General features: G+C 33.6%; 2 protein-coding genes across 6 annotated transcripts; one reads left to right on the forward strand and one right to left on the reverse strand.

The window, feature by feature from the left end:
- Positions 1 to 863: 863 nt before the first annotated feature.
- On the reverse strand, positions 864 to 14027 carry LOC123555979 (uncharacterized). 2 transcript variants are annotated; one of them, XM_053547844.1, is made up of 2 exons: positions 13882 to 14027; positions 864 to 8595 (listed from the first exon to the last, which is right to left on the reverse strand). In XM_053547844.1, exon 2 carries the CDS (start codon positions 8559 to 8561, stop codon positions 6798 to 6800), a length of 1764 nt encoding a protein of 587 aa, XP_053403819.1. In that variant the 5' UTR covers positions 8562 to 8595; positions 13882 to 14027; the 3' UTR covers positions 864 to 6797. The 2 variants fall into 2 exon arrangements, with proteins under 2 accessions (XP_053403819.1, XP_053403818.1); XM_053547843.1 differs by having other exon boundaries at positions 13867 to 14025.
- A 9556-nt stretch (positions 14028 to 23583) lies between these two features.
- LOC123554673 (patched domain-containing protein 3-like) lies at positions 23584 to 44036 on the forward strand. Of its 4 annotated transcripts, none has more exons than XM_045344948.2 (9): positions 23584 to 23721; positions 30642 to 30832; positions 33979 to 34205; positions 34974 to 35130; positions 35478 to 35590; positions 36088 to 36266; positions 36765 to 36910; positions 39849 to 40049; positions 41908 to 44035. In XM_045344948.2, the coding sequence occupies exons 2-9, from the start codon at positions 30643 to 30645 to the stop codon at positions 43377 to 43379; spliced, it is 2685 nt and encodes an 894-aa protein (XP_045200883.2). In that variant the 5' UTR covers positions 23584 to 23721; position 30642; the 3' UTR covers positions 43380 to 44035. The 4 variants fall into 4 exon arrangements, with proteins under 4 accessions (XP_045200883.2, XP_045200884.2, XP_053403814.1 ...); XM_045344949.2 differs by lacking the exon at positions 23584 to 23721 and adding an exon at positions 24851 to 25005; XM_053547839.1 differs by lacking the exons at positions 23584 to 23721; positions 30642 to 30832 and adding an exon at positions 31270 to 31534 and having other exon boundaries at positions 41908 to 44036.
- Positions 44037 to 55014: the final 10978 nt, after the last annotated feature.

The raw sequence follows: 55014 nt of genomic DNA on the forward strand, positions 1-55014 counted from the left end.
AAACAGAACAGATGCAGACCAATGTACGATTTCAAATTAAAGATCATATACAAGATGAATTTCATTCATCATTACGAGTTTTAGTGTAAATTGTGATTTTTTAAAATTCTGTTTTTGTTTGTTTACAATTCGCCAAACAAGTGCACACTGCCGTGACCTCTAGACCGGATGTTCATTAGGGAAGGTCAAGCAAGTTTTTTCTGTAACGTTGACAAAAGCATAAAATATGTTGATAATCTCAGCAATATGGAATATTGAGACAATGGAAGATAAATTATCGCTTGTTCAATATACTAGGTACCCATTCACCGAACTGCGCGTTTAAGTTGAGAAATGTAGAAATGTACGATTAAAACGGGTAAGTATATTTTCCCGTTCATGACCATGGTTCTTATAGAATACCTAGGGGTAGGGTATAACATGTATAGAGGCATTTTCTTTCTGGTCTGGCGCCAGTGGCCAGAGTATGCAAACTACACCCCCCCCCACCCAAAAAAAAAAAACATTCCAAAATAGGTTCCGTTGAATATGTTCAGCACAACCCTCTATATCTAAATTCAGACTAAATCTCACACTGACTACATAAGTTAAAAACAGAGGCGGCATATATTTCGCCATTTTTCAATATATTCTACTGTGGATGCTGTTTTTGTACATTTCTATGTAAATCTTAGCGAATGCATTGTCTACTGACATGTTTCGCATTGCCTGTGCTATATCAACAAATGGACGTGTTAGAAACATTGCCTATGTATCTGTGATCAAATTGGAAAGTTTTTCGATTCGAAATAAATGTAGATCCGTCTGTAAAGGTTCTAAATTGAAAAGAGAAAACATATATTTGGATGTATTATATTGTATTTCGTATGTTACAATGAAATTATTAACAAGCAATTTTTTCAAAAATTTATCATATACCGACCTAGGACCATCATAGCCCAAGATAAAATTATTTTAACATCTCATCTCGAGCATACTACATATTATCTCGAGCGCGACATATAATGTCGAGTGCTGCAGATAATTTAATCTAAAATGGCCAGTGTGTGTCCTAAACAACACCCAAATTTTCGGTAAAAATTTCTAGTTTCTGTTTTGATTGAACTTTGAGTCAGAGAAACAGTTTTACAAACTTATTTCGTAATCATATTTTCTTTATTACAATCATTTACATACACTTGATTGTTTGACCAAAACCGTTTCTTGTGTGTGTTGTTCATAACTCAAATTTGATTGAATTGCATGTTTGAAAATTAAATGTAGTATAATCTGCTAAACTGCAGCAGTGATATCTCACTAATAATTAGAGTTTCCAGAACTAATATGCTCAGTAAAAAAGATTAAACTAGGTAAATAAAATTTCAGACAATATTTTTTTCTCTCATTTGTGATAAAATAAATGCCAGTTTTCTACAACTCAATCAACTACTAATATACTATTTTTATTATGACGATTTAATGTCCATATTCTTAGATGAACCTTTGTTTCAATGTCTTTATGTCAAAGTCTGAGAATGACAAATACAGTGCTTTAGGGCATATCGGATTTTAGAGTATAGAGGATAGGACAATAAATTTTATATTCAGACTTGAATTATTATATAAATTTTCATATCTTTATTTTACTGGCATGTAGACAGACTTTCTGACATACATTTTAAATATTTGCTTGTTGTGTTATTTTTCACATGTCATTGTATGAAAATTGAAACTATCCGCTACTGACTAAATCGGTGTGTATGTAAAGAACGTCAGTGAATGAAAAGTATTTGATAGAAATTTAAAAAGCTGAATGTTTTTGAAAAGGGAATACATTATTATTCTGATTTATAGTAAACAAGAGCTGTCTCCGTAGGATGACACATGCCCCCGATGGCACTTTGAATGAATAGTTATGGCCGATGTTAGAGTTTAGGACCTTTGACCTACGGAGCTGGGTCTTGCGCGCGACACGTCGTCTTACTGTGTTACACATTCATGCGTAGTTATTTTAAAATCCATGCATGAATGACAATGATATGGACCGGACACGCCATCAATGCACTATCATGAAAAATGACCTTTAATGTCTAAGTGTGACCTTGACCTTGGAGCTACGGACCTGGGTCTTGCGTGCGACACGTCGTCTTACTGTGGTACACATTCATGCCAAGTTATTTGAAAATCCATCCATCGATGACAAAGATATGGACCGGACACGCCCATCAATGCACTATCCTTTAATGTCTAAGTGTGACCTTGACCTTTGAGCTACGGGCCTGGGTCTTGCGCGCGACACGTCATCTTACTGTGGTACACATTCATGCCAAGTTATTTGAAAATCCATCCATCGATGACAAAGATATGGACCGGACACGAAAATTGCGGACAGACTGACAGACCGACAGACTGACAGACAGACTGACAGACCGACAGACCGACAGACGGTTCAAAAACTATATGCCTCCCTTCGGGGGCATAAAAAATCTTGGGAAGTTTGTTTAGACGTGGATTTTAAATTAACAATGTAAAAAATGACCAAAGTTATCCTGTACACCCTAAATCAGCGCATATGTAAACAATGGCAAGGAGTAAAAATACACACGAATTTCTATTAAAAGCTGAATGTTTTGAAAAATAAGGCTGTTTTCTGTCTGATATACAGAAAAAATGTACTAAATTTCATTTCTTTGAATCTGGATGCAGGAAAAAATAGTTAACTATCCGCTATACCCTAAAGCACTGTACTCAATTTGCAATAACTTTGTTTCTAGCAAATTTACACCAAGCTGCAGAATGCACATTCTTGCAAAGTTTCCTTACAATATGTTCTAATTTAATAATGAAAGAGCAAACAGAAAATTTAGCATTCTGAAGTCTATGTCTTAAGTTTCAGACGGAAGAGATTGATAAATATGGACGGGTAAAACACTTAAGACGATTTGGTTGTAACTTGAATCCGATACATGAATAAAATTGACACAAGTATTTTCTGGGAAACAATCGAGCATACCGTCTCCTAGGAAGATTGGAACTATCCGACTACTGAACATCTTGACAACATTTTTTTGAAGATTTTGCAAAATAAAGACAATCTTTTGCAAACGTTTATTCACTCATGAAAAGTGGGCTATATAGATATAATTAACTAATCATAAAAAGTAAGAAAGGATGATACCATTGTCTTTTCATCTTAAATGTATTAAACGAGTTTAATAAATTTAACGTGGAAAGGCAAAAATGTAATAATTGATATATATTGAATTATAGCAAAACCGTGTTTTAACACTATTTATACACGCTGGGCGATTATACGCCGGGTGTATTTCGTACGACGTATTACCACCCGAGTGTATAAATGGTTTTGCTATGATATTATTTCGATTCTAATATGTCTTTTATCGTAAAATTGTAATGAAATATTAGAGGAACTGTTTCTTGGCGTATGTAAGTCGCCAAATGGAATGTCGTCACGCTCCTTTGTTTATACATGTCAGGACCGGAAATGGTAATAGGTCTTGCGGAATAATTTCATAAGGGTAAAGAAATTGCGAATTATTCTACACAGCTAATAAGGTTACATTCTACCAGTTCAGTTCCTTTTTTATTTTATATAAATAATAAAATATTCAGGCCTAATTTTCAGCACTTTAGAGCATTTCAATGATATGAAAACCATATATGGTCATTTAGTATGACATGTCTTCTTATCAAAAAATGAAAAATATTGACATGTTATGTTACATATAAGTAAAATGATATGTTCTGAGAAACATCACCCTCTATAAATGCCCCCATAGAAATAGCCGTTTAGCAATTACGCGTATGTATGTATTATAATTATTATTATACCACATTTATAGGGCACTCTTTTCATGCACATATACACGTTCAAAAGTGCTTCACAGAAAAATTGCAAAAATACTAACAAATACGCATACAAAAATAATGCATTACACATTAACAAAACTCATAAATGTAAAACGTATAGATTAAACAAGATAAACATACATACATATTTAAAAGTATTTAAGTTACCCTAGGATAAAATACTGTTCTACGCAGTTTTATGAAAAAGAAAAAAAAAACATCAATGTATCGGTCTGTTAACAAAATATTGTACAAAGAAGTGGGTTTTAGCAGGCTTTTGAAAGCAGCTAGCGTGTCAGCTTCCCTGATCTTGACGGGAAGGGAGTTCCAAAGATTTGGAGCAGTGCACGAAAAGCTGCGATTGCCATACATCATGGTTTTATTTTTTGGCATAACCAGTGACAGCGTGTCTTGTGATCTTAGGTTTCTGACCGGTTTATACACTTCTATCATATCCCTAATATAGTCAGGGGACTAATTGTGTGGAGGTGTGGGTCAGAACCTTGTACTGCACGCTGTATTTTACTGGCAACCAATGGAGCTCCTTCAGAACCGGTGTTATATGATTGCGACGGGGCGTCTTGGTGATGACGCGAGCTGCCGTGTTCTGGACATGTTGCAACTTGTTAAGTGTGCTGTTTGGAATACCACTTAACAAGACATTACAGTAGTCTAACCGTGAAGTAACCAGGCTGTTGATAAGGGTCTTTGTGGCATCACTGGTAAGATACCGTCTGTAGACATTTTCTCAAAGAATCGAACTGATTCCAGGAAATTCTCAATGAAAATGGTCTAGATCTTTTCTCAAAACTGGGCAAAAATATAACTGTCACCTCCTCATATGACTCATTATATTAGATTTCATCCATAGCATGGAACTGCATTTTGGATTACTTAACATGTAACACCGAGTAGTCACTTCCTGTTTTCCATAACCGACTGCGTGTGGGTATAAATTGATCAAGACAGTTGCGCTCTTCGACATTTCGTTTTAAGTGTGCATTTAAGTAAAATATTAGATCAAATTGAAAGCGCTATTTCTCGATGAGTACATGACGCTCGACATCACGTCGACGTGACGTTAACATAATATCATTGTGATGACTTAAACATTGATATTCATATGAGAAGATTCGTTTAATCACATGTTAGCTTTTCCTGTTGAAAAATCAAAATTTCTTCTCTCTTTACGTGTAATACCAAAATTATTATTATGAAATGGCTTTAATCCACTCCGACGACGTCAAACATGTGATAAAGGAATATATGGATAAAAGCTGTGCAAAGATAGCATTAATACAGAAGAAGAGATAGCTACAGCCTTGTTGTTCATTAAATTTTAGAAAAATCTGCTGCTCAAACTAGAAGGGAGACCAGAAGTCACTGAGTTAATATTGTATTAAAAGAATTGCAATACTATATTCAACATTCTCCTGACTTTGGAGCTCATTTTAAACATGTATAGCATCATTTTCTGCCATGTTTTTCTCGATAATTATACCAATGTCATAAAATAAACCCTTAGTTGAATGACAGGTGGAAAGTACTCCGCTACCGATGTTAAACATGTTTGATATCTAGCTAATCATAGCTTCAAAACAAGTAGAAATATTAGATTTTGTTCTTAGATATTTCAGAAAAATGAAAAAAAAACATGAAAACAAAACAAACTTAACTGTTACAAATAAATATTTTGTTATACCATTTTCGTAAAATCTCAATAAAATCCATTTTCTGCTCATTCTATGCGTTTTCGCGTGCCTGACGGCATAATGACGGCATTTTGGCGTTGTCGAGTAAATTTGAACGTCAATGACGTTACCAATTAGTAACTAAATGCATATGCTATCAATTGATGTATTTAAACGAAAATTAAATTCATTATCAAAAACGCAGTGTCTGAAAACTTAAGTGTGCCCCCATTTCTTTTCATTTTAAATGAATTAGGGGTAGTTGCCTAAAACTGAGCACGACTTCTTTAATCTCATTTAAAAAATGGCAAACAAGCAAATTTACGTGCCAAACTAATCATATAGCAATTATATGATAGTCTACTAAAATCCCTAGCGGGAGGGGATGATTTATTTCACCTAGTAGCCGGGGGACTATAAGTACAATATCATGGAAGCAGATTGCGCCTATCTTTTATGTATTATATTTATGACAATTATTTTCTCAACAAATAGAGAACAACTTTCTTGCATGACAAAGAATCTAGATGACGAGCTTCGATGAACATGTCAACCGCGTTTGCTTTTGAAAAAAGAACAAAGTTTACCTTAGTTTTATATGTCCTACACTAATTAGAAACTTTTTAGATTAATAATAATTGAAAACATTATACATTGTTTGCTACCAGAATGTTTATCCACGATTCTGAATTTAGATTTTTTTTGTAAAATGGAATATTTAGGTGACATAAGGATGTCTTAGTAGTGAACACAGGGACAGACCACAAAAATATTTTGACCATACATCTAGCTTCTTTCATAGAATTTATAGTCATTTTGATGTGGCCGACAACTGCGCCTAAATTATTAAGTTTGTATAAAGTATTTTCCATACCCGTTAAATGTATTTACTTACATCAAATATTTTCATCAATAATGAATAAATTGTAAATTATTGCATGTATTTTATAAAACAATTATACTTTTTGATGAAAGAAACTTTGGAATTTACTTCAGTAGACTTTGAGTTTTATGGCAATTGTCGGGCAAATGTGAACCTTCTGTTTTGCTAATCTTGTCAATCACACTAAGCACGATAATTGAGATTTTCTAAAAATAGAAACACGCTAAATATGTAGCACTATTATATATAACCAGAAAGTTTATAAAGTGAATATGTCACTGATCAAATTGTTTCGTTTTTAGTTTGCTTACGTTAAAACCAAAATATAAGCGTTTGTTTAAAAGCACCATTCAATTCATATCTGAACCGGTAAATTAATTGAATTTGCTTCTATTATAATTGAAAACTTTCAAGTCATTCTTAAGTTTTGGATCAATATTAGTTCCAATTACAGCGTTGCAAAGAAAAAGTTTGTAAGTTTCATCGCAGAGGGAAACACACCATGGACGACTAACACGTTCATTATGCTTCAATACTTCTTTGATCTTTTTGCACTCTGGAGATATAACATGAACACTTCCTGCATCTTCCCAATTACACACAAACACTAAACCATCTCTTGTTACACTGAGTCCTCTTGCGTCTACAAGATCCTTGTCCGTGTATGTTCCAATAAGTTTTCCATCAAAATCAAATTTGGAAACGTTACAGAGTTCATTGAAACAATAAGCAACATAAACAGCCTTAGAGTCCGTTGCAATGTGTGGGTTTATCCATTTCTGATTTGAACCGGTAAATGTAGAATTTATCTCTTGTCCATCCATGCTCAGAATTACTATATGTTGACGGTATGCAACTATTATCTTATCTTCCTGGCAAGCAATTTTTCTACACTTGTCCTTCACCTCTATAGCGTAGCTTTCAGTAATTATGTCATCCTTTGTGATTGTCAGAAACTGTATTTTCTTTTCGTTAGGAAGTGTAATTGCAATGCGACCACGAGCAACAACTGCTACTCCAGTCGGGCCACTTTTAAGCTTGTACTTTGTTGATACTTTTCTGTTTTCAGTATCAACAATTTTCAAACATTTGTTGACTTCATCTGCTAATATTATCCGGCTGGATGCAATAAGAGCACAAGCATGAATGAAACAATCTGAAGTATCATCTGGTGTTTTTATTATAATTTCGCCACTGAAAATCGGTTCCATTTCTGCAATATTTATCTTATCCATTGCTCTTTTTACCAGTAGCTCACCTAGCTTAAACTTTGATGCAAACATTTCTTTGACGTGTTTAGAACGAACAAACTCATACTGGTTGAACTGGCAGTCTTGTTGCAACTGCTTTATGCTGTCACCTATGCGCGTAATTCTTTTCTTCATTTCTTTCGCAGCTGCAAATAATTTGTTCGCTTGATTTAACTGTAGTTGCAGTTTCTCATGCAATTCTTGGATATCATCTTTCATGGTATTTTCATGCCTTTGTAGATCCGATATCAACTTTTCGGCACCCAGTTTCCTTTTGTTCAATTTCGCCATCATGTCCGTCTCTGCCTTATCTAGATAATCAGTAATTTCTTTCTTAAACGCTTTTATATCATTTTCTGCTTTCTTGTATGCTTGTTGCATTGTTTCCCCACTTGTCTTTAAGTCTTTGTTTATTCTTTCTATGTTCTTCAGGAACTGGTCTACCTTCTGTTGGAGTTCTTGATGTTCAGTGCCATTGAAATAGCGTGTTGATATATCTTGTATACGATCCACTGTACATGCTTTATGATCTAGCACCATACAGTCTCCGCATCCAACTACATCATGTGCTGAGCAATAGAATTTTACTATCTCATTTGCGTGTTTGGTGCACAATTCAGAACAAGCATTTAGTGTTACGGATAACCCTTTTTCCTTTGGCATGTTCTCTCCTTCCAGAATATCATGATTTCTGGATATCGCTTGTTTACGATGAACCTTCAAACACGCAGAACACATGTATTCGTTACAATTTTCACAGTATCCAACAGCAATCATCCAGTCGCCGTCACTGCTACATGGTTGGCAGAAGGCTTCACCGTCTTCTGCAGACGACTTCCCTACAGTGTCCGTGAATGGCTTTTCAGGCTTTCGGCCAGACACTTCCATTTTTGTTTTATATTTCCTCACACAGGTCTGTCATCTGAAAAAAGAAAAATCAGTCTCCTTCAAAAACTGTTATTATTTTTTTCAATCATTTACATTTTGAAACAAAATGCCGTATTTGGTAAAGACCTTACATGAACAAAATGATGTCATAGTGTACAAAATGCTATTTGTTTCAAAAACGGCTAACTATTCAAATTATCACATCTTTTTCTACGTAAAGCTGTAGATAAATGTTCATGAGTTGTAATATTTCTGAAACTACATCTAAAAGGAATTCTAGTTTTTCTTAAACAAAAAGCATGTGTTTGAACATGTCTATGAATATCAGAACAACCATATTTTGCGCTGTTCGAAAAGATATTTTCAGTAATAATTGAACGATTTAGTAGTAGTACATTTTCTGTTAGGCGTCTAGGTGGAGTCTGTGTAGGCATTTTAAGATTTTATAGTTAGCGTATTACCAAAGTATGGTGTTTTCAAAATTATTAGAGGGAATGTTTTCGACAAATGTTGCATAAAAATCAACAAAACATCTTTTTTGACGTGTTCTCAGAGGTAAACGTTGAAACAGATTATAGCAATTTCTTATCTCAAACAATCAAGTAGTTAGGATATTGTCATTTACAAGATATGCTCATATAAGAAATGAAAAAAGGTTAGCGTTCTTTGGCGGATAGAATAATATGTTTTACACTTTGGATCGGAGATCTATACCGGGTGCGCAGACATTTCAAACAAAAATATGTGTGTATATGCAAGTATTGAAGTGCACGCATATGTATACAAACACTTGCCCAGTGGGCACACGACGTCATTTCAACGTTGAAATATGGTTGAAATATGGTCAGGTCATAAAACAACGTTGATCCAACGTTGATTCAACGTCAGACTCTCAACGAAGAGATGCTGTCGAAAATCAACGTTGCTTCAACGTTGAAATAAGGATGATCTTTCAACGTTGAAATAATGATCGAAATTACGACGTTGATATCTGCATGACCAGTGTCAGAGATATAAACTATATATATATATATATATATATATATATATATATATATATATATATATATATATATATATATATATATATATATATATATATATATATATATATATATGCATCGTCTTGCCGATTCTTTTAGTTGAAACAAAAAAAAAATTCAAATAGCATCTACAAATACCTATGTAGTATAAGAAATCTACCTTAATTTTTCCGCGACAAAATGAACATGTATCTAAACTGTTGGGGAAAAATATGATATTAGATAGATATGCTGGTTCAAAAGTTTGATAATTTCCTTAATTCATTATAGAACTGACAGATTTTTTATTGTATTTTCAAAATACAATGTATTTATTAGCGTTCCAAAATTCATGAAAATGGACTAAAACTTGTAGATGATATTTTTGCACTTCCCGAAAAATGTTCCTCTTTGTTATTGTAATTTGTGTGTTGTCAAGCTCTTTTCGAAATGGTTTAATTACTTTTAATAATAATATTCATACATTTTAAAATATTCGGGATGATTATACTGGGATCTGTTGGGAAAATTTATAACACGTTTGTAACCATGGTAACCAAAGGTCCATCTCTCTCTACACATGTTATCTGTTAGTCACGCCTGTATCGTGGTATTAGTTTACACATTAATTCAGTTAGTCTGATAGAGGTTATACATCATGTACAAAAGAATAGTGCAGAGGAAGTGAGTACAATACTTTAAACTTATTATAACTTAGTAATTATATTCATCAATAATATTATGTTTAAAAGACTGACGTGTATGTACTTTAATATCATTAGTTTTTTTTTAATCTGCATTTTCTTTAAAATCGACTCATACTTAAAAACTTGGAGGGGATATAGCTTAATCAGAAAATGTTGATAATATTTTAAATGCATCCATTAATTGTTTTATCAGCACGTTATTCATCATCACTGTTTTTGCATTTTATTTAATTTACATGAAAATTTTAAATGATAATTGTAAAACACTCAAATCCTTTTATACAAATTTTCAGGTGATACCAGGTCCAGTTGTTTTGCCGTGATGAAGATTTTGAGAACTAAGCTATTAATGGACTTACTTTGTTATTTAGATAAAAGACGATCACAGATCTATGAAATAAAGATCAGAAAATATACATGCTGATTACAAGTGCTAAATAAATGAAAAAAAAAAACAAACAAACAAAAAAAAAAACAATGCCTAATTCGTTGGATTATGGTTGGAATTCACATTTATTACAGACATTAATGACTTATTCTTTCTTGTCATAAAGACATCATTATAATGCATCACAAAAATGTCTTTTAAGATACGTTGAAAAACCGTCGGGATTTCAACCATATTTCAACAACCAACCGTCAGGATTTCAACGTTGAAATTTCAACGTCATTTCACCTTTCAAATCCAACTATATTTCAACGTTGTTTCAACATTGAAGTCTGACGTTGTTTCAACGTTGTTGTGCACGCTGGGTTGTAATCACAAGCGCACTTGTGAAATTATACGTAGACCTATATATTTGATCGGATTGCACATATAAACATGTGTCCGCGCACGTATATTTCAATATTTATCAGAGACATTTTCAAACACACTCTTTCTGTTTTAAGAGGTATGATTTACCCTGGGACATTTGATTTCAGATGAAGTATGTTGAACATAATAAATTATAAATTTCGGACAAAACATTAATATAGGATTGTTTGAATAATCCACATCTGCTAAAATGGATCCTATTTTGTGCACTGCACTGTGACATGATGTGTTTTCCTTATAAGTCACTGAATACAATAACATACTGGGTAAAATTACAATGAATTTTAAACTATTGATTGATGGAATACTGTTTTACATTTTGGTAAGGTCTAGATTACGTACATTTTGATCAACTGAATATAACAAATTAAGTATCACGTACGACACAATATCGACCTATAATGTCAAACAGCAAGAAAGAATAACTTGTCTGAAATATGATAAATATCTATCGCGTACTTTACACTTTTTAACCCTTTCGCTGCCGAACACCCGATTACGTTATTAACACTGTATTTGCCATGGAACTTTCCTCGAAATCACGTTAGTTATGACAGAATAGTATAGAGGCTTTATTGTTCGCAGGAAGTATACAAACCTATAATTTTTAGAAATAAAAAATGAAAAATGCACAGATTTATTCTCAAAAAGTATTGTTAAATACGCTGACGTAGATGTGAGACGGGTATACCAGTCATACATGCAGACAGCGAAGGGACTAGATAGGGAAGAATCACCGTAAACAGCAATAAATCTTTGAAGAATCTGCTTGGCTTGTAAATCTACATATGAAGGACCTAATTTCCTTATCGAATCTTCGGTGTTTAGAGGGAATATTGCAGTTGTTTTGTCTACTTTGCCCTGCAGTTGAATCGCTGTCCACCATTTTGAAATGTGGAAATTTACCAGGTTGCTTAGGTCGTTATGGGATTTCCTGTGTAAAGTATGCTAAAAATAGAACAGCAAACACTGATGGAAAACATTCTTTTAATATGACTGGTTGCTCTGGGATAAATTCATGTGACGTCATTTGCATTGTTTATAGGTTGGAATGTCGGGAAATCCTAAGACGGATAAACACGTCTTGTAGGCAAATACGCTGAAATGGAAGTGGGACGGGTATACCGTCTTGTAGGCAGCGAAGGGGTGTATTTACAATCTATCTTTTACCACTCTGCAAAGCTGAATATTTACTGAAATGTTTATCTGATGTAATGATGTTACAAAGAAGAGAGAAGTGGATATGACATAATTTTGGTCTTAAATTGTGTACGACATCACATTGTTATGACGGCACCATGTTAACACTTCACTGGTGGATTTCAATATATCCACCATAGTTGTTTTAATTTGGGGGTATTAGAGGTATAAGCAGTTACAGATTTAACTAGTGGGAAGTAAAACTGCCCCTAACACTCTTGAAGACTCTTGGATCTTTGACTTTATTCGGAGCTTATACACATGAAATGTTGTAAATGGATTCAAAATATCGCTTGTATGAAGGTTTACGATGTTTCAACCACAAACACATTATTTCGCAATACTAGTCAACTTATAAAACTTCATATACGCCGAATGTACGAAACAACGATCTATCGTGCAGAATAAGGCAGGAGGACAAAGTGTTGAATCTACCTCTTTTATTTTATGTTTAAAATGACTGTAGAATTTTTTAGCTGTATGGGTATAATAAAATGCGCAAATAAAATGTGCTAAAATAAAAAATATATATATATTAGGGACTCTTTTCAATGTACTTTGAACCAAATGATCGCAATTATCCCATCTTTAGTGAGCTGGTCGAACTAGTTTCACTAATTATACAAAAATGTTAATAGGAACATAAATGTTGAAAATACAGTTATTTTAATATTTATGTCTATAGCAGTGCGTTTATGGTATGACTATTTTGGAAAAAGCGATTTCTTATCAATTTAAATGAAATCTAACCGAAGTACAAGAAATAAGTTGCTTTGTTCGATGCTGATATAAGCTTAAGAACAACATAATTACCCTAGTAATTGTTACTTTGTCTTACGTTACTGAAATGACGGAATGATTTCAATGCTCGCCAAGGATCTTCTTATAGATTTTTTTAACGTAAACTCGACAATTTGAATAGATTATATCACAATCTTATTCATGTGATATCGATCAGTTTCAAATTGATCCCCTCACTGTTATATAAATATAAACTTTAAACTTTGCTTTAAACTCGCACACACTGATAAAAACATCGACGGGTTTGTGTCTATTTCTTACTTTAAACCTACGCAGTTATATAATTAATAACAATATATTGATCGCGTATTTCAAAACTGAAAACTATATCAAGTATTGAAATATTTACGCTCACGTTTCTTTGTTGTTCTTATTTTATTAATGGTAGGCTCTGCAAAGCTGACACTATATACCTTACGAAGAAGTTACATTTCTATATTAAAACGCAGATTGCATTGTAGCACTTTTATATTTTTGAAACAGCCGTTCTTTACAAAGATTCAAATTTCAGATAATATTATCTCTAATTATGAAGACAAGAATAAGGGCTGATACTACACTGTATTTTGTTTCCTCAACTGCCAAGATGAGGGTCAATGACGTTTATTGGAAACAGAACATCAATCAAAAAAGAAATGAATAGCTTCTACTTCTTTCAAATACAAGTTATATAAAAATAGTTTAAGTATGTTTAAACTGGGAAGTAGAGGGCGTATTCATGTGTCCAAGTGAAACTAAAACAAGGTTAGAAAGAATACCTGAAAACTAGTTACAATTTGCAAGAATTCTGGACCAATGTTTATATATCACCATGATCATATGGTTCAAACAGCGACGAACGTGTCCAATTTTAGATTAATGACATTCCAACGACCTAGCTTTATTGAAAATGCACTTGAGTGATTTAGTAGAAAAGCATCTAATATACTTCCTTCTATACTAAGATATAGTGTAATATACTGACGTCGCTATAATCTCAGGGCTAACTGTGGATGGATTAAGTTAATAATTTGAAATTTTGCACATTCCGATATAATTTGATACTGTTTAAACGTGCCCGCAGAAATGGCCAAATGGGAAGAATTTAGATATAACAAGAAATATCTTTAAAAATGATGGTCGGCGAATTGTAATAAGGAAAGAAGTTTATGAATTTTTCATCTAACATTCATCTTTCATCTAACATTTTTCAAATTGCAAAACTAAACACCGCACGTTAACAATTTGAATGGTTCTCTTTTAATTTTTCGCAAAGGTTTCGTAGGGTTGCAGTTTTGTTTCGTTTATCCTTAGACGAATAATTACAGCAGTAGTTTGATGAAGATTCATGAAGCGGTTCATGAGAAGAGGTCATTAAACGTGTTTATATTTTTAGCTAAATTGGTCCAACAAAATAGCAGGAGACCTTACGATATTGTTACACATCGAGTTTGATAAAAATCCATTACATTTTAGTGGTTAATGCGAAGAAAGGCATATCTACTTTTAGCTATAGTGGTCCCTAATAGGGCCCAAGTTCCTGTATAAATAAATTTGGAAGAGGACCTTATAATGATGCTCCAGACCAAGTATGACAAAGATCCACCAAGCTGTTCATGAGACGCTGTATAAAGGCATTTCTAGTTTTAGCTCTAGCAGCCCCTTAAAGGGGTCAAATGTCCCAGCTGAACAAAGTTGGCTGCGGGCCTAATAAAGATGCTACAAATCAAGTTTGATTAGAATACATGAGAAAAAATCAATTAAAGCATTTTTTTATTTATTATTTTTATTTATTTCTAAAATAGGCCAACTGATCCCGCTTTAACGAATGCATATTCGCTATTCATGAATCTTTGGACAATGACGTCACACCTATAAAAAAGTGAAGGTCAAGCAAAATATACAATTGTAATTATTTCAATATTTCTGTTTTATAAGCAAAGTTTGACCGTAGTTAAATCACATAGATAAACTGTATGCAGCGTACCTTCGTTTCAGTGTAATGAGATTCAGTCATTATATAGCATATACATAATAAAACAGATTTCAACTGAGTTCAATATTTGCATACCATACTAAAGAAAAATATTCATATATAATAAATCAGTTAAATAATTTATAAGAAATATATCAAAGTAAACAAGTACTCATTTTAATATGCAATCTGAATAAGTCACAAAAGCAAGAAACCTTTTCATATACAGACGGCAATTGTAACAAGGACAATCTTTTAAAAAGCACTTCTCTACATAAAAGACTCTTATCACACTCTTATTCATGTGATACGCAGACCGTATTCAGCTCTTTCTTTAATTTGATATATGTTGGTATTTGAACAGGTTTTTATCATATTTATTAAACTTACTTATCATTTTGAGATATATCAATATTCTTGCTAAATATACTGAGCCAAAGTTAGCTTTAAAACTGTGAACAGCGTCGTTTAGGATAAACGCTTTGTCTACATTTCACTCAGCGTAGCACAATCAACAGAGTGAAAGAAATTGAAACTCTCGTCCAATCAGGCAGAGTGTTGCATAAATCTTCCATTTTGATAAATTATCTATAATGCGTTATCAAGTAGTTTGATTTGCAAACTGAAGTCACGTGGCATAGGTAACGAATTCGTTCTTAGACGGCGTTCGCCGAAAAATACAATGCAGATAATATATAATATTTTTAATAACAAGAGGGCAATGATGGACATTAAGGGGACGCATACTTTGAAATTAAAACTGGACGAATATACAGTTACCATACTTTTCCGAACTCTGTTTGCACGAGTTGCACGAGAATGCTGTCATTCACGTAAAAAAACGGGGTCAGATAAGTTGTAAATGCAATATCATCTACACGTAATTAATGGATTATGCAGTTCAAGATAAACTTTATCTCATAACGTAATGAACAAGTATAATGTTGTAACAACTATACTTACACTGATCAAAGTAGCAGTCGGTTTATAAGTGACTTTATTGATTCATTTTGTGTTTTGTTATTGTTGTCAAAAAGTATAACGGAAGTGCCTCACAACTGAAGCGGAAACCAGTTTGATGCGCAAAGTAGTCCACTGTAAGTAATATTTTTTGATAAATGTCCACAGAAATTAATAATTTTCTGATATTAAAGACGAATATCTGAATAGGATTCATTATTTGATAAGAAATTATAATCATCGACATGTTTTTTTAAAAATCATACACGTGCTGACACCTAAGTTGTCTCCCGTTGTTTATTAGAGTTACCTTTCGTCCGGCGCAGTAATACTTTTTGCAGTGAATCGCCGAGAAGTCGTGGGAAAATTAAAAACCATGTAAGTAAACTAAAATTAACCACCTTTTCAAGATGAATTTCAAGTGATCCACATTATGCATTTAACCCGCCTGACCCGTGTAGCATCTTAGATATCTGTTCTAAGGTATTCATTGTGTAGAATGTCATGTTATGCCCTTGCAATGCTAATCCCACTCTGATTTTTTTGTTTACATTTTTTATCAATGAGAAATATGGCGTCCATCCCGAGCTGAAATGACGTGGAGTTAAATTTTTACATGTTTAAGCAAACCTGGTGTGTTAGAAAGAAAATTTCATCCCTTCGACATTATTTGTAACACTGTTATTGTAAAAAACCTGTTTTTTCCTTATACAAAAGCTTAATTTTTTGTGTTGAATGTACTTTCACAAAGACCTCTGTTTTCCTATTACATTCATAGTACCACATCCTTATCCACAAAGTACTGAATATTACAGGTGTCCATCAGTATTATATCAGTTTAGGAATATGTTTTTTATCTTCCCACCATCGATTTCTTGAATATGCACCCCTTCCTCATTTCTGTATGAACTGTGAATGTAGCAATATGCGTCCCCTAAATCGCTTTTATGTGTTTCGCTGCTCAAACAAGTAATAATTTTGGTAGAGTCACTTCATGCATCCAAGAAGCATTTCTGTCATAATAGTTTAAAACTGGAAAGTAGCCTCCCTGGAAGTATTGAACATAGCACACACAGGCAGAGTCACACATCGCAAAGTTCGCCAACCACAAATAGAAACTGCAGTGGTAAAAAAATAGCGGACGGGCCGCTTCAAATATCCATTCAAAGTATATTTTAAACATATGAAAGATAATAAAGCGGTACGGTTCAGAAATGGAATAAAAACATGGGAATTAGAATTGAAAAGAGTATATATTTGAAAAAGTGCATGCATTTTGTTTACATAGCTTGTGAAAAGTAATAAACCTATGATGGAAACTGCACAAATCAGTGCAGATGTACAGTGTATCTCAATCGCATCTTAAGTGTATGTGTATTACTAGTGCCATAGGCCCCCAAGAAGTCTGTGGAAACATCTTTATTGGAGTCCGGGTCTGTGAAACAATAGAATATCTTATAAGTATGTTTTTTTATAGATGAAAGACAGTGTATACTTATACCTTGTTGGGATGCTTCTTCATTTACTTTCAATACGTCATTTGAATTTAAGTAATTCTGATATGTGTATTTTTGTATAAATGTTAAATTATAAATTGACTGTATGATTGTGTGTATGTGTGAATGTATATCGGTTGAAGGCCATACTGGAAATAAGTTGTAAAATATCTGTATTTGTACACTTAGTATGTCACCTTCAGAAAATAAAGTTATTATTATTATTATTATTATTATTACTGTTCAATCATCTGAACTTGGGAATAAGGCTGCGCCAAATACTTGATTTTCATCTTTTCCCATTATGTCACATCAGTATTTTAGTCATAGACAGCATCCTAAACGCTGTCGAAAATGGTCCTTCATTTATTGTAACAATAATCAGAATAACGATGAATCATACAAAATCAGTAAAGCGAGATTACTGACAAAATAAGTTTGTTAGAGTTATGATTCGTAAACACTGCTCTTTCGCTAAACGTCTTTTGTCAGTTTTGGAAATTAGCATACATTCCCTCCAGCAGTTTTAGAGGTATGCCCTGGTTAACAACATTCAATAAAGGGAGATTACTCAAACAGAAAGAAAGAAGTTATGGTTCTTGGACAGGACACATTTTCATGTCAAGGTGATCTTTGGTGTGAATGTATTTGAAATACATCCACGAATAGCAAAGTTAAAGACCGGACAAGAAATCCTAATGTACATTTAATAAAGGGTGAAAATTAAGGAAATAAAAGAAATTGATTAAAGGTTCTTGCACTCGATACATCTTTATGCCATATTGATCATTCAATTTAAGTCTTTTTGAAATCCAGCAATAAATGACAAAGCCGCAGTACGAACACATAAGTCGGGATGAATGGACGAACGAACGACCAAACGGACGGACGCTACAATTACTATATGCCGCCCCAAGTGGGTGAGAGGAGCGGGAGTGGGGGCGGGCATTAAAAGGAGAAGCAGTGAAGAGAAGTATCACCACCAACTGCAACATACAAGATAATATACATAATATATGAATCGAAATTATAACAAAAGCAAGTTGAAAATAGGGGCAGCAACTTTTTTAGACTTTCGGTTGTGCTGTGATTGATAATAAATCTATGAGAAGACCCTTCGGGAGCATAGAAAACAAACAAGTATTTGATATGAATAGGAATCGGAAGTATTGAAATTTGCCTTAAGCGGACCTCTGTAGTTTGGAGAGATTGAACGGACTCCGTAACTCCAAAAATGTAAATACAGTTTGACCTCCGCGGCCGAGTGGCTATAATCGCTTCGTATCCCATACCACTCACCGATTGGGATGTAATTTTTTTATGTAAGGAAGCCATCTAGCTGGAAGGTCGGTGGTTTTACACAGATGCTCGCCGATGCCTGAAACAATTGCCATAGGGGCACCTGAAATCGTTCTCTACGTCACTGTATCACCTAAAGTGTGTCGGTGTGACTGTAAACCCAATAAAAAGGTATAACATACGGGGAGGCTTTTTAATACCACAGTACGGCACATAAAGACAGCTGGTGTGATAGTGTATGCCAATTTTATGTGTTAAAAAACATCCCATCAGAGTACAGCGTTGTAATTACACAAACATAAGCACCTAACGACGTGACCTGTTAGATATGATATTGGCCGGTGTAATGAAGTATTTCGACCCCCATAGAATAACGACCCCCCGGTCATTATTCTATAGAAAATGTGACTCCTTTCCTGTAAAATATTGACTCCCCTTATAAAAAAACTGACTCCCTTTGAAAACTCTATAGAATAACGACCCCCGGTCATTATTCTATAGAAAAACTGACCCCTCCAAGTAAAATACTGACTCCCTAAAGATGACTCCCTTCGAATCTCATAGAATAACGACCCCGGCTATTATTCTATAGAAAAAGTGACTCCTTCCATGTAAAATACTCACGGCCGAAATTACTACATTCGAACTCTCATACAATATCGATTCCCGGACATTATTCTATTTAAAAAAGTTACTCTTTCCGTGTAAAACACCGGCTCCTAAAAAGACTTTCGACGATAATATCTATTAAAAAGTGATCCCCACCAAACCTAACGGACAATTTTACTAGATCTACAACTCTAATACCCTCCATTGCCAATAGTTAACATTTTGATTGTACTACTACTACTGGTGCCGCTACTTCTATTGCTATTACTACATGTACTTCTTCTTCCTCTACTACTACTACTACTACTTCTACTACTACTACTACAACTGCTACTACTGATACTACTATACCTGCTTCCACTAATACGTCTTGTACATCTACCTCTTCTTCTCCTGCTGCTGTTGTTGCTGTCACTTATTCCTCTGCTGCTGCTGCTGCTGCTGCTACTGCAACTGCCACTACCACTGCCACTACTACTACTACTACTACTACTACTACTTTCTATTGTTGCCGCTACCGTACTTTACTGCCACTGCTAAGTATTGCAACTTCTATTAATACTAAGTTCTATGCTAGCAGTTTCTTGTGCAGTTTTCTTCTGAAGAATTACTTCATACCGAAGTTTGCAGGGATTATTGACACTGGTGTGTTTTGTGAACATATTGTGAATTGTTATTTTCCTGAAAAAAAATGTATACACCAAGATACAGCGTCTAGAAATAGAATCCCTTTTCCCGTTGTAGAATGGTCTGATTTCTGTGTCAAGTGATGGTATCCGGGGCTAATGGTCAAACGGAAGGACGGACGGACGGACGGACAAGGGTAAATCTATATGCCCCCCTCCCCCGAGTGGGGGCATAAAATGCAGCAATTAGGCCTTAGATACATGAGTTATCACTAAATTTGACCAAATGACCAGGGGTCGTTTTTTTATGGGAGTCAATATTCTTCGTGAGGTTCAGTTTACTTCACGTGGGGGAGTCATAGTACTATGATCTGGAGGTCATAATACTATGACCGGGGGGTCACTTTTTCTATAGAATAATGACCGGGGGGTCACTATTCTATGGGGGTCGAAATACTTCATTACACCGGCAGCAATTCTCAGCGTTTAATGCGATATACATGTAGATGACTGTGCTAATCGATGCTCCTTCCAAAATATTGAGGGTCAAAGGTCATCACTAGTGTAGGTTTTGTGAGCATTTGAAATCTCGTAACATATGTGTCTTGTGTCCACTTTGCAACATAATAATACATTTCTTTTGTCTTACTTGAAAATAATATCTGCAATTTACATAATGCATTTTGCCACATAAAATCATTGAAGACTTGCGAAACAAAACCCCTTACTGTAACGAACGATTATGAATCAAAATTAACAGATTTTCTACGATGACACTATGGTTTAGAAACAAAGGCAGCATTATCTTTTCGAAATAAGCAGACGCTTTAAAATATTGCAGTAAGTTATTTTATATATTATAATAAATTGAGTTTGACATGATAAACAGAGAATTATTTGATTTTTTTTGGATTTAACGTCGCACCGACACATGGTAGGTCACATGGCGACTTTCCAGCTTTAATGGTAGAGGAAGACCCAAGGTGCCCCTCCGTGCATTATTTCATCACGAGCGGGCACGTGGGTAGAACCACCGACCTTCCGTAAGCCAGCTGGATGGCGAATTATTTGATTTTCCATCAGTATATATTTGAAACATTTGATAGACATATTTTAGTTTTACTGTTATCCCTTGCTTTTATTAACCAAAAGATCTTGGATTCTGTACAACATGAATCAGTTGATAACAAAATTACTTCACACAATATGTCAAATCGTGACGGGGAACACACCTCGTCCGGGGATATGCTTAGCTGTAAAAATGTACCTTTCATTGTGACTGTGGACTCTGACTCCAAAAATCCACTGGCATAGCTGGCGAAACTAATTATACCTGATGGAGCATTGCGAACCTTTACCTTTATGAGGATCACAGATCACAAGAATTTTCCCAACTACATTTCTAACTCGAACGAATAATATTAACATTATAAGTATACCTAGACGTCTTGTAAACTCAAAATCAGCTATTATTATAGTCGTATAATCTTGACCAACAAACACGCGATGCTTATACACTTACATCTTTAAACCAATAGTTTCTTCTTATTATCTAACAGGAGAACGACACTGCTCTGTATTTCAAACAAATAAAAATATAGAGGTATATACAAGGCCCGTGATAAAACCAAAAATGCATGGTTAAGTTATTTTTCAGTAAAATCATTTCAAACTGTTTCTAAATATTCAAATGTATGATGATTAATCTGTGATACGCATATTGATTAGTTAGTGATATGCGTATTTTGTTACACAAATGACATTAAAAATACACACCATATACGGCGACGTCATACTGATTTCATAGCGTTCTTAACGTCCTTCGGTGACTTACTTAAAAGCATTGTAAGTCTTGAAATAGTAAAGATAATTTCTTCAAATTTTCAGATTGAAAGGTTACACTCAGAATATCTTGTTATTTGTGTCACTGGTACAGGTTTTATCATGTAACGGTCCTAATTATTTCATGGAATAGATTAACTAACTGATGAGAAGAATCAAATTAAAAACATATAGAAAAATAACCAAAACGGATCGCTGACCAGCTTTTACGACAAGCTGATCATTACGTCATTTATTAGTCTTTACTTATTTATTTCGACGTTGTAATTTTTGCGGAAACAGCAAGCACATTTAGGCTGAGGCTGAACTATAACTTTCTTTTAGAGACCTCTGTCCTAGGTCGTATTGTTTATAAAAGAGAAATGGAGTAGTTTTGGGTATGAGAATGCACAGCAATATGTCGTTAAGGTTTCTTTGACATATACTGTGCTCTTTAAAGACAAGATTGTATCGATTAAAATGTCAAATTATGGAGAAGAGAAAACGATCTTCCCATGTTTGGCAGTGAAAATTGTTTATCACTTTTTGAATACAGGAAAAAACATACTGCTTATGAACCAGTTGAACAATATTCCAGTTTTGGGCAGGCAATATGTGTTAAGAAATACATCTTTCACGTCTATTCAAATTATATTCCTACAAATTACAGATGTTTTTCTTAGGCTATTAGTGAATATACTGATTCACACACAGTGCACAAAATGAGCCCTTGCCTTTATTAGTTATGCGAAATAGTTGTATATGGCATGGTCACGATACTGCAATGAAGACATTATTTCTATTTGAAAAACAGATTAGATACGTATCACATTTATTTGTGTCAAGCACTTCTTTTCTAACAGACAAATATTTACGACGGTACTTACTTTGTATAAGCTTGCCTGAAAACTGATATGTTAGTTAGGTTTAACGTCACACCGGCACAAGTTTATGTCATATGGCGGCTTTAAAACTATTATGTACTACGGGTCATTTGATGTTGAATACAGGGCACAGTTAGTTGTATAAAAGCTAGTGTTACAAGATCTTAATGTTAGCTTAAAGGAATGTTGGTTTTATTGACTTAAGGTAGTTCTGCACGTTTGGGTCGAACTTTTTTTCTACAGTGCAGAATTTGATTAAATTCTGATTTTTCAAAACTTCAGAATATACCTAGAAAATTCAGCAAATAAAATGATAGGGTCGTGTGCTTGATTTTTTGCTAGACTGATTTGAAAAATTTGGACCTCACGCAATATTTCATAATGGGAGTGTATGGGGAAATCATAACTTTCATAACATTTTCGCGAATAGAATTTTTTCTACAATGTAGATTTTGATGAAACTTTTCACAGTTGTAAATAAATACATGGCCTATAATTTGGTGAAATAAAATGTATAGGTCCTTGTGCTTAGTTTTGAGAAATTTGACCATGATTAAAGTGAACCGAACATTTTACGCTAATTTTAAGACATTATTTGGAATTTTTTAACGTGTCATATGTTTTAATATCATATTTTGACTTTAGAAATAAAGCAACAGTGCCATTGTAATAAATTTACTCACAGATTTCGATTAAATCATAAAATTATTTTTATTTTCGTACGCCGAATCCAGGCTTTAGTCTGCGTTTTCCGAATAAATAACGTTACGCCATCACTTCCGGTTTATCAAACGTGCAGAACTACCTTAAAGGCAAGGGGGTTAATGTTACCTTGATCATGTAATGGATTTGGTTAAAACTTAAACGACTATCCGTTTACACTTTAAGTCATAGAATTCAATGAGCACTAAAACACATGTTAGTGTCACTTGAGTTTAACAGGAGTAAAGCTTCTTGGACACAAGTAAGTATTTATAATTATTATGCATAAATGTATACGACAGCTTATTTAAAATATAACGTGAGCGCAGTTATACCATGTTTCTAAAACAACCAGAAAGAACCTCTTTACGCAGTAATCAAATTACTCTTTTCTTCGAAAAGAAAAAAAAAATAGAAATAAGTATTTCCACTTTGAAAAAGACACCCGAAAGACTCCATGCACATGATTCGGATAGGCAGCGCCAAATTTTATAATCATTTGTAATGTATTCCATGAGTATGCGACAATTTTCTAGTCTATTTGGACAAGTCCGAGATGATATATTTTGGAGTCCTAAAACTTGTCAAATAGATAAATTTATGTTTAGTAAAAAAACAATTATTTGAAAAAATGCACAATGATAGACAAATAGAAAATAGGATCTCACACTAAGTAAAACAGTTCTTCGCAGTGTAACAGTAGGCCTATTTATGTAGTTTGACAGAATCGTCAATCGATTAGGGAAATCAGCATGATTTGCTTTGCCTTATTTAGATTACACTCACTACTAGTTACTACTACTCAGCATTGTGTAGTGCTTGTGTAATGGCATGTCATATTGGCGGATGGGGTTCAATACCCCAACAATTGATTTTTCCGTGATTTTATTAGGTAATATACACTTCTTTCTTTTGCTGTTAATTTGTAACTATATTTTTCCATTTTCATGTAAATTTTCGAGTAAATTTCATTTTAAAGCAAAATTATGCCATTAATTAATAATGTTATATTAGCGGTAAATTTCGCCAGCTGTGTCAGTAGATTCCTAGAGTCAGTCAACAGCACAAATGTTCTAGCTAAGCATATCAGATAAAAATACAGTCTGTTTTATTTGCACATGTATGCAACACATCCTATAGAATAATTTGTACTTACTGGAAAAGAAAAGGTGTTACAATCCTTTATTTATTATATCTATAATCTCCTGAGAAGATGGATTTACATACCGCTATGTTACATGAAATGTTATTGAAGAAAATACAAGAATATAAATTATAAATGTGCAACTCTGACGGATATCGAACCAACGCCCACAAAATAATAAAAAGGTTCCACCTATAGGGGCCTACTATCATGGCTATTACGGCTATAAGCATTTGTATTTCTAAGTACACCTCAAAAACCGAAGTATATGCTAGCGCAAATGTTTACACTTTTGTACAGTCGTGTGTTATCTATAAGCATATTGTGTGTAGCTGTTATCAGCTACATCGCTGCAGGTTATAAATACGCTACATAACGGATAAAGAGTAAACTAATAAAAATGTAAGTCATATTTCGTTTTCAATAAAGGATTTTTAACATCTGTTTCATGCTAAATTTGTAAAATTGAAGAGTAGGCACGTAAAACGCCCCAGATTTGGACTGCTCTATGATTTAATGAATATATTTAACACTTGTCTCATGTAATACATTGTAGTACATTATCTTTCGAGTTGGTTTGAAGATAACTGGAAGCTCTATTCATAGGAATTCGGCACATTTGTTTGGTCAATAGTGATGCTATATACATGATATATGATAAAATGATCAATAGACAGTCCGGGACCTAAAAGTAAATCCAGCACTCATTTACTATATACTGATAACTTTTTTTAGTCAGTATGAGTATATAGAAAATAAGTGCTGGATTTATTTTTGAGTCCTGCACTTTCTATTGATGTTTTTAGTGATATACTGCATAGTTATTGACCAAGCAAATGTGCCGCATGCCTATGGTTCTACCCAGGTTAGCACACGAAGTCCGATGCCGCCAGTGCTTGATATTTTGCTCGAAACGACATTATCATTAAACTTTTAAAGCTTGAATGTCAACTGTGTTTATATTTAGATGCATTTCAGTTTAAAATAAAAGTACTCCATATCTAGATGTTTACTGAAAATAAATGATTTTATGCACATGCATTTCGTGTTTAAAAGGACGTTTGACTTAGAAATACTAGTGAGACGATTGTCTTTGTACGTCAACATCAGCTTTTCAAATTTTTAAACAAAAGCATGTACAAGGGAAATATCAGTAACGTTTTGGTTTTAAACTTTATCGTTGAAAGTAGTATCTGTAAGTTTATATTTCGCATTCGTTAAAGACATCTAACCACTATAGTTTCATATAAACCGGTTTGCCCGCTAAAATTCATTAAAATTTAAATAAATAAGAGAATTCATTAAAATTTAAATAAGTAAGAGCAAGGCAGTTTTCAGCTGTAAATGAGCCTGGTGACAAATAAATAGTTTGAGGCCCGCATACAGATGACTGTTTTTTTTCGCCGTTAATTATAACAGTAAATCTTAACCTTTAGCCTGCTGGCAGCAAATGATTTTGCCTTTGCGACCAGTGCAGACCAAGGTCAGTAAATGTTCAGTGAACACCCCTTCAGTGGTACCGACCAGGTTGAATAATAGACCAATCCATTTCAGAAATTGAGCAGGGTAAAAGTTAATAATTATAAATGAATATGTACAGTGTGTTTTGCCCTGTTAATGTAAGTATCCAGTGCTTTGTCGTCAAAATCATGTTTTTTTTTCAAGGGAATAAAGTAACACGTCTTGGTAAAGCGACAAGAGATAAATGTATTTTTTCATGGCAATGTGACAGTAGAAATATTTCAGATACATGTATATCGAGCAAAGAACCAAATACGGTATGTTAATTAATACAAGTCCATTAAATCTTGCACACATAAAAACACGGTATGTTAATTAATACCAGTCCATTAAATCTTGCACACATAAAAACACAAAATAAGGATACTTGTGTGTCATCTACACATACATGACCACGAACTGTAGCTTTGTGGAACTAGAAAGAAAATATCAGTTAGTTCATTTGAGAAAACTGGTTTAGCTGGTTGAACAATATTTTTTCGTCAGAATTGTGTCGACTATGTTAACTTTAGATTACCCTTTAGTCCATGTTATCTTATATGTGAAATGCAAGTAAAAACTTTATGCAGAGTCTCAAAATAGTGCAACGTATTTCCGACATGTCAGTCAGTTTATCCTCTGCATTTATAATAAGTAGAGGTACTATTTCAATAAATTGGGTAGACGACTTTAAAACGTATATTCGTTCTTAACCTGACACTAGTTAGTTGACAATGATACTATATGCATACAAAAACACTAGATACTTCATCGTCTTTAGTGTATTTGTTTTTCGGCGACGCCGTCTAAATTCGTTTTCGTTACCTATGCCACGTGACTTCAGTTTGCAAATCAAACTACTTGATAACGCATTATAGATAATTTATCAAAATGGAAGATTTATGCAACACTCTGCCTGATTGGACGAGAGTCAATTTCTTTCACTCTGTTGATTGTGCTACGCTGAGTGAAATGTAAACAAAGCGTTTATCCTAAACGACGCTGTTCATAGTTTTACAGCTAACTTTTGCTCAGTATATTTAGCAAGAATATTGATATATCTCAAAATGATAAGTAAGTTTAATAAATATGATAAAAACCTGTCCAAATACCAACATATATCAAATTAAAGAAAGAGCTGAATACGGTCTGCGTATCACATGAATAAGGGTGTGATAAGCCTCTTTTATGTCGAGAAGTGCTTTTTAAAAGATTTTCCTTGTTACAATTGTCGTCTGTATATGAAAAGGTTTCTTGCTTTTGTGACTTATTCAGATTGCATATTAAAATGAGTACTTGTTTGCTTTGATATATTTGTTATAAATTATTTAACTGATTTATTATATATGAATATTTTTCTTTAGTATGGTATGCAAATATTGAACTCAGTTGAAATCTGTTTTATTATGTATATGCTATATAATGACTGAATCTCATCACACTGAAATGAAGGTACGCTGCATACAGTTTATCTATGTGATATGACTACGGTCAAACTTTGCTTATGAAACAGAAATATTGAAATAATTACAATTGTATGTTTTGCTTGACCTTCACTTTTTTTATAGGTGTGACGTCATTGTCCAAAGATTCATGAATAGCGAATATGCATTTGTTAAAGCGGGATCAGTTGGCCTATTTTAGAAATAAATAAAAATAATAAATAAATAAATCGTTTAATTGATTTTTTTCTCATGTATTCTAATAGAGGCCTACAGTATAGTTAGTAGTCTGTGTTTGTACCTTAAGCCATGCTAACGTACGGTAAGGCTTATGATGTGGCAAGTGTGTTGTTGTTATACGCTTTAATGCATCGCGTAGCGATTGTAATCGTTATGGGTTCAGTTCTGTATGCATAATGTTATGTATAAAGAAATAAGCAGCTTAATTGTTTGTATCTATGATAGATTATTTGTCTGTATCTGCAGGCTACGATTATTTATCATCTTAAAGGATATTATACGTGCGTGTTAAATACTGTAATGTAACTCTTAATTATATTTCATTAAACTCAGTTCGTGCCGTTTCAAATCATAGGTTATTATATGATTAATGACAATGTTTGCTTCATTAATAGTACAGTAATGCCAGTTTAGAGCCAGTGCAAATGTTAGATTACAATGCAGTCCTTTAGTTCATCCTCTCTATTTAAGATATTAACGAACATACTTAGTTTCTCTATGCAAAAATCAATAACATTTATATGTATTTTTTATGTTTTTGTGTGCGAGTGTAACTATGTGTACGCTTGTGTATGCGTGTGTTTGTGTGTGTGTGTGTGTGTGTGTGTGTTATTTGAATGTGTCACGTTGTATTTTTAATACATCTATTTGTAACAAGATACTTTATGTATACGTTACAAAAAATAAACTTTGAATCTTGAAAATCTTGAATCTTATCAAACTTGATTTGTAGCATCTTTATTAGGCCCGCAGCCAACTTTGTTCAGCTGGGACATTTGACCCCTTTTAGGGGCTGCTAGAGTTAAAACTAGAAATGCCTTTATACAGCGTCTCATGAACAGCTTGGTGGATCTTTGTCATACTTGGTCTGGAGCATCATTATAAGGTCCTCTTCCAAATTTATTTATATAGGAACTTGGGCCCTATTAGGGACCACTATAGCTAAAAGTAGATATGCCTTTCTTCGCATTAACCACTAAAATGTAATGGATTTTTATCAAACTCGATGTGTAACAATATCGTAAGGTCTCCTGCTATTTTGTTACAAATGGGGATAGGGACCAATTTAGCTAAAAATATAAACACGTTTAATGACTTCTTCTCATGAACCGCTTCATGAATCTTCATCAAACTACTGCTGTAATTATTCGTCTAAGGATAAACGAAACAAAATTGCAACCCTACGAAACCTTTGCGAAAAATTAGAAGAGAACCATTTAAATTGTTAAAGTGCGGTGTTTAGTTTTGCAATTTGAAAAATGTTAGATGAAAGATGAATGTTAAATGAAAAATTCATAAACTTCTTTCCTTATTACAATTCGCCGACTATCATTTTTAAAGATATTTCTTGTTTCAATTTTATTTAAATTTCTTTAAATACACGCACTCTAAAGTAATTTCACAATTTAAATATATGTTTAAAAACATAATCAAGTTTAATCTCATTTTCATTTCTGACAGACCTTGTTATTTGTTGCAAGTGTTGGATTTATAGTAAGAGAGGGTTTCTTCTTTTTTTTAAATTTTATTACTGTTATTTACTGTTGCTGTCAATTTTTAGCTATGTTCATAAATTATATCTCGGCGATATATGACCATTTTGTGTCTATTCGCTGTAAAACCCAACTCACTCACTCCTCTAAAATCGTTTTCACATATAAATGTCAAAGGTTTCAATATTTGATTCACGAAGTAGGACATATCATTGAGTTTATTTTTGTTACCTCCCTTTTTGGCTCGGACCATAAATGCTGATAGTAGTTAATGTCTTACCATTGATGGGGCATCAGTGTACGAGTTGTTAAGGTCGCTCATTTCGAATCACTTGCCCCTTACCGATGTGGGATCGCTCCTCACTCAGGGCGTTAATTTCTTCATGTGTGGAAGCCATCCTGCTGGCTTACAGAAGAACGGTGGTTCTACCCACATGCCCGCCCATATGAAATAATTCAAAGAGGGGCATCTGGGGTCTTTCTCCACCATCAAAGCTGGAAAATCGCCATACAACTGTGTCGGTGCGACGTTAAACACAACAAAAAATTGTCTTAACATTTATTTGAATAGCTGCTTTATAGGTTTTAACATAAAATTAAAATCCTTATGGGACTTCAGAATAAACCCACTTTTGATTCTTCATATTTTTCCAGTTTGCGATTCAAACAAAATCTTACGGCTAAAAACAGAACTTTATACGTGAAACGTGCAGTCATATATACAAATATTATATACCGTTCTCAAATGCGCTCGTTTGACTGGTCGAAATGAGTGCACGCGCGGGTCCGCAAAAAGAGATATTGGCCTGCAAAAGTAATAATGACTCTTGTGATATCACTTTTTCTTTAATATATGAATTATGGGCCAGTAAGATGAATGCATTTGAGAAGGTATATAGTATAACAATTATAGACTTATGATTCGGTCTGTATGTGCTTTTACGGACCTGTAAAAATGATATTGACCTCGGACTGCGTCCTCGGTCAATATCAATTCTACAGGCCCGTAAAAACATATATATTGACCTCATCATAAGTCAATAACTGTATAATATTATATACCCTTTTCAAATGAGCTCATTTGATTGATCGAAAAGGGTGCACGCGCGGGTCCGCAAAAAGCGATATTGACCCGCAAATGTGGTAATGACTCTTGTGATATCACTTTTTCTTATATGTATGAAATATGGGCCAGTCAAATGAGTGCATTTGAAAAGGGCATAAAATATAACAATTATAGACTTATGTTTCGGTCAATATGTGTTTTTACGGACCTGTAAAAATGATATTGACCTCGGACGTATAATATTGCATGGCATTTGTAAATGTTACAAATATATAAACGTTTTACTTTTTGTTTCAGAATGAGATCCCTGACACTTCATAAACAAGTTGAACGAAAGATTGGCGTTGTCTTTGAAAGTTATGGTCGTTTTGTTTACTACAATGCACCAAAAATAATTATAATATCGATTATAATAAACGGTGCCTGTGCAATAGGGATAGTTAATATGAAATGGGAAATAGATGCTAAAAAAGTTTATCTTCCCCAAGGTAAGTCAAAAGAAAAGGGATATACAGTACTAATATGTAATACTTGAAAAACTTCGGGAGTAATACAAATATGTATAACAAATTAGGTTATTAGTAGAACTTTTTTATCCTTAAAAAATGAAGGAATTAGGTTATTAATAGGACTTTTTTATTTATAAAAAATGAAGATCTTGACTTTAGAAATCTTTCTCTATTGCACTATTTATCTGTATTAAGTTTTCATCAAAAGTGTATAAATACCAGATGTTGTTTCAAGTGATGTGAAGCTGTATAATTATTGAAAGGTAGTTCATGAATTTGTCTGGCATTGTTGAGTCAAGAGTTTCAGAATTTTAAGTTCTTATAACCCTAAACACTAGTGTTTCCTAACCTAGCTATTTCAAAAATTGCAACATAGCGATTGGGTCAGAACTATAGACCAGTGGAAAGTGAGGGTTTTTCTCTTTCTAGATCGGTGCATATCTATCTCCCCCTTTTACTCAGAAACTGATTGAGTGGAGAAGGGCACCGCCGAGGGACTTGCGCCACTAAAGGGTCAAGCGTTGCTGAACGGACAAGTGTCGACCGTAGAATAACATTTTGCAGAATGGCCGCCGGAGCAAGGTCTCCATCAAATGTGCAAATTCCCGTATCTCTCCTCTTCTCTTTCTACACCTTTCTGTCCCAAAGACCTTTCGCACTGGACATTGTTTTCTCCCAAAGGTATCATTTACCTTCCTCGTAAATGTTCTACTATCATATGCAATTGATTTAATTTAATCTTCGACCACTCTTTCCACAAGGTTTTGCCCCAAAAAGTCTTCTTTTCTAAGACTTTCTTTACACGGGACCTTTTTACTCCTAAAAGCGTTATGAACTCTTATCAGAATAGTCCTATTAGAAAATGCGGTTGATTTAATTTATAAAACCAGTGGAATGCCTTTATGATATGTTTACTTATTATCACAACTTCCACGTGACTCTAAAATGTATCTCCATACTTTTAATAAGTTCTCTTATGTTTTCTGGCACATGAAGTACGTTCCATTCTACTGTAATAGAATTCTGCTTCAGCAGGTGCTAAGGTGCGTGAGGGGTTTTGCATATGTTTCTGTACCTTTCATTAACAGTCTCATTCAAAACGAGTGTAATATTATGTTGCTTGATATAAAACTATGTTTCAAAGAAATATTTTTACAGATTTTATTTCTTTATAGTAACTCTCTGTTTCCCGTCCAATCTTTGGGTAGCACCGATTTGGCTGATAAAACGTTTCTTTTCTCGAGTGAAAATGACAGCTGTAGAAATGGTGTCAGTACACTGAACAGTCAACTTCTGTTGAATGATCACCTTTAAGAGCAGTTATTTATGAGGAACAAACGTTTCTTTCATTACCTTTTTTAGCTCACCTGTCACATAGTGACAAGGTGAGCTTTTGTGATCATCTGCGTCCGTCGTCCGTCGTCAGTCCGTGCGTCCGTCCGTCCGTCCTTGCGTCCGTGAACAATTTCTTGTCTGCACGATAGTGGTTTCATTTATGATTTTATTTTAACCAAACTTGCACACAACTTGTATCACCATAAGATCACGATTCCTTTCTTGAACTGGCCAGATCCCATAATGGGTTCTAGAGTTATGGCCCCTGAAAGGGCCAAAATTAACTATTTTGACCTTGTCTGCACAATAGCAGCTTTATTTATGATTTGATTTTTACCAAACTGGCACACAACTTGTATCACCATAAGATCTTGGTTCCTTTTTTGAACTAGCCAGATTCCATTATGGGTTCTAGAGTTATGGCCCCTGAAAAGGCCAGAATTAGCTATTTTGACCTTGTCTGCACAATAGGAGCTTTGTTTATGATTTGACTTTAATCAAACTTGCACAAAACTTGTGTCACCATAAGATCTCGGTTCCTGTCTTGAACCGGCCAGATCCCATAATGGGTTCCAGAGTTATGGCCCCTGAAAGGGCCAAAATTAGCTATTTTGACCTTGTCTGCACAATAGCAGCTTCATTTATGATTTGATTTTAACCAAAGATGCACACAACTTGTATCACCACAAGATCTTGCTTCCTTTCTTCAACTTGCCAGATTCTGTCATGGGTTCCAGAGTTATGGTCCCTTAAAGGTCCAAAATTGGCTATTTTGGCTTTTGCAGCCATATAGAGACCTTCATTTATGGTTTTATTTGATACAAACTTTTAAAATATCTTCAACAACAATAAGTCTTGGATTCTGTGACAAATCAGATCCAATCATTGGTTCCAGAGTTATTTTATATCTGATTACCTCCCCTGATTGTAATCAAAATGGATTTATATCAGTTAGTACTTATAGGACTTATGTTAAATTTCATTATAGTTATTAGTTGGACAGAGACAATCAGGGTAGATAACTATGAACTGATTTTATGTCAAATTACCTCCCTTTATTTCAAATTAAAATGGGTATATCTCCATAACTAATGAAGATACTGATCTGAAATTTCATTTATGTCAACAGATTTATTTGGCAGAGCCTTCTTTTGTTCACTTACAATTTTTATTTTTTTAATTACTTCCCTTTTACGTTACTGTAAATAGCTTATTTTAGTAACTTTTTTATACATATTATGTATTTTGACATATATATACCTTGTAAGAATTTGTTTTGTTTTTTTGGTTAAATTTCTCCGCTTTGTTGTTCCTGTCCTTTAGACTTAGATATTTTTTTCTTCTTGTCCTCAAGTGCAATAATAACAGGTGAGCGATATAGGGCCATCATGGCCCTCTTGTTGATTATATAACGAAGACGTCAAAGTCGAAACTTAGTAAGAATGTGTTGTCTTGGTAATTTTAAATTCTTCTGATCTATGACCTTTTTAAGGAACTTTTGCCGAGATGAATCTTTGACGCTTTATAATTAGTCTTGACGGTCTGTCTTGACGTCTGATTGGCTGATGCAATTGTGTATCACATTATTTTCTGTTATAGTTGTATTTTAAAGTGCACTTTGTATACAGACATTGACACTTGCTGACTGAATATTTGTATCGTTTACTCCAAGAAAATATAATTACATTTACGTATTTACGTCATTTAAGATCACAATGGTCTGTAAGCTTTCCAAGTAATTATTTGAAGTCTTAGTAACATGCTAATGCTAAAAGTGTTTTATTTTCCAGAGACACAAACCCGAAAAGACAAAAGTCGAGTGGAAACGATTTTCCCAGATATGAGTGGTTCCATGTTTAACGTTTTACAGGTATCTGATGAGGGATATTGGGTCAGAGTTATAGTCAAGAGTAAATCTGGAAACCTTCTTAACAGAACCATACTAGAAGAAATCGGGTACTTGTCAAACATGATTCTAAACATAACAGCTGAGAACAGTGATGGATCAGTAATAAAAGTAATTTCCTTTATTCTTATGGGATAATTAAGCTCTTTTGAAGATTCATCCATAGTGGCTATTTTCTTAATTAAGAAAATGATACCAAAGTTCTGTTGTGTTCCTTTGTAATCAGTCTAAATTATAATTTTGTGAAATAAATTGAATTTCGTCGGCTCTAAATTTTGATGTTTAGGTTAAAACGGCGCTTTCGTGGGGATATGAATTTGTTGATTTCAAATTATGCACATACAAGAAACGGAAACTTTACTTATTGTCGTAGATTAGGTCAACCAGAAAATTTGTATCCATATACTGATTTCACTGTGTGTCTATTGGTTAAAAATTTGAGCCCTCAATAATAATGCTTACACGCTGCCAGTCGCACTATGGATATTGCTTAGATGGAATTAGCATATTGTGAACTTAGTTGAATTTAACAAGCATGCGGCTAATGTGAAATGTTCGAAAACGACATTAAGATAATGTACCTACATTTGTATGAACCGAACCTTATGGTACGTTTTAATAAAACATTGAATTTAATTTTTTTTGTTGAGTTTAACGTCGCACCGACACATAGGTCATATGGTGGCTTTCCAGCTTTGACGGTGGAGGAAGACCCCGGGTGTTTCTGTGTGCATTAATTTCATCACGAGCGTGCACCTGGGTAGAATCACCGATATATGTTTCCGAAAGGATCTTCGTTTGGATTTATGTTATTGTATTTAATGATTATTTACCTCCTTATTAGGTTAAAAATGTTTTTGTTTGACTGTATTTGTTAAGTTTTCAGATATCTGCGCAATAAACAACAATAAATGTTCAGTTGTTGGAAATATATTTTGGGATGAAGAATTTCTTACAGCGTCAGATGAAAAGAGGGTTACTTTCCCGTCTTTCATTTCATCAAGAGGCATTTTCAGATATTCCTCTAGTATTGGCGGTAAGTGTATTCTTTATAATATTTATACTTGATAATCAAATACATTTAAAACAACATGTCATCCGGTATATATTAAACATTAATATTTTAAGTCTGATTTATGAGGAGAAGGTATTGAGAGCGGAAATACACGACCAACACCGGATATTTTACAGATTTTATTATCACTGGACTCCACTAGTTTCGATCTTCAAAAGATCTTCATCAGGAGAATATAATACAAAAAAATAGTTGACTAAGGTGCATTAGAACGGAGCAGTGTCACGTGGTATACATAGTTCTGAATATAAGCTTTCTTTCAGTTTTATTGACTCAACCTGCTTGAATACTATATTTTTAAATGTTAGGAAATGTAACAACAGACGAATCTGGAAGATATCTTACAAGTATGGATTACTTGAAGTTGGATTATATGATTAGGACAGACGATCACATATTTGAGCACTTAGGTAAAATTTGGGTAAGCCATCATAAGGTATAAAGTTTTAAAGAATCATTTAATAATTTAAAAGTGATTTTAATAATATATACGTTCAGTCAAGTCTAGACCGCTATTATTTTGCTTGGTAGAGTCCCATGTTTCTATTGGATATGTTATGTTTTAGATCTATTTACACTATCTGTGATACAACCATAAAAGCAAATGGACATTGTTTTGCAAAGCAGCAGCAAACATGTAAATATATATTCGTAAATCACTTCTGGCATTGCAGTCTTTGCACTAGTCATGATGTACTTTTTCTTTTTTTCTAACAGCGCATTGTTGTGCCATATCATTTCCGCAGTTTTTACGCTTTCCTGGTGTTTTCGTGTTCCATATAAAATGACCCGATGTATTTTTAATGTAGAATCTTTTTATTCTGTTTACTTTTATATACATGTACTCATTTAATCACATGTTACTACATTAATGGGTTATCTCTCTTCTAAACATCCGATCGTTGTTGCATTATTTAGGCAGATGCATTCAAAAAAGAATTATCAACCTATAGAAATGAGTATTTTGATATTGCGTATGGTCACTTCAACTCTATTAGTGAAGAGATTGATAAGACTATTTTCGGAGACATGGCCATCTTTGTGGGAACATTATCCATGATGGTTGTTTATGCTTGCATTGCAACTGTACCGGCAAGGTTATTGTTTTCTTTTTTACAGTATTTCCAGTCGTTTATTCTAAAAAAAAAATGAATGTATAAATTTATATCAAAGTGTCATTTTATACGTTCCGTAGTCAATATGTATAACTGATTAAACAAATTGTATACAACATATAAAATATGTTTCTGATATATGTATATCAAATATGAGTAATTAAATCTGTAAAAAGATGAAGCCGTCCCTCTCAGATGTGGGTTTTGGCTGAAAAATAGAAAGCTGTGCAGATTGTTCACAGAAAGTCGGTGGTTCTTTCCAGGTGCCTGCTCGTGATGAAATAATGTATGGAGGGGAACGTAGGGTCTTCCTCAAACGCCTTTAGCTGGAAAGTCGCCATATGACCTATGTAATTGTGTCGGTGTGACGTTAAACCAAATAAAAAAAGAGAAAATGATGAAGTGAGTTTCTGTATTATTGTTTTGAAATGTTAGGATACAATGGTTGGTTAACAGTGTCTTAATTTTTCATTGACACAGTTTGCAACATGTTGGAGACAGAATATGGTTGGGTATGGCAGGCATTTTAGCAGCAGGGTTGGCCATTCCTTCAAGTTTTGGTCTGTGTGCAGCAGCTGGTGTTGATTTTGTTAGTATTGTTGGCGCGGCTCCGTTTTTGGTGATTGGTAAATGCATATATATATATATGATAAATATATATAGAAAAGATATTTAACGCATAAAACTTCTTTGAAAAGGAACAAAATAGTGACAAAAAACCATGTTGCCCGCAGTACGGGCGGCTTCGTTCTTTGAATAAGGCATTCCCGCATGGTCTTTCGTCTTTATCTTATTTATGATCGGCCGGCATATATATATTATCCACCGAAACGGCTCTTTTGGATTTCCAATGTTGCTGATGAATGAGTGCTGAAACAGGTGTTTATCATATTTCAACACGTTTATAACAATTTCATTTAACTTTACTCGCTCTCTAAACTGACCGGTTATATATGTAATTGCATTTTATGCGTTAAATATCTTTTCTGTTTTTTAATCCTACTCCATTCTTCATGCTTTACACGCGTTGTACAAAAATAATTGTTATCTCCTCCAACTTTAACAAATTATGATAGACATAACTGATTATGTCATATTATCTTATCATTTATTTGTTACAGTAATAAGCAAAGCATGATATACAGATTCGTTAAAAACAGGTATACACAAGACGAATTCAAATATTATAATATCGTATCGAAAATTCATGTTAAAAGAATGAAGTTATATCAAATATCAAAAAATCATCTAGGCGGCGAGTGAAATACTACCTATAAAGTTTTAGTTTGTGATATTAATTAATATCTAAATAATGCAAAATTAATACATTGATAACTCTGTCACAGAATTGAAGCATATCCTTGCAGGTCTCGATGCATTCATCAATCAAATTTAAAAGAGAAATGCAAGCATAGAGGGACCTTTCCGGCTTATTTAGTGTAGCCTTTTAAAAGACCGAGTAGTTTTAAGTAAAGTAAATTAAAGATATTAGGGTGACAGTAAAGTAATTGCTTAAGACTCTTCCCATATAAATAGAGCAAAAACATCTTAAAAATCCACTTTGATTGCATCATTTGATAGAACGAGCAAGTAGTTTGCTTATTTAATTGTTGGAATGAAGAATTAAACGCCCCTAGTGAGGCTCGAACCCACATCGATGAGGGGCATGTGGTTTGAAGTTATCAACCTTAACCACTTGGCCAATGAGGCCCATGCTCCACAAAGTATTATATTTTTGTTACCTTATACAGAAAAGAAATGTTTGCCTAACTAATGAGGTCAAATGATATTACTCCACTGACCTTGGAGTGATATACATGTATATAAAACTACACTTGATATTTAAACCCAAATATGTTTCAACTTTAATATACTTAGTTTAAACAAAAAAGAAAATAGTACATTCAATTGATTATATTGACACGGTCGAAGGGGAAGAACTCTGTTAGGCTTAGACAAAAATGCATACGGTGGGCCGGAGTACTTTCAATAATATAAAATGAAATTTTCACACTTTTCTCTAGCTTGCTCTCCAATTTTGATCTGACATGCAAAAGACCCACTGACATTTAGTCTCCTAAGTACACCTCAATATCATTATGAGGGGATGTAAGTGACCTATAATGTGTTAGTATTGAACAAGTTTTATCCATTTCATAACTAGTATTTGATCGTTAAATATTACCTATTCATTTTGTTTACATATATCAGATTCTGTTCATAGCTTTGCTTGCTTTGAAAGAAATAAAGTAAATAAAAAGGCCTAGAGCAGTCGGGTTAATGATTTTTTTCTATATATATAAAAGGTAAAAAGATGCTTGTTTCAAAACGGTGGGTTAGAGATATGATAAATTAAAATGTTCAATAGAGCATGTGCAACCATGTTAGGATATCGTAAAATTACTAATGTATCTAGCCACATTGATTACACTGCACTCAGTTGTCCGCTATCAGAGGTTTGTATAATTCCCATATTTTGCCAAATTTCTCCACAGTTAATGTTTTCAGGGCATTTAGTCTCTCTGTGCTGTAAAGTGTAGTAAGTTTTTTTTAATGAGTCTACATTTGAGAGACAAAATTTCATCCTTGACTGATATGTGAAATTTATCTGTCAACATTATGACATTCAAAGCATTGTTTGATTCACTAATTCCAAATAATACATTTTCCTTCGTCCAATCAAAGATATAAATATTGCATTTGTGAGTAATAAATCTCTTGAAACTGTGTATAAAAGTTTGACTTTTTTCACATTCCAAAAAAAGTGTTCTGTAGTCTCTGGGAGTCTCCCACCGAAAGTACACAAATTGTTATCTCGAAGATCTATTTTTGATAAGAAGTGATTTGTAGTAATTATTCTATGATTTAGTCCAACTTGAAACCATTGTTATTTAGAATCCCTTGTCCAAGTAAATGGTATCTTATACTAGATGAAATTCCAATCCCTGTTATTTAAATTGAACTCTAAGTTCCATTTTCTTTGGGAAGTCGGTACAGAGATATTATTAAGCAACATATAGTCTTAAATAACTGTGCAACCTTTTTCATTTTTATTTAAGTTTGATAATAAGTGGCTGACAAGGCTGCTTTTGATTTATCGCTTATGTAAAATGTTTATAGATTGTAAACAAGTTCTTATTGAATACACTATATTGTTTTATTGCAGAAAATATGTTTGAACGTGATACATGTATTTGTTTTGAAATTCTTCAAAAGTAAACAATGTACCATTAGAATTCATAAGCTCATTCACAAAAATAATGCCTTTATCGATGAACTTTTTATCACAGACATATTTACAAGGTATTGTTTAAATAAAGGATTTTACCAGATAGGTAAAGATAAAAACTCTTCCCATTATTTCAACCTGTGTCAAGATGTTTAGGGCGTTAAAACATCCCTCTGAAATTCGTTTAGTAAATTTAGTATGTTCCTTTTAACAAAATCACATCTCTACTTCCAAAAAAACATGAACATTGGGAAAAATAATATCAATCAAGTCTACATATTTCATATTATTATTGCTTATCCTCTGATTATGTAATCTTACTTTCTGATTTATAGGAATTGGGATCGACGATATGTTTATATTGTTAGCTGGTTTATATGAAGCTCGGGGAAAACCAACTTTGGAAGAAAAAATTTCAGATACTTTACGTACTTCAGGCGTTGGAATTACAATTACAACAGTAACTGATCTTATAGCATTCATGGCAGGGGCTGGAACAAATATCATTGCCGTTAGGAGTTTTTGCACCTACGCAGGTAATCCAACGTCACTTCTTTAACTATTGCATACATTCTTAAATATTCTAGAAAAAGAGACCCGTCCTGTACATGCTGTAGAGGGCAACTCTTAAATCTATAATTTTCCAATGGAAGCACGACACTATAATAATCAGTCAAAAGAAAATTATACATTGTGTTCCAAATTTAAAAGAATGAAATCCCTGGAAGTAGTGTGGGCAAACGAATCCATAAACATCATACCCGAATACACTGCCTCTCCAGTTTATACTTGATTGTGATGAAAGCGTCTTGCTTATTTTCAACCACTCTCGTGTCAGTTCCCTGGAAAACCCAGGACTGATGTTATGTGAGAAGGTGCGATCGTAACCCCAGTGTACTCGAATCCACCATCTTAGGATTGAGCAGCTGACATCTTAACCATTTAACCACCGAACTTCCTGCTTGGACTTACCTCTTTCAGGAGTATTTGCAGTTAAAGGAGGATCAGCAAGGAATGTGACACTAGCTTGCACTCAGTGGAATTGAGTTTAACTTGCAGACTAGTGCAAATCACATTCAATTTTGTTATGTGAATTACAGAACCACCACTTCTAACATCTAAATTTCATTTATTTCTTTAGATATTGTAATTCTGTCCATCCAATATCGTCTTTTCGACTGTCTGTGTGACCCTCTGTTACAAAAATTCACGTCCATGTTGTATTGTTTACCTCCTTGGGCAATTATTTAGTAACTTGGCACCAATAATTGCTTGCAGAAAGCAAATTTAAGTGAGTTAATCAAAGGTCAAAAGTTTATGATGTGATCAAAAATCAAGTCAGTACGTTTCTTGAACTTAATTTTAGCCGCCTCGGTAGTCTAGTGGTAGATTACCCGCTCCGAACGCTCCGGGATGCCGTAAATACGCTCAATGGCCGCGTCATGACAAAGACGTGAAAATGGTATGGCGCTGAGCGTTACTATGATAGTTCCAGGATTAGGCAGCTCGGTGTTAGTGATGTGTGATTGAATTTTATAGTAAGTCACATTTCTACGCCATGATATTCCAGTGAGGTGGAAATTGTGCTCACTGTTAAAGTAGACAGCGTACGGCGTTTACATGTATATATTATTGAAAAAAAATGTAAAGGACGCTAAACCCGAACATTTTAGAACCATCGAGTTCTTTCCATGTTATTTAAAATTGTACATTTTGTCTTACGGTCTAACTTGCGTAAGGGGCTTGAGTAGTATTGTACATTATTATCTTTCCGTCTTATAAACTCAGTTCAACTAAATCTGCTATTATTTTGATTGGTTGCGTTTATACTACAAAATGATCTTCTTATAGGTTTGGCTTGATTAGGATTTATTAAGTAATTCTGATGATAAACATGCATACAATATATAAAAGTGTAATAAAATGTCTTTCTAGCCATAGATGAAAACAGACATATTCTAGATTTTTTTTCAGTGTATTCAAGATTTGACCATTAAGTGTTGTATTGTCCTTCAAGGAACAGGTCTTTTTCGTGCAAGTGACAAACTGCCATGTTTCAATGGCAGCTATTAACAAAGATAATATTTGGACATTGCACATTATTTATTTTAGCCATCCAATAGATACTCACGCCGTTAGGACAGTCAGTTTGAGGGCTCGTGAGTTTTAAGACGTATTTAGAATTGGTTAGCTATAAAATGTAATATTTTAGGGTATTAGCAAACTCTAAAATTTACCGATCTGCTTTTACGCACTATAAAATGTTAAATTGTAGATGAGTCTTTGTGAAACCCTTTAATGAATGCTAGTTTGTCAATACATATGCCTGTTGAATTTATTTGTAGTTTTTCTATCCCTACTTTGTACCGTAAAATGATATTTTTTGTCTTTTAGGACTCGCCGTTTTGTTCTGTTACATCAACAACGTTACGTTCTTTGCTGCCTGTATGGTTATAAATGAAAAACGGATAGCAAATAATCATCACTTTATCACATTCAAGAGGAGGCTAAAGAATCGAGATGCTTTACATGACGAAATATCAGACAACACAGAACTCAATGAATACCCTAAAAACTTCATTGACAAATTTGTTCACTGGATAATTCCAAAAGTAGTGCTGAAATTTCCAAATAAGATTATTATAATAATTCTGTTCACTGGATATATTTCCGCATCTATTTATGGCTGTACTCATTTGAAGCAAGGTCTACTATTTTCGCAGATCGTAAATGACGACTCTTATTTCTTCAAGTTGGCGCATTGGAATGAACAATACTTTCCGCGACAGTACGCTGTAGCGTTCGTGATACCAGATGTGATTGATTATTCAGACCCAAAGACGTTTGACATGATAAATGATGTTATTAAAAGCGTTCAGTCTAATATACATTTCGACCCAAATTTTGAGGTTAACTGGTTGAAAGCATACCGTGGCTCTCCATATTACAATGGCTCCTTGAAATCGGCTTTCTTTGCCGGACTTAAAAAATTCACAAATGATAAAAATTATGCCACGTATCAAAATGATATTATTTTCAATAGATTTGATAGCTCAGTAAAGTCCTCGCGCTTTTACGTACTTTCTGCAAACTTACCAAATAGCCAAGAGGAAGGTAGAATGATGTTAGAGGCCCGCGATATTGCTAACACTGCATCAATTGAATGTATAGCGTATTCACCGTTTTTCGAATATTTTGAGCAATATGTTTGCGTTCTGGGCCTGACTTTGAAATCCATAGGAATTACATTCGCAGCAGTGTTTGTTATAACTTGTATGTTTATGCCACATCCTGTACTGGTTACCTTAGTTACACTTGTTGTGATATTGATAATGACCGGTGTATTTGGTGTTATGTATTACTTAGATATCGCTTTAAGTGCTGTCACTATGATTCAATTAATTATGACTGTTGGTTTTGCAATTGACTTTTCAGCTCATATCTGTCACGGCTATATGGTTGCTGACAATAAAAACGCGAATGCAAGGGTAAAAGAAACAATAGAAAGAACTGGTGCCCCAATTTTACATGGTGCATTATCTTCTATACTAGGTATTTCATTACTTATCTCGGCAAAGTCTTTTGTTTTCAGAACATTTCAATCGATCATGTTTTTTGTGCTTTTCTTTGGTATAACCCACGCTCTTTTCCTAGTGCCAGTTATATTACCATGGGTTTGGCCTAGTAAAGAACCTTCTGCGCCCAAGCAGTTGATAGATAACTGCAATCAAATCCTGCCTTTGACGGACAAAACTAACGTTAAAAATGGTAGCCCAAGTACATGCTATGACATTAACAGCCAAACGGTATCTTTAGATGTTGAAGAGGTGTTGAAAGATATCAATATAAGAGAAACAGTTCTTTAAATGATTAATAAAGGGACGTTATCATGATATTTTTACACAAGAAAAGCTACCTAAGGTAAAGTGATAAAATTTTGTTTTTGGAGTTCTTTTTATCTAATTAAAAGATTGTGAAATAAATGTTTATATACTAGGGCCGTTAGAGGTGTTGCACACTCCATTACTTCTTAGGAACATACTCAGTCAAACAGTGTTTGCTATTATTTTGCTTGGTTGCAATTCTTTGCATCCAAATGATCTTCTTGAAATTTAATTATATATGCTATTATATTTTATATTTACTGATTTCATAATTCAGGTGAACTTATTTTAAAATTGCCAATTAATCCGTTGTTGTCGTTGGTATAATAATAGATTAGACGATTAATTGAAACTCGGAACAATCTTTTTAGCATACAACCGTTAGGAGCAACAATTAGGAATGGGGTTTCTGTGATGTGTTGTGTATCTGCCTTTTGGCATCTACATAATTATAAACAAATGAAATATATAAGTACATCACATAATTGCTTTTTGTCCTGCGTTATTAAAGGAAATGAATACAGATTTTTTTAAATCAAATAATATGTTGGCCTAATGTTATTCGCTCTTATATGCAGATGACACCAGGGAGTGGACAAACGAATAAAATTTGCATACCGCAATCTTTTCATACGTACCGTTGTTCTTTCACGTTTCAGGTGCAAGACGTTTTCTTATTTATTGTGTTGCACTTTGATTACCTCTGATTTTACTTTTTCATTACTTTTTATACCCCAACCAAACATGTTTGGAGGTGGGTATATAGGAGTCAGTTTTGTCGCGTCCCGTCGCGTCCCGTCCCGTCGCGTCCCGAAATCTATTATCTCAGTTATTACTAAATGGATTTGATTCAAACTTAAAATAGATGTTCCACCTTATCACCCTTATCATGTTACACAAGGTGCATAACTCTGACACCAAGTTTTCATGAATTATGTCCCCTTTTACTTAGAATTTAAAGTTAATTTTGTTGTATTTTCACTATACCTCAGTTATTACTAAATGGATTTGATTCAAACTTAAAATAGTTGTTCCACCTCATCACCCACATCATGTGACATAAGGTGCTTAACTCTGACATCATTTTTTTATGAATTATATCCCCTTTTTACTTTAAATTTAAGGTTGATTTTGATGTATTTTCACTATATCTCAGTTATTACAAAATGGATTTGATTCAAACTTAAAATGGATGTTCCACCTCATCACCCACATCATGTGACACAAGGTGCATAACTCTGACACCAATTTTTCATGAATTATGCCCCTTTTTACTTAGAATTTAAGGTTAATTTTGATGTATATTCACTGTATCTCAGTTACTACTAAATGGATTTGATTTAAACTTAAAACAGATGTTCCACCTCATCACCCACATCATGTGACACAAGGTGCATAACTCTGACACAATTTTTCATGAATTATGCCCCTTTTTACTTAGAATTTAAGGTTAATTTTGATGTATATTCACTGTATCTCAGTTACTACTAAATGGATTTGATTTAAACTTAAAACAGATGTTCCACCTCATCACCCACATCATGTGACACAAGGTGCATAACTCTGACACAATTTTTCTTGAATTATGTCCCCTTTTACTTAGAATTTAAGGTTAATTTTGATGTATTTTCACTATATCTCATTCTGATTAGCTTAAAGCTAAAGGAAAGTAACCTTTTCTTAACTTTTGTACTGAGTTTCTTCCCCTTAAATTCCAGGAATTAGTCTATTTTTAGAAATCCTATTTTTAGATTTTCAATATATTTGGTATTTTTCTAACTTTTTTATTATCAGTCCTACGTAAAAAGTAAATACATTTTTCGGTGGTAACATGGGTCGGTAAGACATTTTTCTGTATTCACTTTTAGTGTATCTCTAATATTAGAGATTTTTATATTTACCTCATCCCTCATCCAGGGCACATAATTATACTAGTATTACTTATATGTGGAAGTCCAGGATGAAATACTCTAAAGACGAGTACACTTCTTTTTAAGTATTAAGATTTTTTGACATTTTTATATTATTCTAAGTATTTTTAAGATTACTTATGGTTGCCATTCTTCTGTGACAAGACCGTATGGTGGGAGTATGAGTCACTCCTGTGACAGTTCTAGTTTTATTTGATATGTATAAAAGGTTCAGCTTATGATATGCTCTTCTTCTTTCTTCTCTGGTCAACAACTGTCCGGAGTCTGTCTTCTTCCATCTTCTTTCATGAATGTAAAAAACTCTAAACACATTTGCAATTTTTGAAGGATTTCAATTGCCGAGCAAGTATTTACATCACCACAGGAGGGATTGTATTACTCTAATATTAGCTCACACGTCTTATCGGGTATTATGTATCGGTAGCGTTCTTGGACCAAGTTTTACTTTATAGATATAATATGAATTTATTTATCTAATTGCATTTTTGCATTCCAATTTTTTACGGTTGAACATATAGTGTAAATACGCCCGTTTTGGTAAAACAGACGTACAGTGTGATGACACGTGTGTCCGTCAGTCCGTCTGTCATATTTCGTGTCCGGAGCATCACTTAATAACCATTCAAGGTATTTACTTTTGACTTTGCTTATAGGTAGATGACGATGAGGCAATATGCTGAATTTAGTCGGTAGGTCAAAAATCAATGTCACAAATGGAGTTCATAGGTCAAATTTGACCCTTTTATTTCGTGTTCGGAGCATAATTTAAATAACCATTCAAGGTATTTTAAATTTTGCATATCAAACGTGAATAAGATATACCAGACCTGAAGAGCAAAGGTCAGTGGTACAGCAAGGTCAAAACCGTCTGTATTATTTTGTGTCCATAGCATAACCATTCAAGGTACTGACTTCAAACTTGGCATAAAAGTAGGTGTCGATGAGAAGATGTGCAAAGTGCACGAACTTGGTCAAAAGTCAATATCACAAATCTGTCGTTTGTGTTTTGTAACTAGTAAACTATTCTATGTATTGACTTTGAACGTTGCAGAAAGATGGATGGTGATGAGGTGGTTTTACAAACGCAGCAATCCACATTATCCCCATATCAACCCCTAACCCCTCCTAAACCCATCTTTCCCAAAACGTCACTTCAGTATTTTTATGCCTTCGTATTCGAGCATAAACCAGATCAATAGATCAAAGGTAAAAGTTACAGCAATGTCCGATTAGTCGATATACAGAGCGCATGAACTTGAGTATTGACTTCAGACTTGGAATATAGGTAAAAATATTCATTTTTTAGCTCTTTCTGCATGAGTATTCCTTCACTGTCGCCTCTCAGTCGCCACCCCTTCCAACCCTCATCCACTGCTACGTTATATAGTCACTTGTCTTAGTCACGTGACCATGGTTTCACTGCGTTATGGTCAACCCCATATTTTTTTGGTATTTTTTGATTGCCTAAAGACAGACCTTCAAGACAAGGGTAGTCTCGCAGGAAGTGAAAGACTGAATATCAATTATTTAAATACAATCATCAAGTGTATGAAATTAAAGTCCTCGGTTAATAGTACAAGTCGATAAAAACAGATGTTTTTTTTTTTCATTTTATAATTTCTAGAATATTAAAAACCAATGTTAACTACGAATAATAGTATGCTTGGAAAGTGAGTTGTGTAAACAAAAAAATCAAAACGAATCAGCGCTATTGTAGCGCGCACGTGGGTGCGTGTATTAAAATCGTTATTTCCTGTGAGAAGTAATACATAAAGAACATAGTAGTTACGCCATAAAGTAATTCATGGATTATTCGTTTATTATTGTATCAATAAATCTACAAATCATTAAATTAACAAATCATCGAATTATTCATTAACCATCTGATATTTGAATACACTTGGCGTCAGCTATTGCGATTGTGCCAAATTTCTTTTAAGTACAAACATTACTTTTTTATTAAGGTAAGGCGACATTCATAGTGTATTTTATTATACCGAACAGGCTTTTACATTAAACCCGGTCCGAATATTTGTCTTTATAAATCTATGAACAAAAGGGAAATGGATAATATACGAAGGTCACTAGATTAAATAATAAAAAAAGTTATTATTACCTCAGGGGCCACGACTTAACCTGAATATGAAACAAGTTTTCTTGTTGATCCGGTTATAAATATTGATAAATAAGATTTTACCTAGTGACGTTGGTTTGGGACAGGGATGATTTTAATTTGTTGACCGCAGCCACAGATCTTATCAGTGACTTTATCACGGCAAACATTCCAATCAGGTTTCATCAAAATGGATTTAAAATTATGACTTCTGTAGAGAAGCCTTCTGTTAATGTCGACCGACCAATGTCAAAGACAATGGACACAGGTGGTCACAATTCCTCATTGAGCAAACTATATTAAGGAAATAGAAAGAATGAAGAACTGAACGATGTAAAAACACAAAATGGTAAAATTCAATTGCTTAAAAGCTTATAATTACCTCCCCATTTTTGTCGCTGTCCACACTGTCAATATTCAATCGATCTACACCATGTACTTATAGACCTATTTGGCGCTTTACAACCAAATCAACAAGTCGTTAACAGTTAGACGGATTCCTCTAATTCAATTTTAATGGGTACATCATATTTTAATTGTATATCAAATTAAGGGCCATGAAAAGTTGCCATCAGAATTAGATAATCAACTTCATATTAATATTTGCCATGTTGATTTAAACTACATATTACTACACATGTAATAGCACAGGCACGGGTCCAGTGTATATATATTTTTTAATACATTTTTTTCACACAAATATACTTTATATTTGTTAGTCAAATGAAAAAGAAGTCGATGAAAAAAATCCGGCAATAGTGTCATTTACATTGAAAAGGTGAACTATGCGAGCGTAACGCTATGGGAAGCTACTCGGCAAACTTGTGGAACATTTCAAAGTCGGAGTTTATACACTTGCAGTCGCTACCTGCATGATTGCACCTTTGAAACATTTAAAGCCATCCATAAATACTAAACTGACCCCATAAATTGCTTTGAAATACACAGAACAAGTCTCTACGAGCGATATATTTCAAATATCCCGGCGATTTCAGCTGCCAAACGAAGTGATAAAACCAGGAACACGTCCGCTATCCGGAATGAAAACACCGGGGATTACTGAAATATATCGCTCGTAGAGACTTGTACTGTGTTTTTCAAAGCAATTTATGGGGTCAGTTTAGCATTTATGGTAGGCTTTAAATGTTTCAAAGGTGCGATCGTGCAGGTAGCGGCTGCAAGTGTATAAACTCCGATTTTGAAATGTTCCACAAGTTTGCCGAGTAGCTTCCCATAGCGTTACACTCGCGTAGTTCACCTTTTCAATGTAAATGACACTATGACCGGATTTTTTGTCATCGTTTTTTTTCATTTGACTAACATATATAAAGTATATTTGTGTGAAAAAATTATATTATACAAAAAAAATATACACTGGACCCGTGCCTGTGTGTAATAGTACATTGTATCTATACATATGTACTGTTTTGTAAAATGCTAGAAGAATATTTGTTTCTTCTTTTTTCTCTTATTATTTTGTAATGTAAACACATGTAACAGCCTCGTTCAAACATTTGTTATATTGTATCCTTATTCTGTCATATGTTCATATGAAATGAGAAAATAAATAGATATTTATTGTATTGAGTTGTACTGTGAAGGGTTTACAGGTACTGGTTTAATAGAACAAGTGACCATGTGAGTAGTTTTAACTATTCAACATTATAATATTGACACACATTTTGACCAGGTTTTTATTAGTACAGACATAAGGCATCAGGTGTATTCAAAAAGCAACTGTTGATGACAATGTCAGCGCACAATGGGCAATCACAATTTAGCTCTACTTCAGTACTTTGTGCTCACATGCATGCACTTAAACAGCTAAAAGCAAAAGTTTGAGTGATTGCATCACAAGTAGCTTCTCACATCTCCAATCAAGCGTACCACACTCTTTGATTCATTGAAACAAAGAAGCGATTGATCTGCCCATGCCCAAAGTAAATCTAAATCAGACTGTAAATCTTCACAATATGATTATATATACTGTTCACTTCTCTATAAACCTTAGTTTCTACTCAAAGATTGGAAAAATTGAAAATCTAAACAAGTCTGAACACATTTTATAATATAAATTCCTCATTCTACCTATTTTCTTATACAAATGCTGATTATTTGGACAATAAAAACAAAGAACAGAAAAAATGGCATGCATCAATACGTATTTACCCTTACTAAAAGAAATTATAGACTGATGTTATCAAATAAATTAATACGTTTTCATCCGACTTTCATTGAAATAAATCCGATTTTTTGTAGGAACACAATCTGGCAAACATTTGAAAAACTGGCGTAACTGCATCTAGGGGAAATAACTTTAATGCAACTAAATGTAACATCATGATATATTATAGACGATGTGTGCGTAGTATGTGATTAAAGTCCATTTTAGAACAATATGAGACTGGAATTATAAGCATTCAATAGGAGAGCAAGCCAGAAACCAAAAAGAGAATATAATTATACGAATCACATTTTACAGAATGTAAGATTTAATGGGCATATAGTTTACTCTTAAATGAAATTTTACACAACCTGAGCATTAAATCAATTTAAGGGCCATGAATAATCCTGTTAAATTCAAAATATACAGAATTTCACTATTTTTTAAAAGCCATTAACTATTTTAGCTACCATACTAAATTTCAATGGCATGATTCATTGTCAAAATGGGTGTTTTAATGGTATTTTAACATGTAAATCATTAATATTGTGAAACCTGTTAAATAAAGTGATGCAAGAATTAATGGGGTTAATTAACGGTTTTTCCTACTTTAATGGATATTATACAGGGTTTCAAAACATGTTTAATGGTATGTGCATCCAGTAGTGTAAGCTATAAAAATCTCATCTTTGCATGTCGTGTAGATAGGAATTCCAAGTATATTTCTACGCTTTATAATTTCCATATTTTATTGTGATTAAATGTCATGTAAGTGCGCTTTCTAATGGTTAAAATAGAATTAAATCAATTCTCAAATAAGTCACTTGGAGATAGAGTACTCGTTTACAACGTCTAAAGATAATTACGTGATGTTAGTATATGTGTATGATTGGTCAAGAAATATTTTAAACGTTACATTGCTTTAAGTGCTGGAGATAGAGTATTTTAATCGTTACTGTACCATTCATCGGAGCAAAATATTACACAGGACCTCCATCTATGACGTCACCAAATACGTTTTTTTGCTACAAACGAATTGATGTAAAAATCTCATTTTTAAAAAAAAATGAAGATAGAGCACTTTAAGAATCAGGCGACCTACTGCATTTGTAGCAAATTTAACTTTCTATCAATCGAGTATTAACAAAAATTGCTCTTTTTAGGAAACGATGAATTTACAACCGGAATATAACAGAAAATCATTATATTGATATTGTCATTTAGAAACCAGCAGACCTAAGTTCCGTGCCTATTGTGACTGTGTAATTGCCCAAATCATTTGTCTTCGAATGACTTGTACTGGATGAATTGTATTCCCTTCCTTCTATCAATCGATTATTTGACAAATTGAAAGATCATTTATTTCTTGTTATTTCAAAGTCGAAGCAAACAAAATGCTGGTGCAACTATGTCAGATAATAACAACATTACACAACAGAGCGTTTCATACACAGGTACAGCTTATGACACTGTTGCTATTTCTTAAATAATGTGTATATTTCATTGTTTTTATACTTAATTTAATGACACCTAGACTACAAACCCTTTATTACATTTCGTTCTAACAATTTAATTTTAAAAATAAATGACTTTGCATTGATCAATAATATCCTTCAATGCCAAGTTTTTGTATAATATATTATCATACTCGTTGTATAAATAGTTATACGTTTATAAGTAATGAGAATTTCAATATCAATTTGTTTCTTATTTATTATTAGTGGATCATACCAGAAGAGCAAGTGTTGAGATACCATCGTTTCCAGCTATAAATGACAGCAGCACATCTCTGGATCTGGACGAGAGTTATGCAAATGGCATGACAGATGTTATGTACGAAAATTATTCATTTTCAGAAACGTCATCGTAGTTCCTATGCATCTGAACTATGAACCGTGGCAAATTAGACGACAAGCTACTGGAAGGCATGGACTATTTGTTATTTATATCTATACGAATTTGTTAATTAAACTGTACTTTGACATGGTCGATTAAACAAAATGTTTTATGGATGACATGCCGTCATATGAGATAAAGCCATATTGGGGGACTTTGGACGTTGGATGTTAAAACTATCGTTATTTGGCGACTGCTTTCTTGGTCATCTTTTTTGAACCCGGGATGCTATGGCAAAAGAGACACTCATCCTCACATAATTTTGAAAAAGAATTAAAACTCTTTCGTGACTTTGAAATCAAAATGAAAATAAATATTTTCTCTTGGTATGGAATACAAAACTTGTATTTAAACTACTAGTATGTTAATAGAAAAAGAATTCAATAGGAATGTAATTTCAGATCAGAAATTTTGAATTTAAATTGGTTTAAACATATTTTATTCGTCTATATACAGCTACATGAAAACATATTGAACACAACAAAAATGAAAAGGATTAAGCTGAAAGCAAATTAATGCTTATTGAAGCTTTTTCCATTGAATTTAAATTCCATCAATGCCGTCCTCTTTTGTAAATTTTGTAATTATGTATATAGTAAAATAATAAATTTTCTTCCTAATTTATGATGAACGATCAATTTTCACATAATTTTATATATTTGATCACCCTTTACTTTGCTTTATTTTCGTCAAACATTGTGTAGATGTTTTTTTCGTGAGAGCACGAAACGCTTAAAGGTCCACTACTAAAACCCGAACGAGTATTATATGAAAACCAAAGTTTGTTGCTGAGTCTTCGTATTTCCTGAAAATATGACCTACTGTATCGCACCTGACCAAATAGTCGTGAATATGTTCAAGAATAACCGACAAATTAACAAAAACCTTAAGCCTATTTCAAACCGAAAGTATGTTTTCCGACTGCTTACAAACCCGTCGCGCATCTTTGGATTTTTTGGGAAGAATGCTCCGAAACGAGGCTATAATTTATAAATGGATCCAACGATAATGTGATGTTTACAAACATAGCATAGGAAATTCAACATTTTCATAACTCACAAAAACTTCATGAAAATCATTCTTATAATACAATTGATATACAGCTGCACTACAAGTTTTCGGGTGGACAGTTTAGGTCCTTCCTGAATAAAGGTGTTTTCACAACTTGATCTGCAAACTTATTTAACTTATTTAGTCAATCTCTTTTCAGAATAGTTTTAAGAAAGTAGATAAATAGCTATCTTACACTCTAGAAACAAAGTGTGATTGAAATTTACCTACTTACATTGCTTTATGTACATATATTGCTACATTAATTCAATAAAATTTTATACATTAAACACATTATATTGGCCTAATATATGTCACTGTCTATTTAAAAATAAAAGCTTGTATATCTCATATTTTTTCATGCAAAACATGTGTAACTACTATAAATATAATAAAAATAGAAATAAAAAAAAAATAAATAAAAAACAGTTATCTTGTGGCGCGTCTTTAAAGAGGCACTACAAAATAACTATATTCTTTTGTATTTCCATGATGGTACTTATACATGCTTTGCATTAAGAAAATGAGAAATGACAAGTATCTAGCTACAAATTGACAGTGACATATATTAGGCCAAGACAGTGTGTGTAAGGTCTTAACATTTTAATGAATTACTGTAGCAATATGTACAGAAATCAGTGTATTTAGTTAAATTCAATCTCAATTTGTTTCCACTATGTAAGACAGTTATTCACATAAATGTTTGAAACTATGTTGAAAAGAGATTGACTAAATAAGTTTGCAGATGAAGTTGTCAAAACACATTTATTCAGGAAAGGCTTACATTGTCCACCTAAAACATGTAGTTTAGCTTATATTAACTCTATTTTAGGAATGATTTTCATGAAGTTTTCGTAAGTAAAAAAGTAGATCACTAGGTTGTAGTGGGTCTTTAAATGGACGTTGCTTTGAACTACATTTAATTATAAAATCACGTGATCCCGGAGAATTTTCGATCGGTTACGTAAAAACGATAAACACGAATGCAGGACAAGATGACCATCCATATCAGTCTAAGAAAATACCAACAACAAAAAATCATTCGTTTCTCTGCACATGTTTTGACTTGAAGGGAATATTGTACGACTATCGTAATTATAAGATGTATATGATCAAAATGTGTAGTCTTTTTTTAAGATTTATGCTCAGAAAAAGTTTTTTATTTGTCTTTATTTGAAACCTTTAATAAATTAGGATTATTGACTAGCATTATTTCCGTTGGTAGTTTTTATATTCATTTTGTTATTTCATTTCGTTATATTATTTTATTCTCGGTAAATATAAGGAAGTGTCATTTATATTTTATAGTTACTTGTTCCGATTTTTTCGTAGCTAAGTATTTTCCATTTGACATATTAAATATGTAAGCCTTGGTTTTTCATATGGCATTATATTAGAATAATAATGGTTAGACGTGACAATACAAACAAAACATAAATGGGCAAAAGCGGTCAATCTACTCGGTTGGCGGACAATGGCGGCCATAGTACACATAGTGACAGGTCAAAATTTCAAAAGCGGAAGAATGTCGACAGTTGGAGCATCTGAATCAGGTGGGACATTTGAAAATCCTACAATACATAAGGATAAAATACCCAAAGAACAGTTTAAATCATTGAATACCGATGACAAATTAGTACCCATTTTTGACATGATCTCGTGCGCAAATTCAATCACAACAAGGGTCTCGAAAATAGAACACATGATAGAAAATATCGTATCTGCAAATGAAAATGCATGTGACAAAATAAAAATTATCCAATATAAAAAGCATAGACTAAGAGGCCAGAAGCCGCAGGAACAGTCTGATATTCAGGGGTATCCCTGAAGTGTTAATGAACAAAAACAGTGAATATGTCTTAGCTCGATTCATTGTGGAAAATCTTGACATTGATGTCTCAGAGCTGCCTGTTGATTCTGTCCATTGCATCGGCGCTCCCGCCTGAGGTAAAACTCGACCCATAATAGGCGATTTCTCCAGCCAAAATGAGACCGAGTTGATTCTCTCAAACACGTACTTGCTGAAGGGGAAAGATTTGGCATCAGCCATGACTACCCATCCAAAATAGTACAGGCGCGATCCAGACTTAGGCCAACATATAAAGATATGAAGGCCAAAAACAGGAAAGAAGCGGTGTTTATTGGTTATCCCACGAAACTTATTGTAAATAAAAAGATTATTCGGGATGAATTTCCGGACTGGCGAGAAATTATGCAACAGTCGAGGGTTGATGCCGGAAAACCTGTAATTCTCCCGGCAGTTATTACAAATGTGGCAACCAGCAACATATTCGAAGTATTGATGGAGTCGGAAAACTGAGTTCGAATCTTTTGCAAGCTCGTCTGATAATGATACAGGCCGAAACAACGATGAGACTGACCAATACAGCGAAGAAATGCACAGGCTTCAGGCGTTTTCAAATTCTCAGCAAGTCGGCCAACCCATTAACTTAGGTGCAAAAC

This window comes from Mercenaria mercenaria, chromosome 7, assembly GCF_021730395.1.
Source record: "Mercenaria mercenaria strain notata chromosome 7, MADL_Memer_1, whole genome shotgun sequence".
Lineage (NCBI taxonomy): Eukaryota > Metazoa > Mollusca > Bivalvia > Venerida > Veneridae > Mercenaria > Mercenaria mercenaria.

Bases quoted from the DNA above. Each gene is read 5' to 3' on its own strand.
- LOC123554673 (XM_045344948.2), top strand. From the start codon at position 30,643: ATGAGATCCCTGACACTTCATAAACAAGTTGAACGAAAGATTGGCGTT. The intron at 34,206-34,973 runs GTAATTTCCTTT...GTATTTGTTAAG, and splicing joins GTGATGGATCAGTAATAAAA to TTTTCAGATATCTGCGCAAT. The intron at 36,911-39,848 runs GTAAATGCATAT...TCTGATTTATAG, and splicing joins GGCTCCGTTTTTGGTGATTG to GAATTGGGATCGACGATATG.
- LOC123555979 (XM_053547844.1), bottom strand. From the start codon at position 8,561: ATGGAAGTGTCTGGCCGAAAGCCTGAAAAGCCATTCACGGACACTGTA.